The sequence below is a fragment of the Hordeum vulgare genome, chromosome 7H (assembly GCF_904849725.1).
Source record: "Hordeum vulgare subsp. vulgare chromosome 7H, MorexV3_pseudomolecules_assembly, whole genome shotgun sequence".
Classification (NCBI taxonomy): Eukaryota; Viridiplantae; Streptophyta; class Magnoliopsida; order Poales; family Poaceae; genus Hordeum; species Hordeum vulgare.
Window position 1 is genome coordinate 40,133,705 of NC_058524.1, and position 72,089 is coordinate 40,205,793.

Below are 72,089 nucleotides of genomic sequence, written 5' to 3' on the forward strand. Positions count from 1 at the left end.
AAAAATAATGAAAAAAAATAAAAAATAGATGCGAATTTATAGAGAAAATTCAACCTAAATTCAAAGTATTAGTTAGCGCTAACTAATACTTTGAATTTAGGTTGAATTTTCTCTATAAAGTCGTTCCTCTCCACGTTGCAGCCGCGGCGGAGCTTATAAACAGGCTCGGAAGCCCTTCGCTTGGCGAGGTGGGACTAAACATTCAACCGCACCGCGGCTGTGGCAGGCAACCGGTAGCAATGCAAAAAGAAATAAAATAAATAAAGCAAAAGATAAAACAAAAAACTGGGAAAAAATAAAAAAATTGCCACCAACTCGGACACCACGGCCTGAATACGCCTAGAAACCCATCCATGGGCCAGGATTCAGGCCCGCAGTAGGCCCAGAAGGCCCATCAGGCAAAGCATTAGCAAGTAGGCCCGTAAGCCTGCAGTGGAGAGGAGCTTGAGAGGGGTGCGACATTGGGGCTTATAAACCACTGCGCGCCCCTCTCAACTAGCGAGGTGGGACTAAACTTTGGCCGCGACGCGGGCAGCACACGGGCCTTTGGTACCGGTTCGTGGCACCAACCGGTACCAATGCCCCCCTTTAGTCCCGGTTGGTTCCACCAACCGGGACTAAAGGGGGGCATTGGTACCGGTTGGTGCCACGAACCGGTACCAATGGCTTTGATATATAAGCCCGCACTTCTGAAATTTTCGTCAGTTTCTTCGATCCCTCCGACGACGCCGGCAGGCTGCCCGAGATCCCGACCACGCCTCTGCCCCCTGACCACGCCACCGTTGCCCCCTCCCCGACCACGCCGCCGTCGCCGTGCCTCTGCCGACCACGCCGTCGTTGTCGTGCCTCTGCCCCCCGACCACGTCGCCGTCGCCGTGCCTCTGCCCCCCGACCACGCCGCCGTCGCCGCCGTCGTCGTGCTTCTGCCGCGCCCCCGACCCGCCCCGTCGCCGCCCTCTGCCCCGACCACGCCGTCGTCGCTGCCCTCTACACCGACGCCGACGTCGTGCCTCTGCCCCTGCCCCGACCAACCTCTCCCTCCTTGGTCAGGCCGGCGGCGCCGCCCCCCTATCCTCTCCTCTGTTTTTTTCATTATATGATGTTTTTTCCACATTATGTGTATATGTATGAGTATATGTATGTATATGTTCTTTTCATTATTAGATTTTTTGTTCATATATATGATGATTTGTTTTTTGCGTTTTTATAAAAATTGATATATGTATATGTTCCCTGTGCAAATACAAGTTAGATTTTTAGAACATTTGGGTACATTTTAGTTAGTTTTATCTATATATGTTCTCCGATTTAGTACATTTTAGGTTAGTTTTATATATATATATTTAGGAAGAAGGAAGAAGGAAGAAGAAGAAAAAGTTTTATATATGCAAAAGTTACATTTTTAGAAAAGTATTATATATCTAGCTAGGAAGATAAGGAAGAAGAAGAAAATGAATGAGAGGAAAAAGGAAAATAAGAAGAGGAGGAAAGGAGAAGAAGAGGAGAGCAAGAAGAGGAGAAATAAATAAGAAGAGGAAAAAGAAGAAAAAGAAGAGGAGAAGAAGAAAGGAATAGAGGAGAAAGAAGAATAGAGGAGAAAGAAGAAAAAAAATAGAAAATTTCTATTTTTTTCTTCTTTCTCCTCTATTCCTTTCTTCTTCTCCTTTTTTTTCTTATTTTTTTTCTTCGATTGCTTCTCTTCTATTCCTTTCTTCTTCTCCTCTTTTTATTTCTTGTTTTGTCTTCTTATTTTTTATCGGGTATGTCATTGTCGATATATACCCCCTCCCAAATTTACCAAGTTAAAAGAGCGGTGTCGTCGAGGCCACCCCAAACCCTTGAAGCGTTGTGTCTAGGCCACCCCAAACCCTTGAAGCGTTGTGTCGAGGCCACCCCAAACCCTTGAAGCGTTGTCTAGGCCACCCCAAACCCTAGAGAAGCAGCGTCGAGGCCACTAACATGATTCTTTATTGTGATTAGCTAGCTAGTTCTACGTTTGCCACTAATATATATCCATCCGTACCATGTTTGAATAATAATTGACATGTTGTAAATATTTGCAGAAACTATGGATCACTCCCGAGACGAAGAGGAAGAAGCGATGTTGAGGGAGATAATCGCACAAGGAAGTGATGTCATTGCGTCGTTTCTCAGAGACAACGATGGTCTGGAAGGACCGGGTGAAGAAGAGGGCTATGTTCATGATGATCTGGAAGGACCGGGTGAAGAAGAGGGCGTTCATGATGATCTGGAAGGACCGAGTGAAGAAGAGGGTGTTCATGACGGCTCCGTTGACCGAACCGAGTCCGGCCAGGTATATATATATTAGTTAAGCCCGTGCTGACTAGTTAATTGATGCATTCATTGTCTTCATATGTACACATATTAATTAACTCTCGTCTTTCTTCTTTTTTCTCTAGCCCTCCGGATCGACCTCAACTTCGGTAAAGAAACGAGGCCCGAAGAAAAAGTTGCGCTCGGATGAAAGGTTTGAGATCACAGCAATCGCGCGCGATGGCAAGCCGATTGAACCCATCCGGACAAGGGATGCATTTCGTGCTCAGTGCAGGGTTCTTGTTAGGGACAAGATCCCGATCAGTATCCAGCAATGGTTAAAGCCAAAGAAGGAAGACCCTGAGATGTCGACGTCTTATGTCTCCGATAAACAAAAATAAGATCTTTGGACAACGCTTAAGGAAAATTTCACCCTAACGCCAGAGGAGGATCCAGAGAAGCCAGTTAAAGAGGAATTGATCAGGTCTCATGCTCTTAAGAAGATGGCAGAACTATTCAGGAGGTGGAAGAATGAGCTGACAACGTTTGTCGACAAAGAAGAGACATCAGAATTCACCGGCTGAGAAGATCAGAAATCAATGGCCCGCATTTGTGGCCCACAAGACATCGGAAAAGAGTAAGAAGATGTCAGCGACAAACAAGAAAAATGCTGCGAAGAAGAAGCATCACCATCGCACGGGGTCAGGTGGTTACCTCAAAGCCCGACCTTTGTGGGACAAGGTTGAGAATGACCTGATTGCTAAAGGGGTCGAACCAGAGACATTGAGATGGCCAGACCGTTGTCGGACTTGGTTCTTCGGGGTTGGCGGAACCTTGGACCCTGTATCAGGGGAGTGCGTTTGGACGGAAGAGCAACTGCGAATACCTGTCAGGAAGCTTCAGCACTATATCGCCGCAGCACAGGAAGGGGCGTTCATTCCAGACAAAGAGAATGACGAGCTCACAATGGCCCTCGGGAATCCTGAGCACCCTGGACGGACACGAGGCACGCCAGGCTCCCTTCCATGGAAGGCTGGGTTTCTGGACGCAGGGGGTAACAAAACCCAGGAGAGGAGGAAGAAAGCGGAGCATAGCCAACTGGAGGCGCTGCATGAAAGGGTACAGGGGCTAGATGAATGAGAAGCAGATCGCAGGAAACGACCTGCCGAAGCTTCCCCTGAAGCTACCCCGCCATCTCAGCGGAGAAGCAGTGTGGCTTCCACCGAGCAGACTCAGCAGCTGGAGCCTTTCTTCACGTGCTACCCCGTGGATGCTATCACAGAGTCTCAACATTGCTACCTTATGACGCAATGGATGACATTGAAAGTCAAGGCGGCTGTTGGCTCTGTTATACCTAATGAACCTGGCTCAACCTACCACGGCCAGCCGATTCCAGAAAGATATGCTAGGGTGATGGTGGATCAAATAACGGAAGGATTTGAGGACCTTGAGCTTGACCACCCTACGGGTGAAGGGGAGATTCGGCTGGGTTCTTCTCTGAAGACTCCATGCCTATGGCGGAAGGAGGTCATCCACCTTCCGAACTGGACGCCTCCGCCTCCTCCGACGACGACGACGAGTGAGGGCCCGCCTCCTCCTCCGCCTCCTCCTCCGCCTCCTCGGGCGAGTGATTAGGGCACTCAGCCTCCCTTCTCCGGCGCGTGACGGCACTCCGCCTCCTTCTCCGCATGCGCCGGCGCGCCCGAGCAGCCAGCTACCTCCTCCTTCTCCGCCTCATCAACAAGGGCAGAAGAGACCCGCCGCCGCTCCGGCTCCTCCGGCGCGTAGTCCTTCTCCTTCGCCTCGTAAGAAAGGAAAGACAGTCGCAGCCGCTCCGTCTGCTCCGCGTCTAGCACTACAGCCAGAGGCAGGCAATACAGATAGGGTCCTTCTCTGAAGACTCCAGAGAAGTTACCATACGAGAGGATCCAGGAGGAAATCACGAAGATCATGGAAGCCGAAGTGAAGAACTTCTTTGAAGGGGTGAAAGCAAAAAAAAAACATCCACCTCCGAAGGAGAAGATAGATCCGGTAAAAACAAAGCATACTCTGGCTGCCCTAAAGAAACCACCAAAGTCTCCGACGAAAGGCAACTATGAGCGCATTATTACAAAGTCATTTATCGAAGTGCAGCGGTCGGGAAGTACTGTCAGTGATCAAAGGTTAGCAGAACGACGAGCTGGGAAAAAAGTTGCCCAGCTCGGCGAACAAGCGAACCAATCGTTCCCCCCGCTCGAGGTGTCTAGCGATATCGTCGCTAATCATCCGGGGATCTTGTTGCCCGGTACCAATCCTGCAGATTACCTGCCCGATGATGCACATTTTGATTTATTGGAGGTGGACGGACACAAATACGTATACGGGAAGCCTCTCCTCAAAGATGAAAGATCTCTAACAACGATGATGCGAAGATTCCATGATTGGTACTTGCAAAGAGTCTGAGGGAAGTAATATTTTGACGCTGGGAGTTAGAAAGGAGCATGACCTCGTTGGACTTGAACTGTTGATGGTTCCATTTGAGGAGTTCTTCCCGTTTTTCAATCTAAAGGCCCTCGATAAATTAATGATCACTTGTTACTACCTGTAAGTAGTACTACTTCTGTCATTAAGTCTCTATATATAGGTCAGCTCTTTCATTGCATGTATTTTTAATTATCCTCACTATATTATATGCAGATTGAAGATCGTCGAATTAAAGAAAAGACAAATCGATGATATTGGGTTCATTAACAAAAATCTCGTAGATGCATTTATGATTAAATCTCAGGCCAAAGATACCGAGGCCAACCTGCTACAATCGTTTGTATTGAATCAAAACAAAGCTATAATACTCTTCCCTTACGAATTCCATTGAGTGTTACTGTCTTGTGCATATTTGGTTTCCCTTATTACTCAAGGTTATAGTAATGTAATTGATGAGTTATGCATGCGTGCGCAGCTTTTACTATATTCTCCTAGAGATTAAGCTTGAGCAGGTACTAGTAACCGTCTTAGACTCGAGACGAAAAGATCCCAACGAGTATGCGGACATGACTGAAATTCTAGAGAAGTAAGTTAATTCGATCATTATCGCACCATATTGGCAACTTTTTTCATTTCCTGATATCAAGTAATTGTTTTCTTTGTCTGACAGGGTTTGGAAAAAATTCACCGCAAAAACTCCGGACTGCCGAAGAAGCTACAATTTAGACACCCGAAAGTAAGTACTATAGTAGCATGTTCCACGCATCTCCTAGTGATTCAAGCGCTAGTTTCATCAATACCATTTAGCATGCTTGCTAACTATCAGTTTAATTGACCTATATTTCTTGTAAAGTGGTAGTGGCAGGAACCAGGAAATGATTACTGTGGATACTACATTTGCGAGTTCATCTGCCACGTGACCTGTGAGCGGGGCTACTCTGACAAACAATATGACGTGCGTAAATAATAAAATTCACAATTTTATTTTATTACCATCATTTGTGTTCAATTTCATTTATTCATATATATGTATTGACCCCCTTCTTCAAATTAGATATATCGAATGCGGAATGAACTCCTACTAGCAGATCGTATGCGAGGAATTCAAGAGGAATTAGCGGCATTCTTTCTTGACCACGTGATCGCTAAAGACGGAGAATCCCATGTGAACCCTAATGAGTTGAATTTTAATTAGGAGATTATATTGTAAGAGATAATTATATTGTATATATGTAGCCAGTAGCGTCGGATAGATATACGAGAACTTGTTGTTCGATCAATCTCTCAGAGAAGGAGAGGTGGTCGATATCACTTCTCTTTGTACGCATATGTTCATGACGATCTTCTGTTTCCTTCATTTTCTTACTAGGGCCCTGTTCGGCAGCTCTCCGCTCCTGGAGCGGCCGGGGCGGAGCGGGCGGCCTGCAGCGTATTTCCTTGGAGTCGTAAAAGTGCCGCTCCGTCCGCTCTCGTATTTTACGGAGCTGGAGGGTTACCGAACAGGACCTAGCTAGCGTGTCTAGTCCTCTCTATAGTATGCAGCGTCGACCAAGCACGGAGATAAGAGAGGACACTTCTCTCTATTCATTAGCTAGCTAACACAATATATGAAACACCTAAATTAACCCCCCAAAACCCCCTACCCCTCCCCCCCTTTCAAAAAAAAAACATCACCTGAAATGCTGACGCGTGGATGCCTTTTGGTCCCGGTTGATGTCACCAACCGGGACTAAAAGCCTCCCTGCCCGGGCTCGCCGCACCGGCCACGTGGAGGCCCATCTGTCTCGGTTCGTGTAAGAACCGGAACTAAAGGCCAAGGGCATTAGTACCGACCTTTTAGTCCCGGTTCCGAAACCGGGACAGAAGGCCCTTACGAACCGGGACAAAAGGCCCTTTTTTCTACTAGTGTTTCGAGGTTAAAACACATTTCTTCTCATATGTCCGGACATGTTCGAATATCAAACGTGCTAGCCGGCTCACTAAAATTCAACCACATGGAGAGAAATGTACTTGTCCAGACTATTTGTCGTGTTACCTTCAACACGCGACCCGAACACAAAACCCCTCCTCGCTTCCATGGCTTGCAGAAGGGACGGGAGAAACCTCTCATGTAGATCCAGATTGGATGGACGTTGGGTTTGGAAAGAAAAATGAATTGGGGATGGATCTGAAAGTATTTTTTAGATGATGGATCGGGAAGGATTGTTGAAAAAAAATCAGTACGGAGCTGAAACAGTCTGAGAATAGAAAAAAAACAGTCAGAGGTGGGTTTGCTCAAACAGGATCGTTTGGGGGTGTTCCTTTGTTAAAAAAATTGGTGCAAGGTGGAACAAAAATTGGTGGGAGGTGTAATGAACGAACGACTGACCTATGTACTGACCCTCAGGAGTAGAGATACGATTAAAAAACTTCTTGCTACTCCCTCCATTTCATAATGTAGTACTCTCGTGCTTTTCAAGATTTAAGTTTAACCATAAATTTAACCAACATAGACGATTGCGATGGGAGCAAAATTTATACCATTAAATTCGTATTCGAAAAAAGTTTTCATTAGTATAATTTTTGTTGCCGCCGCAATCGCCCACTTTGGTTAAATTTATGCACAAACTTAAATCCCGAAAAGCGCATGCCCATTTTATTATGGAACGAAGAGAATATTAATTATTATTATGTTTAATTAAGTCACTGACTAATTAATGAATTGCATTATTGACTTGATTTCATGATTGATTTGGTGCGATAAAAATACCTACTTAGACGTACTTAATTAATTGTATTAATGCCTTTATTTTCAAATTGATTTGGTGCTTCGTTTCCAAATTATTTTTCATTGATTAAGTATCGATAAAATCTGTTTGCATTAAATGACTGAGTATAGATGAAATCTGTTAGTATTAATGATGGAGTACCGATGAACGATGTACGAAGTACACCTTTAAGAGTAGAGATATTATTAGTTATTTACATTCCTAATTAAGTCTCTGAATAATTAATGAATTGCGTTAATGGTTTGATTTTATAATTGATTTGGCGCGAAAGAAAATCTCTACATAGAAATACTTAGTTAATTGTATGTGTAGTTATGTTTTTGGCTAACTAATTATACTAATGACTTGAATTCAAATTAATTTGGTGTTTTTTTGCAAATTATGTTTGCATTAACGACTGAGTACCGACGAAAACTGTTTGCATTAATTATTGAGAAACGACGAAATTTATTTGCATTAATGACTGAGTGCCGACGAACGACATACGAACATCCCCTTAGGGGTAGAGATTAATGACATGATTTTCGAATTGATTTGGTACTTCGTTTTCAAATTATGTTTGCATTAATGGCTGAGTACTAACAAAATCTCTTTGCATTAGTGACTGAGTGCCGACAAAAGCTATTTGCATTAATGATTGAATACAGATGAACGACGTACGAATTTCCTCTTCAAGAGTATAGATTTAACACATTTACGCTGTTAGTACGAGATAGAGCAACAATGTTCACCCGTAGTGAACGCGGGTAATTTATGTTGTATGTGTGTAGAATTTTCTTTCGAGTGGATGCTGCTGTGGTAGATTTAAACAGAATAAAAAAGCAACACTCCTAAACATTTCAACACATTTAATAGCATATTGCAATATAATTTACCACATAGTACAAGGTGTTTAACACAGTTGACTACCGCATAGTACCTTCTCATTGTTGGAAGCCCTTTTTAGTCCAAAATGATGACATGGAATCCTTTTTGACTATGCATACTACTACTACTACGTACCATGCATACTACTCCCTCCGTTTCTAAATACAAGTCTTTTTAGATATTTTATTAAAGACTACATATAAAAAAATGAATGAATCTACAATCTAAAATATGTCTATATATGTTCGTATGTAGTTCGTAGTGAAATCTCTAAAAAGACTAATATTTAGGAACGGATGGAGTAATAGTTAAAATAATACTACCATTATCCCTCCGTTCCTAAATATAAGACCTTTTAAAGATTGTATTATAAACTACATACGAATGTACATAGACATATTTTAAAGTATAGATTCACTCATTTTGCTCCGTATGTAGTGTCCTAGTGAAATTCCTAAAAGGTCTTATATTTTGAAACGGAGGGAGTAGTGGTTAACAATGTCGGTCCAATCCGATGGTGTTGGTGGTATCCTTGTGGGCATTAACCTCAGGATACATCCCCATCAGGCTCTCTAAACCCGGATCGAAGACTTCATTTCCTATAGGACCCATTTGATGACCGATTCCGAATTGCTACGAATCGACATTCGAGCACGCTCTGTATCGGTGGTCTCGAAAATGATAACCTCTGTTGCATTCCTCAATGCACACTTCATACGATCTTTGCGAAGTTGGAAGTCCTCTGCTAGGTCTGGGTTCTTGTACGCGAGAACCTACGACTTTTTTCAGCTCCTCCATGCATTTCCATGAGCTGAACACCGTGTTGTGAATCATTTGTGCCCACTCCACCACCTATAGAAGAGGCCACATGACTCCATTCGCGAATGAGTGGACGATGACGGTGCCATACGGGAAGCCTGACGACGGCGAGAAGCCATGTAGTTGACGGCAGATGTCCTGAAATCCATAAGAAAGGAAATAGACTTTTAGTATTAGCTAGCATATGTGCAAGTATTACATACGGAACAAACATCAACCCTCTTCGACAATAGTCCTGATCCTTTAATAACTCTCATCTCTCAGTTGGTGAAGTATATATGGTGGGCTCTCACGAGTATTTCGACCGCGTGTGATGGTTGTTGTTGTACTTACCCTCCTACTTAACTGATGTCTTGGAGGAGGATAGGTACAAACAGCAACCCCTTACAACAACAATCGGTATCCTCAATAGCTCTCATCTCTCTGATGGTGGTGTATATAAATAGCTCTCATCTCTCTGATGGTGGTGTATATATATGATAGACTCACCATCACAGGTATTTCGATTGTCGGTGGTGGTCACTATTGCACTTCCCCTCCTTCTCACCAATGTCTCACAGGAGGAGAAGTACAACAGTGATGGACATGGAGTATTTGAGCTCGAGTCTAAATGCACCCACATGAACAATAAAATAAAATAAAAAATAAAAACGTTTCAATTTTTTTGAGGTGAACTTTGAAAAAAGTTCTAAGTACTTGCAAATTTTTATCATGAAATCACATTCGAGTAAGGCGTGACAAAAAATGATGCTCTCAAAATGCTACTTTGGAAAGAGTTTTAAAACACTGATTTTGTTTTTTTTTTTTGCCACTCTTTACACAATTGTGATCTCATGATAAAAATTTACAAGCACATACAACATTTGTTAAAGTTATCACAAAAAAATCAGAATTTTTAAAAATATTTTTTTCATTTTTACTGTTCATGCGGGTGCATTTGAGCTCAAGCTAAAAGGATACTTTCCAACAGTGGTCCTGTACGACAATAGTCTGCATCCCAAAGAACTCTCAGCTCCCATGTGGTGGAGTATATATGCATGGTGGACTCTTACTCGTGGGTATTGAGACTGTCGATGATGATCGCTAGTGTACTTCCCCTCTTGTTTTACAATGTCTCTCAGGAGGAGAAGAATAATAGCGACCCCCTACGACAACATTCGGTACCACAAATCAGATAATGATCCTGACAAAAGAGGATGAATAATATAAGTGAATAACGAATTAATCCATCTATATAACAAGATATTACACAACCTAATCGACCAACTAATATATATACACGGATTAATCCAATTGTGTATATCTCTCCATCATTAGATTATGCCTCATATTTTTCTTCTTTTAAGTTACACTGTAGGGTTATATATAGTAAGGCTTTATGCATTCACACAAAAAGAAGATATATATTTGTGAAGGTACACTCACTAGTAGAAAATAAGGCTTCAGACCCGGTTCGTTTGGGCCATTAGCCCCGGTTCAGGAACCAGGACTAGAAAAGCGGGAGTAATGCTAGCCCCGGTTCGGCCCTGAACCGGGGCTATTGGTCCTTCACGTGGCGGGGCTGGGAGCGAGGGGGGTATTAGTCCCGTTTCTTATTACGAACCGGCCGGGCTATTGCTTCGCTCCCTTTTTTTCGAGCATTTTTTAGGGTTTAGGGTTTTGCACTAAATTGAATGGGGGATATTTTGTTGCCCCTTTTTTGTTTGCTATTTTCCCATTTATTTGTTTTAGGCACTTTTTAATTCTTATTTTGCACTAAATTGGATGGTACATACACAGCAATAAAGGAACAACTATATTGCACATCATCGTCACGAATATATTACATCATCTCATCCGTCGTGCTTTGTCGAACATATTACAAAACGTAGACACGAGTTACATGCACATATGCATTTCTTTTGCACTTAAAATTTCACTGCATCTGACAGGCAATAGTATTCTCCCTTCGGATCTAGGACCTCTGCATCTAAGAATCCGACAATTTCCTCTTGAATTGCTCGTACGCGTTCCTGTGTTAGAAGACCGTCCCACAACCGTTCGATCTAATTTAAAGAAGGGGTCAATATATATCAATAAACCGAACACAATTAATGGTAATAAAATAAAGTTGTGAGTATTGTTTATCGTACTTCAATTTTTTTAAGTCTCGGTTTTTGCCCGTCTCATGGGTCATCTGGCGAATGAACTCGCAAACATAGTATCCACATAAATTGTTTCCCTGTCCCTGCCTCAAGCACTTTACGAGAACAGAGTTCAATCAAAAACATAATCAAGCATGATAATGGTATTGAAACTAGAATGAAGAGATGCACGGATCTAACTAGTAGTACTTACATCCATTTGTCTAAATGTAAGCTCTGGCTTTCAAGCACCCTGACACTTGGCGGTGAACCATTTCCAAGCCCTGCCAAGAAAAGGAAATGAATAGAGGAGTTATATATTAATTACTTGCTATCAGAAAATGAACAAAAAGTTGCTGATATAGTGTCATAATGATTGAAATTACCTCTGAATGCATTTGTGCATGTTCGCTCAATCAGCGAGGGGTTTGCGTAGCGAGTCCATGAAACAGAATCAAGTGGAAGCTGCGCACGCATAACAAGTCAATTATACACTTAACATCGAGTAAGCGAAAATAGAATGTGTGTACAAGACAGTAACACTCACTTGAAGTTGTAAGGAAATAGTATTTCCCTTTTGGTAGCGGAAAACCTTAACCCTTGTACCAAGTTATTCTCTGTCTCGCGGGGATCCAGTGCGAGACTTTTGTCATGAATGAAATATGGGTCAATGAACCCAATGTCATAGATTCGTCCTCTTTTGCATTCGAGAATCTTCATTCTGCTAAATTAATATAGTGATGGGTAAGATTATACATGCAATGAACGAGGTGAGTAAGACTTAATGACATAAATTAATAATACTTACAAACAATAGGCACTGATGATAGATTTGTCGAGGGTGTCTTGTTTGTATAGCTAAAATAATTCGTCGAATTCAATCATTAGTACGCCTTCTTCATGCTCGTTTTTATATGCACAGTAGATCCAGTTTTGATGTTCAGCAGATGCTCCATGTACCAGTTATGCAATCTACGTGTTTTTGTTGGTAGCTCGTTGACTAACTCAGATTTGACGAGAGGATACCCGTGCCGGTACACGTATGTTACGTCAGCGAAATCATGTATATGGTTTAAGTATCGATCAATCGACATGCCATGAGCCTTGGCCGCTTCTCCGCATAGTGCAACAAACTCTAGATCGATATCAGCTGTTTCATCATACCTCTGCTCGACCGCAGCTCCGCTTGAGCACACCTCTGTATCGAAATACACTTTGAGCGGGGGCCATAATTGTTTTTTCTGTTGTCCGAGCTGGGCAACTGATTTCCCGCTGGACCTACTACTCTTTAACTGCTGCTTTTTTTGCCTTAGCCGACTTGAGAATAGAGCATTCATAGTCTGCTGGCAATTTGGCGGGGGTTGTGCAAGGGTATTCAACATTTTTACGCGTGCGGCATGATCTTCTGGGGTGACCGGGAACTCTGGCTCTTTCGGCTTCTTCTTGTTAGCCATGTCAGCCTACCACTGTTGATATTGGGCGTCTGGCCTCTTCTTATTTTCCTCTTCACTATAGTCCCAAGGTCTCATCTCCATATTCTAATGAGGTACTTTTGGGAGGGGCGACGACTTACGTTTCGGTGATCGGAACCCCTTTCTGCGGCCACTATTAGTGGTGGTACATTTTCACTTTTGGCTTTGATCCTCAGTGGACGGAGAAGGCAGACGGGGCGGTTGAGACGGCTGATGCGGCGGTGGAGACGTCAGGCGGGGCGGTGGAGACGGCTGGTGCGGCGGTGGAGACGGCTCACGGGGTGGTGGAGACGGCTGATGCGGCAGTGGAGACGGCTGACGGGGCGGTGGAGACTGGTGAGGTCGAGGGGAAGAAGGATTGCTGCTCTGAGGAGTCGGTGGCCTTGGCGGCTAATTTGGAAGCAAGATGTGCTCCTTTGGCCATACAACGGTCTGTTTCTTGACTTCTTCAAGTTTAGTCAAATCCTTATCTTCACTTGCAGGGTAGTCCAGCGTCAGCTCCTCATAATCTTTCATCACTTCATCCACCGCGACGACAGCGTACCCTTTTGGAACCGGAGAGCAATGCCAAGTTGGATTATGTCCAACTGGTATGGCCATGCCGACCGCCACCGTCAACCTTAAGTTAGCAACTTTCACCTTTAGCTCACAAGGTGTGCTCTCTGTGATATCATCCACTGGGTAGAGACGAGGAGGAGCCGTCGTCAGTGCATCATTATCACCATCATCATGGAGCTGCGTGGAAGCGACACCGCTTTTCCGATTCGATGCAGCTTCTATCATGAGCCGTTGAGATTGGCCGCTACCTTGCTGGCTGCTAAGTCTGTCGATTTGATCCTGCTGCAGCCGCTTTATTGCTTCTTCTACATTATGCAGTCGGTCTGCAGCAGCCTCTTTCTCAGCTGCCTCCTTTTCCTTTCTCCTCTGATGGCTTCTATCGGGAAATTCCTTCCTTTCCTCGGAAAACGCAAGCATCCACGACGGGGAGCCTGGTAAGCCTCGTGCTCGTCCTTTGTGTTCATCATTCCCAAGGGCGTGTGAGAGCTCGTCGTTCTCTCTATCAAAATGAATCGTCCCTCTTCAACATCCTTTACTGCACTTCTAATGTTCTTGATGGGTAGTAGGGGATTATCTTTGTGTCTTTGGTTATATATTGCCTTCCCTTCTGCGTCGAACATGCCCCCATGCTAGTAAAACTAGTTTCTTGACCGTTTGATCCATGTTAAGGGCTCTGGGGTGATATTGTTAGCCAGAAATGGTGCCTCAAGTGCGTCCCACTTATCCATGTTACCGGCGTAGCCAGCAGGCCCCATAATATGGTGGTACTTCTCCATACGTGCATTCCTCTTATTTGTTGCATACTTTTTCAAGGCGTCCTCCGATTTCTTGTATGCCACAAATTCGGTCCAGTAATCTTTTATCTTCTCATAGCCGTTATCGAAATCTGGAGTCTTATCTTGCAAGATAAAATCCTGGTGTAATCTTTTCTTCCAGCCCCTGAATAGATCGCACATCTTCTTAAGAGCCCACTCCTTGACATTTTGTTTAGGGCCCCTTTTCGCCTCTTCATTTCCTCCTCATTTGGCTCCTCCTCATCTGGATCCACCTCTGGCGCCGGCAGGCTGAAATGAAGCATGAGCTTTCTCCAAAGGTATTCTTTGGCTACGGTGCCGACATATGAGACTCCTTCCGCCCTTGGCTTAAGCCATTCTCGAGTGGTGATAGGGATGTGGTCCCTAACAACAACTCTGCATGCCTTCACAAATTTCTTCTTTACATCTGTGGGAGCAATCGGTTGCCCGCATTTTGAGACTCTTTCGATCCTGTACCTCCCACCGGAATCCATCTTCTTGGTTGGGCCTCATTTCGTCCGTACTGAAGTTTTGCTCGATCCAGAGGGCTGAAAGAAGAAAGAGCGTTAATATATGTATATAGACAACACAAGATTGATTTATTATATGCACCACGCCGGAGCCGTCAGCTTCTCCCTCGTCGGCTTCTCCCTCATCGGAGCCGTTGAGTCCTCCCTCGCCTGAGGCGTGGGAGTCTACCTTACCGGAGCTCCTACCTCCTGTGTTGAGAGACTCATCTCCCTCATCGGGCTCGTTCAGAAACTGATTGATGACATCGCCAACAAAAAATCAACCCCCGCGGATGACACCATGCATCATGTCTTCCTGATATTCGTCTCTCCCGTGTATTGGATCCATAGTATCTGCAAATTAGTTAAACATAAAAAACTAAATTAACTAAACAACTAAAACATAAAACTTGTTATTAACAGAATATTTTCATTGATCATAACAGAATATTTCAATTTCAGGTTCATTAGTTTGTACCAGCAAATGAAGCATGCTATATATGTGGTCGAAATTCATGATACCATGAAAAGTAGCAAATGAAGTTAGAAAGAGTTAAACCATTCAAATTTGGAAACTAATGGCACAAACAAAAACTAGACATAAATTGGTCCTAGGAGTACATAATAATACTCGTCCAAGCAGTACATCATAATAGCTAGCACATATATATACAAGTGTTTGCCGTTGTGAACACTGCTCGTCTGAATTAGAGAGTCCCCAAACTCGTGGTCCTGGTGCTGGTGCGAGGTGACGCTAGCCATAGTTCATGATTCGAATCATGCGGTACAACTCGTATGACACGTATGCATCTTTTGGTGCATACTCAATGTTGATACCGTCAAGTGGGGTCCTCTCCCACTTTTTGTGCTGATACCTTGGGAATTTGGTCTTCATATCAGCGTACTCCTCGTCGATCAAGCCGACTGCCATATGAGCCAACGAAGTCCTCTCATGTTCAAGCTTGAATTTGTCTTGGATATCAATGTCGAAGTCAGCTCGTATCTCAATACCGAAGCTGTGCCTCATCTTGAGCTTGTCCTTCCTTATATCAACACTAGCAAAATGTATGCCGCTGCGAAGGAAGTGTTGGGGAACGTTGCATGGGAAACAAAAAAATTCCTACGCACATGAAGTTCTATCATGGTGATGTCCATCTACGGGAGGAGATTAGATCTACGTACCCTTGTAGATCGCTAAGCGGGAAACGTTAAGAAACGCGGTTGATGTAGTGGTACATCTTCGTGATTTAAATCACCATCGTCCCACGATCCGTTCCGATCTAGCGCCGAACGGACGGCACCTCCGCATTCAGCACACGTACAGCTCGATGACGATCTCGGCCTTCTTGATCCAGCAAGAGAGTCGGAGAAGTAGATGAGTTCTCCGGTAGCGTGATGGCACTCCGGTGGTGGTGGTGATCTACTCCTGCAGGGCTCGGCCCGAGCTCCGTAGAAATCCGATCTAGAGGTAAAACTACATGGTATAGGTTTGAGTTGCACGTGGAAAATTTGTGTCTCAAAAGCCCTAAAACCACCAGTATATATAGGAGGAGGGGAGGGGCTAGCCTTGGGGCTCAAGGGAGCCCCAAGGGCGCCGGCCAAATGGAGGAGGTGGACCCCACCCCAATTCGGTTTGGGGGAAGGAGTCCACTCCTTCCTTCCACCTCCCTCTTTCCTTTTTTTTCTTTCCTTTGGTGTTTTCCACTTGTGGCGCCATGGCCCTATTGGGCTGGCCTCACCAGCCCACTAAGGGCTGGTGCGCCACCCTAGGGTCACTGGGCTCACTCCCAGGTGGGTGGGCCCCTCCCGGTGAATACTCGGAACCCATTTGTCACTCCCGGTACACTGTCGGTAATGCCCGAAACTTTCCAATGACCAAATTAAACCATCCTATATATCAATCTTCATTTCCGGACCATTCCGGAAACCCTCGTGATTTCCGTGATCTCATCCAGGACTCCGAACAACATTTGGTAACCACACATATAACTCAACTATACTAAAATATCATCGAACCTTAAGTGTGCAGACCCTGCGGGTTCGAGAACAATGTAGACATGACCCGAGACACTCCTCGGTCAATATCCAATAGAGGGACCTGGATGCTCATATTGGACCCACATATTCTCCGAAGATCTTATCGTTTGAACCTTTGTGCCAAGGATTCATATAATCCCGTATGTCATTTCCTTTGTCCTTCGGTATGTTACTTGCCCGAGATTCGATCGTCGGTACACGCATACCTATTTCAATCTCGTTACCGGCAAGTCTCTTTACTCATTCCATAATACAAGATCCCGTGACTTACACTTAGTCACATTGCTCGCAAGGCTTGTGTGTGATGTTGTATTACCGAGTGCGCCCCGAGATACCTCTCTGTCACACGGAGTGAAAAATCCCAGTCTTGATCCATACTAACTCAACGGACACCTTCGGAGATACCTGTAGAGCACCTTTATAGTCACCCAGTTAAGCTGCGACGTTTGATACACACAAGGTATTCCTCCGGTGTCAGTGAGCTATATGATCTCATGGTCATAGGAATAAATACTTGACACGCAAAAAACAATAGCAGTAAAATGACACGATCACATGCTACGTTCATAGTTTGGGTCTAGTCCATCACATGATTCTCCTAATGATGTGATCCAGTTATCAAGTGACAACACTTGCATATGGTTAGAAAACCTTGACCATCCTTGATCAACTGGCTAGCCAACTAGAGGCTTGCTAGGGACATTTGTTTTGTCTATGTATCCACACATGTATCTATGTTTTTATTCAATACAATTATAGCTTGGATAATAAACGATTATCTTGAAACAGGAAATATAATAATAACTATTTTATCATTGCCTCTAGGGCATATTTCCAACAGGAAGTCCATGAGTTCTAGGCAATGCTTGTCACTACTGCAAGAGCAACAAATTAATATGAAACAAATGTTACATACTGCTGCAACAAGGAAAATTGTTTCACTACAACTAAAGAGAAATTGATCTTTAGGATTCAAATGGAACATATTGCTATCCTATGCAATTTTCATATCGTATGAATTGATCAATAAACCCTAAATTAACTATGACATATATATATATACATATATATATATATATATTCTTTCACGGTTTTGCCAATATGCAATAAGGAAAATTGTTTCGCTACAACGTAAGAGAAATTGATCTTTAGGATTCAAATGGAACATATTGCTATCCTATGCAATTTCCATATATCCTATGAATTGATCAAGAAACCCTAAATTAACTATGACATTTCTATCCAATGGAACATAGAATCTGCATAAATTAACTATGACATATATATAGTGTTATCCAATGGAACCTAGATCACTATATGCAATTGCTATCCAATGGAACATAGAAACTGCATATTGCTATCCAATGGAACCTAGATCACTATATGCAATTTTCATAACCTTGGCCTCAAAACTTACCTCGCCCATTGGAAGACCATGACATGTGTTGGGGAACGTCGCATGGGAAACAAAAAATTTCCTACGCGCACGAAGACCTATCATGGTGATGTCCATCTACGAGAGGGGATGAGTGATCTACGTACCCTTGTAGATCGTACAGCAGAAGTGTTAGTGAACGCGGTTGATGTAGTGGAACGTCCTCACGTCCCTCGATCCGCCCCGCGAACAATCCCGCGATCAGTCCCACGATCTAGTACCGAACGGACGGCACCTCCGCGTTCAGCACACGTACAGCTCGACGATGATCTCGGCCTTCTTGATCCAGCAAGAGAGACGGAGAGGTAGAAGAGTTCTCCGGCAGCGTGACGGCGCTCCGGAGGTTGGTGATGACCTTGTCTCAGCAGGGCTCCGCCCGAGCTCCGCAGAAACGCGATCTAGAGGAAAAACCGTGGAGGTATGTGGTCGGGCTGCCGTGGAAAAGTCGTCTCAAATCAGCCCTAAAACCTCCGTATATATAGGTGGGAGGGAGGGGACCTTGCCTTGGGGCTCAAGGAGCCCCAAGGGGGTCGGCCTAGTCCAAGGGGGGAGGACTCCCCCCCAAACCGAGTTGGACTTGGTTTGGTGGGAGGGAGTCCCCCTTCCTTCCCACTTCCTCCTTTTTTTTCTTTTCCTCTTGACTTTTCTTCTCTTGGCGCATAGAGCCCTTTTGGGCTGTCCCACCAGCCCACTAAGGGCTGGTGTGCCACCCTCAAGGCCTATGGGCTTCCCCGGGGTGGGTTGCCCCCCCCCCCCCCCCGGTGAACTCCCGGAACCCATTCGTCATTCCCGGCACATTCCCGGTAACTCCGAAAACCTTCCGGTAATCAAATGAGGTCATCCTATATATCAAACTTCGTTTCCGGACCATTCCGGAAACCCTCGTGACGTCTGTGATCTCATCCGGGACTCCGAACAACATTCGGTATCCAACCATATAACTCAAATACGCATAAAACAACGTCGAACCTTAAGTGTGCAGACCCTGCGGGTTCGAGAACTATGTAGACATGACCCGAGAGACTCCTCGGTCAATATCCAACAGCGGGACCTGGATGCCCATATTGGATCCTACATATTCTACGAAGATCTTATCGTTTGAACCTCAGTGCCAAGGATTCATATAATCCCGTATGTCATTCCCTTTGTCCTTCGGTATGTTACTTGCCCGAGATTCGATCGTCAGTATCCGCATACCTATTTCAATCTCGTTTACCGGCAAGTCTCTTTACTCGTTCCGTAATACAAGATACCGCAACTTACACTAAGTTACATTGCTTGCAAGGCTTGTGTGTGATGTTGTATTACCGAGTGGGCCCCGAGATACCTCTCCGTCACACGGAGTGACAAATCCCAGTCTTGATCCATACTAACTCAACTAACACCTTCGGAGATACCTGTAGAGCATCTTTATAGTCACCCGGTTACGTTGCGACGTTTGATACACACAAAGCATTCCTCCGGTGTCAGTGAGTTATATGATCTCATGGTCATAGGAATAAATACTTGACACGCAGAAAACAGTAGCAACAAAATGACACGATCAACATGCTACGTCTATTAGTTTGGGTCTAGTCCATCACATGATTCTCCTAATGATGTGATCCCATTATCAAGTGACAACACTTGCCTATGGCCAGGAAACCTTGACCATCTTTGATCAACGAGCTAGTCAACTAGAGGCTTACTAGGGACAGTGTTTTGTCTATGTATCCACACAAGTATTGTGTTTCCAATCAATACAATTATAGCATGGATAATAAACGTTTATCATGAACTAAGAAATATAATAATAACTAATTTATTATTGCCTCTAGAGCATATTTCCAACAGTCTCCCACTTGCACTAGAGTCAATAATCTAGTTCACATCACCATGTGATTCCAACGAATCCAACACCCATATAGTTATGGGGTCTGATCACGTCTTGCTCGTGAGAGTGGTTTTAGTCAACGGTTCTGAAACTTTCAGATCCGTGCGTTCTTTACAAATCTTTATGTCATCTTATAGATGCAGCTACTACGTGCTATTCGGAAATGCTCCAAATATCTACTCTACTATACGAATCCGTTTCACTACTCATAGTTATTCGGATTAGTGTCAAAGCTTGCATTGACGTAACCCTTTACGACAAACTCTTTAACCACCTCCATAATCGAGAAAAATTCCTTAGTCCATTAGTTACTAAGGATAAATTTCGACCGCTGCTAGTGATTCCAGCATGGATCACTCTCTGTACCTCTCAACATACTTTGAGTCAAGGCACACATCAGGTGCGGTACACAGCATGGCATACTTTAGATTCTACGGCTAAGGCATAGAAGACGACCTTCGTCTATTCTCTTTATTCTGTCGTGGTCGGGTTTTTGAGTCTTACTCAAATTCACACCTCACAACGCAACCAAGAACTCCTTCTTTGCTGATCTATTTTGAACTCTTTCAAAAACTTGTCAAGGCATGCATCTTGTTGAAACTTCTATTAAGCGCTTTCGATCTATCTCCATAGATCTTTGATGCTCAACGTTCAAGTAGCGTAATCCAGGTACTCCTTTGAAAACTTCTTTCAAACAACCTTGTATGCTTTACAGAAATTCTACATTACTTCTGATCCACAATATGTCAACCACATATACCTATCAGAAATTCTATAGTGCTCCCACTCACCTCTTTGGAAATACAAGTTTCTCATAAACCTTGTACAAACCCAAAGTCTTTGATCATCTCATCAAAGTGTATATTCCAACTCCGAGATGCTTGCACCAGTCCATTGAAGGATCACTGGAGCTTGCATACTTGCTAGTATCTTTAGGATCGACAAAACCTTCTGGTTGTATCACATACAATGTTTGCTCAAGGAAACCGTCGAGAAAACAATGTTTTGACATCCTACGTGCAATATTTCATAAATAATGCATCAACAACTAACATAATTCTAACAGACCTTTAGCATCGCTACGAGTGAGAAAGTCTCATCATAGTCAACTGTTTGATCTTGTCGAAAACATCTTTGCGACAAGTCGAGCTTTTCTTAATAGTGACTTATCACCATCATCGTCTGTCTTCTTTTAAAGATCCATCTTTACTCAATAGTCTTATGACCATCAAGTAGTTCTTTCAAAGTCTACACTTTGTTTTCATACATGGATCCTCTCTCGGATTTCATGGCTTCTAGCCATTTGTCGGAATCTGGGCCCACCATCGCTTTCTCCATAACTCGTAGGTTCACTGTTGCTCAACAACATGACCTCCAAGACAGGGTTACCGTACTACTCTGCAGCAGTATGCGACCTTGTCGACCTACGAGGTTTGTAGTAACTTGATTCGAAGCTTAATGATCATCATCATCAACTTCCACTTCAATTTGGTGTAGGCGCCACATGAACAACTTCCTGCGCCCTGCTACACACTGGTTGAAGTGATGGTTCAATAACCTCATCAAGTTCTACTACCCTCCCACTCAATTCTTTCGAGAGAAACCTTTCCTCAAGAAAGGATCCGTTTCTAGAAACAAACACTTTGCTTTCGGATCTGAGATAGGAGATGTACCCAACTGTTTTGGATATCCTATGAAGATGCATTTATCCGCTTTGGGTTTGAGCTTATCAGACTGAAACTTTTTCACATAAGTGTCGAAACCCCAAACTTTCAAGAAACAACAGTTTAGATTTCTCTAAACCTCAGTCTATACTGTGTCATCTTAATGGAAATACGCGGTGCCCTATTTAAAGTGAGTGTGGTTGTCTCTAATGCATAACCCATAAACGATAGTGGTAATTCGATAAGAGACATCATAGTATGCACCATACCAAATAGTGCGTGGCTATGACGTTCAGACACATCATCACACTATGATGTTCCAGGTGGCATGAACTGCGAAACAATTTCCACATTGTCTTAACTGTGTACCAAAACTCGTAACTCAGATATTCATTTCCATGATCATATCGTAGACAGTTTATCCTCTTGTTACGACGAACTTCACTCTGAAACGGAATTGAACTTTTCAACATTTCAGACTTGTGATTCATTAAGTAAATACTCCTGTATCTACTCAAATCGTCAGTGAAGTAAGAACATAATGATATCCACTGCGTGCCTCAGCACCCCTTGGACTGCATACATCAAAATGTATCACTTCCAACAAGTTACTATCTTATTTCATCTCAATGAAAACAAGGCCTTGCTCATGTGGTATGATTTGCATGTCACTAGTGATTCGAAATCAGGTGAGTACAAAGATCCATCAGCATGGAGCCTCTTCATGCAATTTATACTAACATGACTCAAGCGGCAGTGCGACAAGTAAGTGGTACTATCATCATCAACTCGTATCTTTTGGCACCAATATCATGAACATGTGTAACACTATGATCGAGATTAAATAAACCATTGAAGGTGATTATTCAAGAAAATAGAGTAACCATTATTCTCTTTAAATGAATAATCGTATTGCAATAAACACGATCCAATCATGTTCATGCTTAACGCAAGCACCAAATAACAATTATTTAGGTTTAACACCAATCCCGAAGGTAGAGGGAGCGTGCGACGTTTGATCATATCAACCTTGGAAACACTTCCAACACGCATCGTCAGCTCGCCTTTAGCTAGTCTCCGTTTATGCTGTAGCTTACATTTCGTGTTACTAATCACTTAGCAACCGAACCGGTATCCAATACCCTCATGCTACTAGGAGTACTAGTAAAGTACACATCAACATCATGTATATCAAATACACTTCTTTCGACTTTTGCCAGCCTTCTTATCTACCAAGTATCTAGAGTTGCTCCGCCTCAGTGACTGTTCCCCTCATTACAGAAGCACTTAGTCTCGGGTTTGGGTTTAATCTTGGGTCTCTTCATTAGTGCAGCAACTGTTTTGCCGTTTCACGAAGTATCCCTTCTAGCCCTTGCCTTTCTTGAAACTTAGTGGTTTTACAAACCATCAACTATTGATGCTCCTTCTTTATTTCTACTTTCGCAGTGTCAAACATCGCGAATCGCTCAAGGATCATTGTATGTATCCTTGATATGTTATAGTTCATCACGAAGCTCTCACAGCTTGGTGGCAGTGACTTTGGAGAACTATCACTATCTCATCTGGAAGATTAACTCCCACTTGATTCAAGCGATTGTCGTACTCAGACAATCTGAGCACATGCTCAACGATTGAGCCTTTCTCCTTTACTTTGTGGACAAAGAATCTTGTCGGAGGTCTCGTACCTCTTAACAAGGGCACAAGCATGAAATCACAATTTCATCTCTTTAGAACATCACTTATGTTCCGTGACGTTTTACAACGTTTTCGGCACCTTGCTTCTAAGCCATTAAGTATTTTGCACTGAACTATCGTGTAGTCATCAGCAACGTGTATGTCGGATGTTCATAGCATCCACAGACGACGCTCGAGGTGTGGCACACCGAGTGGTGCATTAAGGACATAAGCCTTCTGCGTAGCAATGAGGACAATCCTCGGTTTTACAGACTCAGTCTGCAAAGTTTGCTACTATCAATTTACAACTAAATTTTCTCTAGGAACATATAAAAACAGTAGAGCTATAGCGCAACCTACATCGTAATTCGCAAAGACCATTAGACTATGTTCATGACAATTAGTTCAATTAATCATATTACTTAAGAACTCCCACTCAAAAGGTACATCTCTCTAGTCATTTGAGTGGTACATGATCCAAATCTACTATCTCAAGTCCGATCATCACGTGAGTCGAGAATAGTTTCAGTGGTAAGCATCTCTATGCTAATCATATCAACTATACGATTCATGCTCGACCTATCGGTCTCATGTGTTCCGAGGCCATGTCTGCACATGCTAGGCTCGTCAAGCTTAACCCGAGTGTTCCGCGTGCGCAACTGTTTTGTACCCGTTGTATGTGAACGTTGAGTCTATCACACCCGATCATCACGTGGTGTCTCGAAACGACGAACTGTAGCAACGTGCACAGTCGGGGAGAACACAATTTCGTCTTGAAATTTTAGTGAGAGATCACCTCATAATGCTACCGTCGTTCTAAGCAAAATAAGGTGCATAAAAGGATTAACATCACATGCAATTCATAAGTGACATGATATGGCCATCATCACGTGCTCCTTGATCTCCATCACCAAAGCACCGGCACGATCTTCTTGTCACCGGCGTCACACCATGATCTCCATCATCATGATCTCCATCAACGTGTCGCCACCGGGGTTGTCGTGCTACTCATGCTATTACTACTAAAGCTACGTCCTAGCAAAATAGTAAACGCATCTGCAAGCACAAACGTTAGTTATAAAGACAACCCTATGGCTCCTGCCGGTTGCCGTACCATCGACGTGCAAGTCGATATTATCTATTACAACATGATCATCTCATACATCCAATATATCACATCACATCGTTGGCCATATCACATCACAAGCATACCCTGCAAAAACAAGTTAGATGTCCTCTAATTTTGTTGTTGCATGTTTTACGTGGTGACCATGGGTATCTAGTAGGATCGCATCTTACTTACGCAAACACCACAACGGAGATATATGAATTGCTATTTAACCTCATCCAAGAACCTCCTCGGTCAAATCCGATTCAACTAAAGTTGGAGAAACTGACACCCGCCAGTCATCTTTGAGCAACGGAGTTACTCGTAGCGATGAAACCAGTCTCTCGTAAGCGTACGAGTAATGTCGGTCCGAGCCGCTTCGATCCAACAATACCGCGGAATCAAGAAAAGACTAAGGAGGGCAGCAAAATGCACATCACCGCCCACGAAAACTTTTGTGTTCTACTCGAGAAGACATCTACGCATGAACCTAGCTCATGATGCCACTGTTGGGGAACGTCGCATGGGAAACAAAAAATTTCCTACGAGCACGAAGACCTATCATGGTGATGTCCATCTACGAGAGGGGATGAGTGATCTACGTACCCTTTTAGATCATACAGCAGAAGCGTTAGTGAACGCGGTTGATGTAGTGGAACGTCCTCACGTCCCTCGATCCGCCCCGCGAACAATCCCGCGATCAGTCCCACGATCTAGTACCGAACGGACGGCACCTCCGCGTTCAGCACACGTACAGCTCGACGATGATCTCGGCCTTCTTGATCCAGCAAGAGAGACGGAGAGGTAGAAGACTTCTCTGGCAGCGTGACGGCGCTCCGGAGGTTGGTGATGACCTTGTCTCAGCAGGGCTCCGCCCGAGCTCCGCAGAAACGCGATCTAGAGGAAAAACCGTGGAGGTATGTGGTCGGGCTGCCGTGGAAAAGTCGTCTCAAATCAGTCCTAAAACCTATATATAGGTGGGAGGGAGAGGACCTTGCCTTGGGGCTCAAGGAGCCCCAAGGGGGTCGGCCGAGTCCAAGGGGGGAGGACTCCCCCCCCAAACCGAGTTGGACTTGGTTTGGTGGGAGGGAGTCCCCCTTCCTTCCCACTTCCTCCCTTTTTTTCTTTTCCTCTTGATTTTTCTTCTCTTGGCGCATAGAGCCCTTTTGGGCTGTCCCACCAGCCCACTAAGGGCTGGTGTGCCACCCTCAAGGCCTATGGGCTTCCCCGGGGTGGGTTGCCCCCCCCCCCAGTGAACTCCCGGAACCCATTCGTCCTTCCCGGTAACTCCGAAAACCTTCCGGTAATCAAATGAGGTCATCCTATATATCAATCTTCGTTTCCGGACCATTTCGGAAACCCTCGTGATGTCCGTGATCTCATCCGGGACTCCGAACAACATTCGGTAACCAACCATATAACTCAAATACGCATAAAACAACGTCGAACCTTAAGTGTGCAGACCCTGCGGGTTCGAGAACTATGTAGACATGACCCGAGAGACTCCTCGGTCAATATCCAACAGCGGGACCTGGATGCCCATATTGGATCCTACATATTCTACGAAGATCTTATCGTTTGAACCTCAGTGCCAAGGATTCATATAATCCCGTATGTCATTCCCTTTGTCCTTCGGTATGTTACTTGCCCGAGATTCGATCGTCAGTATCCGCATACCTATTTCAATCTCGTTTACCGGCAAGTCTCTTTACTCGTTCCGTAATACAAGATCCCGCAACTTACATTAAGTTACATTGCTTGCAAGGCTTGTGTGTGATGTTGTATTACCGAGTGGGCCCCGAGATACCTCTCCGTCATACGGAGTGACAAATCCCAGTCTTGATCCATACTAACTCAACTAACACCTTCGGAGATACCTGTAGAGCATCTTTATAGTCATCCAGTTACGTTGCGACGTTTGATACACACAAAGCATTCCTCCAGTGTCAGTGAGTTATATGATCTCATGGTCATAGGAATAAATACTTGACACGCAGAAAACAGTAGCAACAAAATGACACGATCAACATGCTACGTCTATTAGTTTGGGTCTAGTCCATCACATGATTCTCCTAATGATGTGATCCCATTATCAAGTGACAACACTTGCCTATGGCCAGGAAACCTTGACCATCTTTGATCAACGAGCTAGTCAACTAGAGGCTTACTAGGGACAGTGTTTTGTCTATGTATCCACACAAGTATTGTGTTTCCAATCAATACAATTATAGCATGGATAATAAACGTTTATCATGAACTAAGAAATATAATAATAACTAATTTATTATTGCCTCTAGGGCATATTTCCAACAACATGTCCCTTGAAACATAGTTGGATGACGGCAACACCTTGTTGATTGGCCGTGTACTCCAGATCAAGCCCCATGAAACTCTCATTCTCCTCCGCCTCTTGAAGCCGTTCCTGGAAATAGGAAAGAAAACCCGTCACCATGGTGTTGTCGTTCGTGTACACGACATTGAGTTCAGTCGTGCCATGTGCGAGCACATGTCCGTAGCGAGTGGTTGGCGTGGTGGAAGAAGAGAGGAGAGCGAGCGAGAAGAAGAAACAAAGAAATGGCGACTCTGCTTCGGTTCGTGCTTTTCATCGCTCGAAACAACGCGGGAGGCGAACCGTTCGGACCTTTAGTCCCGGGTTAAGCCACCAACCGGGACTAAAGGGGATACGAACGGTTGCCACCAGCGCGGCACGTCACATGTAAGACCTTTATTCCTGGGTTGAGCCACCAACCGGGACTAAAGAGGAATACGAACGGTTGCCACCACCGTGGCACGCCACGTGTGAGTCGCTAGATTTTTAGTTCCGGTTTTTAGCACGAACCGGGACTAATGCATCGAACCAAACTGGGGTTATTGCCGCGCAAGGCCCTGGCAGCTCGAACAATGTCTGGCATTGGTCTCGGTTTTAATTGAACCCGAGGCTAATGGGATTTGGAGCTCCGGCCGAAAGCCTCATTTTCTACTTTCTACTAATGACTACTTAACCGACCGACTAATCAAGTTAACTACTTAACCTATACAAACAGTAAAAAACAAATTGATTATATAACTAGAAATATTACCAAGTAATAAATCTACATAGAAGCTACAAAAAAATTATTCTATATAAACTGACATATCGAGAAGCTCACAAAGAGGCGGAAAATGGGGGTTGGCCAGGTTACACTAGCACGATGTTGGCAGGTTCGTGCATAGGCACGACGTCTGCGGTGGCGCGCAGATGCGCGGGGGCTGCGGTGGAGCCGTGTCCTCTCTTGTTGGGCGTTGGCCTTGTTTGGATCCATAGGTTAGAGTTAGTTTGGGTTAGTTCAATGACGAAGGCAGAAGTAAATTTTAGGTGTGGCAAGATTTATCGAAGAGAAAATCATCTATAATGCAACTATGCAAAAGCTTTAAAAGTACGTATATTAAAAAAAATGGGTAAAGAGGTAGTATATTTGAAAAAAAAAATGTCCATGCTTTAAAAGTACGTTAAAAAATTCAAACAATTATTTGCGTTTCCAAAAAAATAATTTAGAAAAAAACTTGTTTGCATTTTCAGTAATTTTCGTTGTATTAAAAAATAGTCCCATTTTTTTATAAAAAATCAGTGTTTTCAAAAATAAATATTTTTCTTATGAAACGAAACGAGAAAAGGCCAGTACCTTAACCTGAGCCGGTATAGTTGGACCACTACAAGAACCTGCTCAATATATACTAGATGGACCGACCTAGTTGGAGGGCTCCTGTGTGAAACATAACCAATTTGACGCAGAGAGGCTCACATAGCGGCTCGCAAAACTATTTTGGGCACCACTATATGGAATTTCACCGCTTCGCACATGGGAGCGGACCGCATTTAAATGGGCTGGTTCATTTAGCAGGTTGTGGCGCGCCCGATTTTGGAAACCTTTTAGAAGTTTTTCGGTACGGAAAACTTCTAGAAGGTTTCCTGAATCGGTTTTTTCTGTTTTATTTTTTTTATTTTTTCATTTTTTCCTTTTTCGGTTTCAAAAAAGGTTCTATATTTTCAAAATATAATTCTAGATTTTCCAAAAATGTTCCGTATTTTCAGAAACTGTTCTTCAAATTCAAGAACTATTCACAATTCATAATTTTGAAATTTGTTCATGTTTAAAATTTATTCACAATTTATAATTCTATAATTCAAAATTTGTTCATAATTTTATAATTTTTCTTACAATTTGAAAAACGTTCTCAGTTTCAAAATATGTTAGGAGATTTGGAAAATATTCACAATTTTATAGTTTTTTACGAATTTGAAATTTGTTCGTGTTTCAGAATTTGTTCACAGTTCAAAAATTGTTTGCGGTTTTCAAAATTTGTTCAAACTTCAAAAAATATTCATACTGTTATAATTTTGTTCAGAAATTTGATATTTGACCATGTTTTAAAATTTGTTCACAATTTGAAAAACATTCACGGTTTCAAAATTTGTTCGCAGATTCGCAAAACTTTCACATTTTGAAAAATATTCCCATTTTCAAATAGTTTTTTCGATATTTCAAAAAATGTCCTTATTTTCAAAAACCAATCACAATTTTAAAAAATTTCTTATGAATTCAAAATATGTTCCTGTACTTTTAAATCTTTTTTTTACAATTCAGAAAATGTTCACAAATTTATAATTCTATTCACTAATTTGTTTAAAAAATCATGTTTTAAAATTTGTTCCCAATTTTAAAAATATTCGCTGTTTCAAAATTTGCTCGCGGATTCGTAAAATGTTCACATTTTGAAACATGTTCCCATTTTCACAAATTTGTTCTGAAATTACAAAAAACAATCGTGTTTAAAAAAAAATCTCTCATTTTTAAAAGTAATCACAATTTTAAGAGTTTGTTCACGAATTAGAAATATGTTCCTGTTCTTTTTAAATTGTTCGCACTTCCAAATTGTTCAGCTTTTGCAAAATTGTTCTCGGTTTCAAAATTTGTTCTCATGATTCCAAAAATATACGTGTTTTAAAAAATTATTCGTGCTTCCAAATTTGTTTGGGCTTTTTAAAATTGCTCTCCATTTCAAAATTTTGTTCTCAAGATTCAAAAAAAGTTCATGCTCTAAAAAATTATTCGCACTTCCAAATATGTTCAGGATTTTTCAAAATTGCTCTTACTTTCAAAAAATGTCGTGCTTTAAAATTTTTGTTCGCACTTTCAAATTTGTTTGGGGTTTTTCAAAAAAAATCTCCTTCTTAAATTTTTTTTGAACATTCAAAAAATGTTCGTGTTTTAAAAAATTATTCACGCTTCCTAATTCGTTCAAGATTTCTAGAAAAAAATCAAATTCGAAATATGTTTTTGCTTCAAATACAAAAATAGGAAAATAAAAGAAAAAAATGAACCCAAAAAAAGGAAATAAGCAAAAAAGGAAAAAAATAGAAGAAATAATAGGAAACGCAGCTGGTCCAGCCCAGTTGGGGTGCCCTCCTGTGCGGTGCAGGACTCCCTGCCGCAAAGAGCGACAGGTAGGAGCTCCCCTTCCAGAGTCCATTGAAGCACTGAACATATGGGCCTGGCCAAGAACAGGACAACTTGCGCCCGTCCGAAATTGAGGCACATATGAAATGAGGCATGGATGAAATGGTAGCTGTCATTTTCTATTTGACGCTTAGGCTGGCCATAATTGGAGTAACTTAGGTAGTAGCCTATCGCACGCCAGAACAAGTTTTCGTATGTGAAAAAATAAAGTAATAGGTGTTTGTGGTAACATGATAATTGCAGAAAAATGAGTCTATAATCTAATAAATGCATATGTCTATGATATCACTTCTATAATACTTCTATATAGACTAATGTCATATACTTAATAATATTATAAGTTACTCTTCACTATGACCAGCCTTAGCATCGAGCCACTGATTACTTTAATTTTTGTATGCATCGCTCACTATGGCAAACGATTCCAATAACCCTTCTACTAGGTTCGGTTTTGAGAAAGTTCTAGATGTTTTCGGTTTGTTTTTTCCTTTATTTCTTGCCGCGACTTTTTGATGTTTTTTCACTCGTTTTGTTCGGATTTAATTTCTTTTTTATTTTCTCTGTTTGTTTTCTTTTATTATTTTAAAATTGATGTATATTTTTTCACAAACAAGTTTCAAATTGTTGAATTTTGTCAAACTCATGAACCATTTCAAATATATGAAAAAACTAAATTTCGCATAAAATTTTCAAATTTATGAACATCTTTTTAGTTCTTGATTCTTTGCATATTCATGAGCAGTACTGAAATTCATGAAGAAAATGTAATTCTTGAAATTTTAGAAAATGTACAAACACTTTTTAAAATACACATTTTGTTGTCTATAAAAAAATAGAAGTTGTATTTTTTGGACCAACAACCGCTGTTTTTTATAGATGGTCTTTTTAGCTCACTACTGCAACCCATGTCCGAGAGCAATTTGTTAGGAAGCGCTTCTTCGCGAGCCTTTCAGCAAAGGCTCCCACGCGCCGTCACTTGGCACGTTCTCAATCACCGCCACGTGTCGCATTCTGAGCACTTCATCCAGATTTCATTTCTTAACTTTTCTGCACGCGTTTTTGGCTTTTTCGATTGGTTTTTTTAGGTTTTTTTGGTGTTTCGGTTTTTCACCCGTGTTTCTTAGCTTTTTGACAAAAAAAGATAAAGAAAATTGCACAAAACAATGTGTTACCTGTTTTTTGTTTCACGAGAGGCACGGTTCTGCCTTCGCGAGCGTGCCTCTCGGAAACGAAATAAAAACGCGTTTTTTGCGACAGGCATAGTTTGCTTCCGCGAGTGGCATGGTTTTGCTTTCGCGAGAAGCGTGGTTTTGCCTTCGTGAGAGATACGGCCGTGCCTCTTGAAAAGGGAAAAAATGTGTTTTCTACTTTTTTTTGCGAGAGGCACGGTTTTACCTCCGTGAGAGGCACGCCCATGCCTCTCGGAAAGGGACAAATGTATTTATTCCGTGAGAGGCATAGTTTTGCTACCGTGAGAAACACTATTTTGCCTTCATGAGAGGCATGGCCGTGCCTTTTGAAAAGGAACAAAAATTTCGTTTTCTGGTTTATTTTATCATGAGAGGCACGGTTTTTTGTCTGGTTTTTTCATGAATAAAAAAGTTCATCAAAACCTAACATCATGGGATCTTGTTTTGAAGATCTCGGCGTGAGAAATCCAATGGTGAAAACGCTTCGAGATTTGGACGCATGGTTTAGAAGATAAAATGTTTTGAAAATATGGATGTACGAAAAAAGAGAAAACTCTCACGGTGCGATAAATGACAGGCTTGCAGTGCGCCACTTGCGCAACCTAGAAAGATGAAAGTAATCTTTGAAAGATGTATTCCACGATTAGTGATTTCGCGAGTGTCCCAACCGTTTGCTCGCTTTCTAGGTTACGGGCCACGCACGCCACGTAAAAAGCATTGTTTAGCTCACTATCGCTGAAGGCGCTCGGGAGGAGGTCCCGAGTTTGCACAATGGCATAAAGATGGAATCACCTATTTGTCGTATTTTGCGGTAAGTAGTTGAGGCTTCTCATACCCTCGGTCGATATTTGGACCGGACCAGTTCACCAGTCTTGGGAACCTTCTAGGTGGTTCCCTGCACCGATTTTTTTGTTTTTTATCTTCTATCTTTTTTCGTTTTTGTGTTTCTTCTTTTTTGTTTTTTCCTTTTAATTTTTTTGTTTTTTGTTTTCTGTTTCATTTTCAGTTTTATTTTCATTTTTTATCTTGTCAAGTGTATTCTTTAACAAATGGTCACAGTTTGAAAATTTGTTCTATTTTTCAAAAAAAGTTAAAATTTGTTCGCAATTCATAAAGTGTTCATACTTTTAAAATTTGTTCACATTTCAAAAAATCTCTACGGTTTCAAAATGTGTACATAATTAGAAAAAATCACAATTTTATAATTTTATGCATAATTTGAAAAACGTTCACGGTTTCCAAATCTGTGCACAATTTGAAAAATGTTCACGGTTTCAAAACAATTTCACAATTCGATAAATGTTTACGGATTCAAAATTTATACACAATTGGAAAAATGTTCAAAAATTTATTCATGTTTCAAAATTTGTTCACAATTTCAAAAATGTTGCGGTTTAACAAAAAATGTTCACAATATTATAATTTTCTTCATGAATATGAAATTTTTACATGTTTAAAATTTTGTTTACAATTCAAAAAATGTTCACAAATTTATATTTTTTCCATGAATTTGAAATTTGTACATGGTTCAAAATTTGTTTATAGTTCAAAAAATGATTGCGATTTCAAAATTTGTTTATAGATTCGAAAAATGTTCAAAATTTTATAGTTTTGTGCACAAAATTGTAATTTATTCATTTTTCAGAAAAATCACAATTATAGAAAAATATTGTTTCAAAATTTGTTCACAATATGAAGCGAAGCCACTGCAAATGGGCCGGCCCAGGGTGCACGGCGCCCTGTGCGAAACCTCTACGCCTGGCCGCAATAATCGGTGAATAAGACCTCTACACAAAGTTAACGCGCGCATGAAGCGAGGGAGACAACTACTGGACTCAGACTTTCGAGATGGGCCCTATAAATAGCTCGTACAAGGGAATTTATTGTGGCTCGAATACAAAGAGACACAAAGGGAAGAGCACAAAAAACACCATTTTTTAATGAAGTTAGTATGATAAGATTTTCTTAAGCATGCCAACAAATGACTATAATTTATCGAACTAATTTAGACATGTTATGGGAGATGGTCCGACTAACTGTGACATTGTAAACCCTAGATTTGGCTAGATCTCTCGAGCCCTTCGTTACATCCTTGGGTGACTCGCAACGCGTGGTTGCGATGGTTGGCATGGCGGCCCCACCATGATGACCAAGAGTGCAATGGGTGTCGCAGCACCTAGCCATGGCGACGGTGGAACCCCAACAAAAAAGACAAGGTTGTGGGTAGATGATGAAGCACTACATTGGAAGATGTATGAGATAATATTAAGATATAATACATGGAATAGCGATGTTTTTTAACAAGGGGATATAGCCCGATTTCTATTGAAGAAACCACACAGAGGTTTGTGCAAGACATTCAAAAGCAACGCAGAAGAAAATGCAATCGATCTATCCTTGCGTGGCATACAATACCAGGGCGGGCTAAAAGTAGCCACCAATACGTCAAGCCACATTCTAGAATTTTTTGCAATCGAGTAATTAAAGAAAATGGAGGAATTTGTTTTTTCATGGCCCGCAAAAGAGACAAAGATCATCACCTCACATCCTCTTTTCCTAGCCACATGCCCACACCCTTTCGTTAAAATACTATCTTTCGGAACCATCCAAATAAAAACTTCGACTTTTAGAAGGTATCTTGATTAATTTTCCAAAAAACAAAATATGAAAAACCACTAGTCTATTCCACTTAAGAGCATGATAAAAAAGCGTTCACTAAAAATCTTTAAGCATTAAGAAGCCGTCTAATTCCATTTGAGGCATCGATCTATTGCATATTGGCACAATTACTCCTCAAATTGGATCATACGCATTGTTATGGGTACGTATTGGTTGCAATATACTCCCTCCGTTTCTTTTTACTCCGCGTATAAGATTTGGTCAAAGTCAAACAACATAAAGTTTGACCAAATTTATATCAAAAAATATGAATATCTACTATATTAAAATTATACAGTATGAAAATACATCTCGTGGTGCATCTGATAATATTAATTTCATGTTGTGAATGTTGATATTTTTTAATATAAAGTTAGTCAAATTTTACAAAGCTTGACTTTGATCAAACCTTATATGCAGACTAAAAAAACGGTGGGAGTATTTTTGAAATTTGGAAATGTATGAGTCATTTTCTCTGCATGATCGAATTCTCTATTTATTACGTTTGCCTTTTAATTATAATACGAAAATGTGTTCATTTTTTTTTTGCATCAATTGTGATCCACAATATTATCGGAGCAAAAGAAGGGTTTATGAGAACGTGATAGGGTAGGATTGGCTATACTGCTGGTGGCTAATAATATGAAGCGTGTGGAAAAGGGGATAATCCCATCCACTCCTAAACACATAATACACCATGACCTCCAAAGTTGTGCAAGTTTCTGTAAAGCGGCCGATAATCAGACTCAGAACACAAACTTAGTAGCTGCCATATCCAACTCATTAATTAGGAACCACGGCAAAAAAGGCTCATCAATTAGGTTCTGAATTGTGATCAACATATACAAATAACCAAAAACATAATTAAGTTTACATGTTTGTTCATAATATACTTGATCTTCTGTTGCATCCTTGTTAATCTCGACTAATTAGACTCACATACAAACTACATCTGCTGCTGCTATATAACAATGTATGTGACAGCACCACAAAAAATATAGTTCTAAGCAGGTGTCTGCTTCAAATTGCACACGAAAGAGCTTCGGTCGTCACGCACAGACTGAAAATATTGTTGACATGGTCTGGTGCAAAACAATAAACATGAATTGAGAAATGTAATTAACTGTGACTTGTTTGGCATGCGATTGAGCACATGGATCTTCTTAGTAATTTAACTGACACATGAATTACAATACTTACAGCTTGCAGTGGACGAGGTAGTAGATGTTATTCATCCTCATGCTCCTGCTGGCGCAACTCAAGGTTGATATTTGGTTCACGTACTCTAGTACACACCAATAGCCCGGCAGCAGCTTTGGAGCTGCTTCCAGTGGCTCCCTGCTCACGCGATGCCATGGCCCCGGAAAGCTAATAACACACATTAATAGTTTGTCGCGTATCAGCTTCCTTCGATGCTTGCAATAAAAAAACTGAAGCTAATATGATCAATGTTATATTATCCAGGTCTGTTATATAATGTGTGGCTAGTTCCAACAGTTCAAAAAAAAAAATTATAGCGGTTGCAACGCGTTTCTAGTCTGTCCAACACATTATGACCTTCTTCTGAAAGATTTCTATTTCTATTACAAATACGCTATATAGGATGTGAAGTATCAAATAAAATCTACCCAAGAAAATGTGTGTGGGTTCTATATTTTGATTCTTCGAATTTTCCTTTTCTTTTTCAAAGAATATATATGCGATCATGTCTTTCAGTGACTTGCTAATGCATATGTTATAGCATGTGGTTCATCAATGATTATTTTCAAAGTATCTGGACTTTCAGATGACAAGCTAGGATATATTAGCTACTATCATTTCTTACCTTCTTCTGCAGCTCAATGTTGTGCTCATGAGCAATGCTCAGCTTCTTACCAAGGTCTATATTTTCCTTCTGAATAAGAAATCCCTGCAAAAGCAAATTCCATCTTATCACACCTCAGTTATTAATAACAAACACACACATTAACTGAGCTATTTCAACACCAACAACAGCAGAAGCAAGAACATGAAGAGGATGTAGTGAACCTTTTGGTTGAGTTCTTGGATCTCGGCAGCCATAACTTGATTCTAAAGAAATCAATTGTAAGTAAAGTATCTATGAAACAACACCAAAATGAAAAATGAAAATAGGAAAGGAAGGGCAAAGAAAGGGTACCTTCTTCTCTCTTACGGAGTGCAAACTCATCTCAACTTGGTTCACCAAAAACTGCAGATCTCGAACAGTGGTACCAGATAGCTCCTCTCCCAACAGTTGCCTAATGTCATATGAGGGCACATGGTTTAACAATATAATTAGCTGGTAGCTACCTAGCTAGCTTCTCCATTCATAACAACTAAATGCATGGCTTTTCACCGGCATAGTCTTCAAGTGAGAGATCTTGGTATGTATGACAGGACCGAATCCATTCTTTTCCGAAATCGATGTCAAAAAAGAACTACTAATCCTTACCTTTTTTGAGGAATCCTTCATGAGTGGTTGTGAATGAATGAATTTTTTAATCCTTTCGACCTTGGTTCCATAGGAGCGGGTCAGAAAGGTTGAGAAATATAACCATCTGATTTGATTCATTTCCAATAGCCATGAGATGATCATCTTAGGGTGATCCTTTTCTCAGCGGATGATCATTTTGATCTTTTTGGTTCAGGTCATCGGATGGAATATAACGGGTCCTTTCCGTTCCTAGGGGTCATTCTCGTGTTTCGTCTGGTCGAGGAACCAGAACCCACTCCTTCCCTAGAATGGCATATTCCTTTTAGATCCAGAATGCGCTCGTGTCCCGGGATCGGTGGAACGACGCCGAAGGCCTCGCGTGTCTCACTTCTCCCCGAGTCTGGCCTATCTCCCTCTAAGAAGATAAGCTCCAGCCACCACCCTCCTCTCATCTCTCATTCATCATGCCCTCAGACTAACGATGCGGCCGTCACCAAAGGAACTCGTTGTCCCCAGGATCTCACTCGATGTGGCCACCCTGGCCGTCATCTGCGACCTCCAGCCCGAGCCACTCATGCTAGCTCCAGCTCTGCCATGCAGGGCACCGCCACTGCGATGACCCGGTCACCTCCCACATTCCCCTGCGCTACTCCACATCAATTCGGCCACTCGGGCCCCTGATCTAGCCAGCAGGCCAGCCCTCAAGCACTACTCCATGCCTCCACCTCTGGACCATGATCTAGTAATCTAGACATCGCCGACTCATCCCACGTCTTCATCTATGTAGCTCACCCGTCTCCCTCACAAACGGCAACAAGAACAGGGGACTAATGATGTGCTGCATGGGCTCTGCGTGACTGGTCGTCGTATTACTTGACCGTGTATGGCCTTAGTCTGCAACAGGGAACAACAACAACAACGACGGATTACTTGTTGTTGTGGTATGCATGACTCGGTGAAATTTGTTGCAGATACACATCATATAATAGTTGGTGTTGTATTACTTGATGTTGTTGCATGAGAGCTTAGTGAAAGGTTGCTTGCCATCGCATTACTTCCTACTGCTATATGATAGATTGATGAAATTTGGTGCCTATCAGTGGACAAGAAATTTGGCCGTGTGTGGTGTTTGTGTCGGGAGAAGAACATGATGACAGAAGAGAGGTTAGATGAACAATTCCATTCTATCCCATTTCTCAAACCAAACATCAGCATGTAACCATTCCATTCCTTTAAATTGCCCCTACAAAAAAAGAACAAAACCGATCCATTCTGGTGGAATAAAACCATGACATTCCATTCCACTTTGTTCCTGAACCAAACACACCCTTACACTCGTACTCTCTGAAGGATGAGAACCCATTATGTAGCATCTACATCGATATTTCAAGCATTGTATACGTCATTAGCCCGATTCTTTGTAGGAACTACCCGTAATAGCGAACTTGCAAAATGGATTTGTTTCTCATAAAGAGATTTGTTGTTCCTCACTCTGTTTCACTTTAATTTTTATTTTAACAAAAGGACCATAATAAACTTTTGGTAGAAGTTCTATGCACACTATTTTCGTTCAATTAATTTGCATACGATAGAACTTGAAACAACTTCTGGATAGCTATACTAATTGGCATTTTATTTCAATGCATGTATTATACAAACTAAAGAACATTAATATTACCTATTATTATGTTGTAAGTTCTGCACTTGCTGCCTCAGGGTTGTAACCTCCCTCTGCCATAACTGTCCAACAAGTAGAAATGAATTAAGACACTAGCTACAAGCAAACCAAATTAATTAGGAGAACCATAATTGTGCTTACTTGTGTGGTCTACTCGTGCATATCATATATACCTAAGATATCATTTGATTTCAATGAGTTTATTTCAAGGACTGTGACTGATTTTCTTATACATGCCCCATGGATATAAGTGGAATATCATTTATGACTCCTACATACAATTTTTGTAGTTGTTGTATACCTCGATATTTTAGCATGTATTTATTGTTTTTTTGTTAATCCAAGATTCACATTGAGTGTAGGGCAACCATAGTATGCAGAGAGGCACAAGGTAAGTATTTCTATTTGAACTCTAGGAAATAGATCCTAAGACAAATCATGATAATCCACCCCTAACCATTCACTTGTATGAATCTTTCTAAGTCTGAGTACATCCGTAGATACATAGTTTGATAGTTATACATATGCCCAGTTTCCATAGTTAAGAATAATTCATATTTTGGAATTGTTGAACCAAACCACTTTGAAATATTGTGTGTTCGATCTGTCACTTCCAAGCATAACATTTTCATTGGCACTTCAGTCGTTTCGATTTATAGATGTGAGTCGAAGTATAAGTTTGGCACCTCTACTGCCTGTACTTCTCAGTTGTTACTTGTAATTTTTCTACCAATTTTTGTTTGAACTTTTTTATGTATACTACGGTACAATCAAGCATCAATTGGTTTTACCCGGTACTCTGGAACCATTCCATGTTTGCAAAAAGGAGTTGCCTTTTTGGCTCAGAACCACAACTGATTGTTTTCCTAAGATACTTATAAGTGCTTATTTCATCTAGCTTCGAAACATAGCCCTAGTCATTTGAATTCATTTGAATTGTCGCTATGATTTCATTATTTTTCTTTCAACACATCTGAGCGTAGTTATTTTTGTAGTAATGGTCAGATTTTGTATCCTCTCTATAAATATTGTTGTGTACCCATTCATGTTCACAACTACTCTATTCCATCCTTAGTCTTCCACTAACTCGTTCCAACCTTGGCAATCCATTCGAACCCACCCTACTCCACTCCATCCATCTCCACCATAGAGGAAGAGAGGTCCAAGGCAAGAAGAGAAGAGAAGAAGTGTTGGGTTATTGCATGTTCACTTATTAATTCTTTGAAGGCCAAGAAATCCATTCTTCAATCCCTACTTAAGTTCATCTCTTTGACCGCAATCATATCCTTGTGGGAGAGTGATAATTTGTATTCTTGAGAGAAGCTTTGATTGTGGGTCATTCAAGGAGTTCTAATCAAGTGACTTTGCTTTACTTGTTACTCTTGGATAGTAGGTGCGTCCTAGAAAGTTAGGAGCCACTTAAGAGCCTATCAAGTTCTACAAATGAAAGAATAAAGAGTTTGTACATGCTGTAAGACTGCCCGCCGGGTTAAGATCTTCCCTTGGGATTCTAAGTGCAAGCCATGACGAAATAGGTTTATTGCATGTGGTGGTGTGCTTGTGTTGAAATATGCCCTAAAGGCAATGATAAAATAGTTGTTATTACATTTCCTGTTTCAAGATAATCATTTATTATCCATGCTATAATTGTATTTAATGGGAGCATAGATACATGTGTGGATATATAAACAAAACAATGTCCCTAGTAAGCCTCTAGTTGACTAGCCAGTTGATCAAGGATGGTTAAGGTTTTCTGACCATATGCAAGTGTTGTCACTTGATGACTAGATCACATCATTAGGAGAATGATGTGATGGACAAGACCCAAATTATGAACGTAGCATGTGATCGTGTCATTTTGTTGCTATTGTTTTCTGCGTGTCAAGTATTCATTCCTATGACCATGAGATCATGTAAATCACTGACACCGGAAGAATACCTTTTGTGTATCAAACGTCACAACGTTACTGGGTGACTATAAAGGTGCTCTACAGGTATCTCCGAAGGTGTCCGTTGAGTTAGCATGGATCAAGACTGGGATTTGTCACTCTGTGCGACGGAGAGGTATCTCGGGGCCCACTCGGTAATACAACATCACATATAAGCCTTGCAAGCAATGTGACTCAAGTATTAGTCACGGGATCCTGTATTACGGAACGAGTAAAGAGACTTGTCGGTAACGAGATTGAAATAGGTATATGGATACCGACGAACAAATCTCGGGCAAGTAACATACCGAAGGACAAAAGGAATGCTATACAGGATTATATGAATCCTTGGCACAGAGGTTCAACCGATAAGATCTTCGTATAATATGTAGGATCCAATATGGACATACAGGTCCCGCTATTGGATATTGACCGGGGAGTGTCTCAGGTCATGTCTGCATAGTTCAGTGACGTTTCAGGTCATGTCTGCACACTTAAGGTTCGGTGACGTTTCAGTATAGTTGAGTTATAGGTGTTGGTGACCGAAGGTTGTTCGGAGTCCCGGATGAGATCACGGATGTCACGAGGGTTTCTGGAATGGTTTGAAAGCGAAGATTGATATATAGGATGGTTTCATTTGGTCACCGGAAAGATTTTGGGAATTACCGGCAGTGTCCCTTTGTTGGCTGGTGAGGCCAGCCCAAGTGGGCTATGGCGCTAGGAAAGAAAACCAGAAAAAAAAGAGGGAGGTGGGCAGGAAGAGGAGGACTCCTCCTTCCCCAAACCAAATTGGAGTTGGAGTCGTCCTCTCCACTTCGGCCGGCGCCCTAGGGGCTCCCTTGAGCCCCAAGGCTAGCCCCTCCCCTCCTCTTATATACTAGAGGTTTTAGGGTTTTTGAGACACAGCTTTGCCACATGCAACTCAAACCTATACCTCGTAGTTCTTCCTCTAGATCGGCTTTCTGCGGAGCTCGAGCGAAGCCCTGTAGGAATAGATCATCACCATCACCAGCGCGCCGTCATGCTGCCGGAGAACTCATCTACTTCCGTGTCTCTCTTGCTGGATCAAGAAGGCGGAGATCGTCATCGAGCTGTACGTATGCTGAACGCGGAGGTGTCGTCCGTTCGGTGCTAGACCGGGACGAATCGTGGGACGGATCGTGGGACGACGGTGATTTGAATCACGAAGTTGTACCGCTACATCAACCGCGTTTCTTAACGCTTCCCGCTTAGCGATCTACAAGGGTATGTGGATCCGATCTCCCTCTCGTAGATGAACATCACCATGATAGGTCTTCCTGTGCGTAGGAATTTTTTTGTTTCCCATGCAACGTTCCCCAACAGTGGCATCATGAGCTACGTTCATGCGTAGATGTAATCTCGAGTCGAACACAAAAGTTTTTGTTGGCGTTGATGTTCGATTTGCTGCCCTCCTTAGTCTTTTCTCGATTCAGCGGTATTGTTGCACTGAAGCGGCCCGGACCAACATTACTCGTACGCTTACGAGAGACTGGTTTCATCAACCAACATACAACTCGTTGCATAAAGATGACTGGCGGGTGTCGGTTTCTTCAACTTTAGTTGAATTGGATTTGACCGAGGCGGTCCTTGGAGAGAGGTTAAATAGCAATTTGCACATCTCCCTTGTGGTTTTTGCGTACGTAAGATGCGATCATACTAGATACCCATAGCAGCCATGTAAAACATGCAACAACAAATTAGAGGACGTCTAACTTGTTTTTGTAGGGTATGCTTGTGATGTGATATGGCCAAAGACATGATGTGATATATTGGATGTATGAGATGATCATGTTGTAATAGTTAATATCGACTTGCACGTCGATGCTACGGCAACCGGCAGGAGCCATAGGGTTGTCTTTAAACTAACGTTTGTGTTTGCAGATGCGTTTACTATATTGCTAGGTTGTAGCTTTAGTAGTAATAGCATAGATAGCACGACAACCTCGATGGCGGCACGATGATGGAGATCATGGTGTGGCACCGGTGACGATGAAGATCATGCTAGTGCTTTGGTGATGGAGATCAAGAAGCACAAGATCATGGCCATATCATGTCACTTATGAATTGCATGTGATGTTAATCCTTTTATGCACCTTATCTTGCTTAGAACGACGGTAGCATTATAAGGTGATCCCTCACTAAAATTTCAAGATAAAATTGTGTCCTCCCCGACTGTGCACCGTTGCAACGGTTCGTCGCTTTGAGACACCACGTGATGATCGGGTGTGGTAGACTCAACGTTCACATACAACGGGTGCAAAACAGTTGCACACGCGGAACACTCGGGTTAAACTTGACGAGCCTAGCATGTGCAGACATGGCCTCGGAACACGAGAGACAGAAAGGTCGAGCATGAATCGTATAGTTGATATGATTATCATAGAGATGTTTACCACTGAAACTACACTCAACTCACGTGATGATCGGATTTGAGTTGGTGAATTTGGATCATGCCACACTCAAGTAACTAGAGGGATGTCTATTTGAGTGGGAGTTTATTAGTAATTTGATTAGTTAAACTCTAATTATCTTGAACAAAGTCTAAGTCCACTTTGCAATATTTTATGTTGTAGATCAATGGCTCACGCAGTAGCAACCCTGAATTTCAATACGTTCCTAGAGAAAGCTAAGCTGAAAGATGATGGTAGCAACTTTGTAGAATGGGCTTGTAATCTTAGGCTCATCCTACACGCTGGGAAAAAGAATTATGTCCTTAATGCTGCGCTAGGAGATGAACCACCCGCTACGTATGACCAAGATGTTTTGAACGCTTGGCAATCACGTAAGGAGGACTACTCGGTAGTTCAATGTGCAGTCTTGTATGGCTTGGAACCGGGACTTCAACGATGCTTTGAACGTCATGGAGCATATGAGATGTTTTAGGAGTTGAAGTTTATCTTTCAGAAGAACGCCCGGATCGAGAGGTATGAGACCTCCGATAAATTCTATACTTGCAAGATGGAGGAGAATTCGTCCGTCACTGAACATGTTCTCAAAATGTCTGGGTACTCAAACCGTCTAGCTGAGCTGGGGATTGAACTCCCGCAAGAGGCTATCACTGACAGAATTCTTCAATCACTGCCACCTAGCTACAAGAGCTTTGTGTTGAACTATGACATGCAAGGGATGAACAAGTCACCCCGCGAGTTATTCGCGATGCTGAAACTCGGAGAGTCAGAACTCCGGAAAGAGCATCAAGTGTTGATGGTCAATAAGACCACTGGTTTCAAGAGAAACGGCAAAGGCAAGAAGGGTAACTCCAAGAAGAGCAGCAAGACTGTTGCCAATCCGACGAAGAAACCCAAGGCTGGACCTAAGCCGGAAACAGAGTGCTATTATTGCAAGGGGATGGGTTACTCGAAGCGCAACTGCCCCAAGTATTTGGCTGATAAGAAGGCGGCCAACGCCAAACCAGGTATATGTGATATACATGTTATTGATGTGTACCTAACCAACTCTCGTAGCAGTGCCTCGGTATTTGATACCGGTTCTGTTGCTCATATTTGCAACTCGAAGCAGGGACTGCGGAAAAAACGAAGGCTGGCGAAGGATGAAGTGACGATGCGCATGGGAAATAGTTCCAAGGTTGATGCAATCACCATCGGCACAGTCTCACTTCAATTACCATCAGGATTAGTTATGAACTTAAATAATTGTTATTTAGTGCGTGCGTTAAGCATGAACATTATATGTGGATCTTGTTTATTACGGGACGGTTACTCATTTAAGTCAGAGAATAATGGTTGTTCTATATATATGAGTAATATCTTTTATGGTCATGCATCCAATGTGAGGGGTTTGTTCATATTGAATCTTGATTGTGATGACACACATATACATAACATTGAGACCAAAAGATGTAGAGTTAACAATGATAGCGCCACCTTTTTGTGGCACTGCCTCTTAGGTCATATTGGTGTAAAGCGCATGAAGAAACTCCATGCTGATGGACTTTTGCAGTCACTTGATTTCGAATCACTTGACACGTGCGAACCATGCCTCATGGGCAAGATGACTAAGACTCCGTTCTCCGAAACAATGGAGCGTGCAAGTGACTTGTTGGAGATCATACATACTGATGTGTGCGGTCAAATGAGTGTGGAGGCACGCGGCGGATATCGTTATTTTCTCACCTTCACTGATGATTTGAGTAGGTATGGATATATCTACTTGATGAAGCACAAGTCTGAAACATTTGAAAAGTTCAAGCAATTTCAGAGTGAAGTTGAAAATCATCATATAAAGAAGGTCAAGTTCCTACGATCTGATCGAGGGGGCGAATATCTGAGTTTCGAGTTTGGTGCTCACTTAAGACAATGTGGAATTGTTTCACAGTTGACACCGCCTGGAACACCCACAGCGTAATGGTGTGTCCGAACGTCGTAATCGTACTTTGTTAGATATGGTGCGATCTATGTTGTCTCTTTCCGATTTGTCGTTACCGTTTTGGGGTTATGCATTAGAGACAACTGCATTCACTTTAAATAGGGCACCATCAAAATCCGTTGAGACGACACCATATGAGCTATGGTATGGCAAGGGGCCAAAGTTATCGTTTCTTAAAGTTTGGGGATGCGATGCTTATGTCAAAAAGCTTTAGCCTGAAAAGCTGGAACCCAAAGCGGAAAAGTGCGTCTTCATAGGTTACCCAAAAGAGACAGTTGGGTACACCTTCTATCTCAGACCCGAGGGCAAAGTATTTGTTGCTAAGAACGGAGCTCTTCTTGAGAAGGAGTTTCTCTGGAAAGAATTGAGTGGGAGGAATATAGAACTTGATGAGATTTTAGAACCTTCACTCCCTCTAGATGGTGGCGCAGGGCAGGGGGAAACCTCTGTCGAGGCAAAACCGGTTGAGGAGGAAGCAAATGATGATGATCATGAAGCTTCAAATCAAGTTACTATCGGACCTTGCAGGTCGACAAGATCACGTACTGCTCCTGAGTGGTACGGTAATCCTGTCTTATCTATCATGTTGTTAGACAACAATGAACTTGTGAATTATGAAGAAGCAATGGTGGGCCCGGATTCCAACAAATGGCTGGAGGCCATGAAGTCCGAGATAGGATCTATGTATGAAAACAAAGTGTGGACTTTGGAAGTATTACCTGAAGGTCACAAGCCTATTCAGAACAAATGGATCTTTAAGAAGAAGACGGACGCGGACGGTAATGTGACCGTTTATAAAGCTTGACTTGTGGCAAAGGGGGTTTTCACAAGTTCAAGGAGTTGACTACGATGAGACATTCTTACCAATAGCGATGCTTAAGTCCGTCCGAATCATCTTAGCAATAGCTGCATTTTTCGATTATGAAATCTGGCAGATGGATGTCAAAACGGCGTTCCTTAACGGTTTTCTTAAGGAAGAGTTGTATATGATGCAACCCGAAGGTTTTGCCGATCCAAAGAATGCTAACAAAGTATGCAAGCTCCAGCGATCCATTTATGGACTGGTGCAAGCATCTCGGAGTTGGAATAAGCGCTTTGATGAGGTGATCAAAGCATTTGGGTTTATACAAGTTGTTGGAGAATCTTGTATTTACAAGAAAGTGAGTGGGAGCTCTGCAGCATTTCTAAAATTATATGTGGATGACATATTGTTGATTGGAAACAATGTGGAGTTTTTAGAGAGCATAAAGGATTACTTGAACAAATGTTTTTCAATGAAAGACCTAGGAGAAGCTGCTTACATATTAGGCATTAAGATCTATAGGGATAGATCGAGACGCCTAATAGGACTTTCACAAAGCACATACCTTGATAAAGTTTCGAAGAAGTTCAAAATGGAGCAGTCCAAGAAGGAGTTCTTGCCAGTATTACAAGGTATAAAGTTGAGTAAAACTCAGTGTCCAGTAACTGCGGAAGATAGAGAAAAGATGAGTACCGTCCCCTATGCTTCAGCCATAGGGTCTATCATGTATGCAATGTTGTGCACAAGACCGGACGTCAGCCTGACCATAAGTATGACAGGCAGGTTTCAAAGTAATCCAGGAGTGGATCACTGGACGGCAGTCAAGAATATCCTGAAGTACCTAAAAAGGTCTAAGGAAATGTTTCTCGTTTATGGAGGTGATGAAGAGCTTGTCGTAAATGGTTACGTCGATGCAAGCTTTGTCACTGATCCGGATGACTCTAAGTCTCAGACCGGATACGTATTTATTCTTAATGGGGGTGCGGTAAGCTGGTGCAGTTCCAAGCAAAGCGTCGTAGTAGATTCTACATGTGAAGCGGAGTACATGGCTGCCTCGAAGGCAGCTAAGGAGGGTGTCTGGATGAAGCAGTTCATGACAGATCTTGGAGTTGTGCCGAGTGCACTAAATCCAATAACTCTGTTCTGTGACAACACTGGTGCCATTGCTTTAGCAAAGGAACCAAGGTTTCACAAGAAGACCAGACACATCAAACGACGCTTCAACCTCATCCGCGACTATGTCAAAGGAGATGACGTAAATATTTGCAAAGTGCACACGGATCTGAATGTTGCAGATCCGCTGACTAAACCTCTTCCACGAGCGAAACATGATGAACACCAGAACTGTGTGGGTGTTAGATTCATTCCAATGTAAATCGCATAGCAATGTGAGACTAGATTATTGACTCTAGTGCAAGTGGGAGACTGTTGGAAATATGCCCTAGAGGCAATAATAAATTACTTGTTATTATATTTCCTGTTTCAAGATAATCATTTATTATCCATTCTATAATTGTATTGAATGAAAGCATAGATACATGTGTGGATATATAGACAAAACAATGTCCCTAGTAATTAAGCCTCTAGTTTACTAGCTAGTTGATCAAGGATGGTTAAGGTTTTTTGACCATATGCAAGTGTTGTCACTTGATGAGTGGATCACATCATTAGGAGAATGATGTGATGGACAAGACCCAAATTATGAACGTAGCATGTGATCATGTCATTTTGTTGCTATTTTTTTCTGCGTGTCAAGTATTCATTCCTATGACTATGAGATCATGTAAATCACTGACACCGGAAGAATACCTTTTGTCTATCAAACGTCACAACGTTACTGGGTGACTATAAAGGTGCTCTACAGGTATCTCCGAAGGTGTCCATTGAGTTAGCATGGATCAAGACTGGGATTTGTCACTCCGTGTGACGGAGAGGTATCTCGGGGCCCACTCGGTAATACAACATCACATATAAGCCTTGCAAGCAATGTGACTCAAGTATTAGTCACGGGATCTTGTATTACGGAACGAGTAAAGAGACTTGCGGGTAACGAGATTGAAATAGGTATAGGGATACCGACGATCAAATCTCGGGCAAGTAACATACCGAAGGACAAAGGGAATGCTATACGGGACTATATGAATCCTTGGCACAAAGGTTTGACCGATAAGATCTTCATAGAATATGTAGGATCCAACATGGACATCTAGGTCCTGCTATTGGATATTGACCAGGGACTGTCTCAGGTCATGTCTGCATAGTTCTCGAACCCGCAGGGTCTGCACACTTAAGGTTCGGTGACGTTTCAGTATAGTTGAGTTATAGGTGTTGGTGACCGAAGGTTGTTTGGAGTCCCGGATGAGATCACGGACATCACGAGGGTTTCCGGAATAGTCCGAAAACAAAGATTGATATATAGGATGGTTTCATTTGGTCACCGAAAAGATTTCGGGCATTACCGGGAGTGACGAATGGGTTCCGGGTTTTCACCGGAAGGGTCCCACACACCCCGGAGTGATCCCAATAGTCCTAGGATGGCGCACCAGCCCTTAGTGGGCTGGTGAGGCCAGCCCAAGTTGGCTATGGCGCTAGGAAAGAAAACCAAAAGAAAAAATAAGAAGAGGGAGGTGGGAAGGAAGAGGAGGTCTCCTCCTTCCCCAAACCGAATTGGAGTTGGAGTCCTCCTCTCCACTTCGGCCGGCACCCTAGGGGCTCCCTTGAGCCCCAAGTCTAGCCCCTCCCCTCCTCCTATATATACTAGAGGTTTTAGGGTTTTTGAGACACAACTTTGCCACGTGCAACTCAAACCTATACCTCGTAGTTCTTCCTCTAGATCGGCTTTCTGCGGAGCTTGGGCAGAGCCCTGCAGGAATAGATCATCACCATCACCGGCGTGCCGTCACGCTGCCGGAGAACTCATCTACTTCCCCGTCTCTCTTGTTGGATCAAGAAGGCGGATATCATCATCGAGGTGTACGTGTGATGAACGCGGAGGTGCCGTCCGTTCGGTGCTAGATCGAGACGAATCATGGAACGACGGTGATTTGAATCACGAAGCTGTACCACTACATCAACCGCGTTTCTTAACGCTTCCCGCTTAGCGATCTACAAGGGTATGTGGATCCCATCTCCCTCTCGTAGATGAACATCACCATGATAGGTCTTCGTTTGCGTAGGAATTTTTTTGTTTCCCATGCAACTTTCCCCAACAACTTGGTGGGTAATGCAATTGAGATCCTTGTGATCCTAGGATGTTCGAATCCTCCATCAACACATAAATAGGATATTGGCAACCATCTAAACCAGGGAGAAACATCCTACCATCATAACCTATCTACTACTTACTTGCAAGCTATTGTTTTCTCCTTCTAAATGCTATTATTTACTTTCTTGCGAAGGGAATCTATAACGTTGACCCTCAAACCACCTACATCCATCTAGGCGAAGTCCTCCCCACACATTTTCTATCCAATACAGTATTTCCGGAGTCTGGACGGCCTCCACATAGGACTCTGGCACCCCCAGCCCATTCAAATCCCCTCTTGGTCCACTTTTGTTCTGCACCGCCCTGCTCGCCCTTGGTTTGCACCCGCACCCTAGTCGTCTACCGTTTTACCTCCGCCCGCCCGCCTACCAGCCATTATATGATGTTTGCTCCCCCCACCAACGTGGCTGCCCTCCTTGGACTATGTCGTCGTCCACCCAAGATCACTCTGTGGCCAGCTATCCCCCCCCCCCCCCCCCCGCCGCCACGCCGATGACTTCCATGGCAGACACCACATCAATCAAGTGTTCGGTCAAATGCCATTGAGCATTTTTAGGTTGAACTTATTTTTTTTTTCAAGATTAAGCACAATGACACTGTACTCGGTGACTGAGAACGAGTTGTTGTGTGATGCATGATTGGTCATATCTGCATACTTTGTAGGCAGTAACTCAAGGGGCTCGATCTTTTGGCAACACGTGGATGCTTCATTTCATGCGCAAAAGAACTTCCCGTCCTATGAGATACAAGTCATCCATGAAAGCAATGTGAAGTTGTCATTACATTGATGGCACAACATATGCAACTCCGTCAGGAAGTTTTACGGTGCAATTGCATGAGTGAAGAAAATGTGGTCATCTGGCTCATTACCCATGGAGATTATAAGTTTTGCATCATTTTACTCTATATGTTGGTTAACTCATTCATTCACTCACTGTTTATCTACACATTGAATCACCTGAACAAGTTGTCTTGATGTATTAGGCCATTAACGCACATACATTACCGGATGGAACTCAAGGGGTAGTATACATTTGAAAAACTTCGTAAACATTTGGTTGTCTCAGATGTGGTATTTACATTTGAACTATTGTTGTACTATAGTGTCGTGGTCTTAGAAAAAAAAGAGGGCGGATAGTTAGAGAACATTCTTGGATGGACGGCCTGCATGAGTGTTCGCGGACTAGTCCAGCAGGTCCTTGGACGAATATCGGTTCCATTTCGAGGGTCGCAATTGGTGATGCCCTAAGTAATTTTAGTTCGCTTGTCAGCATTGCCTTGTCCTAAAACTTTCAATCCTACAAATTAGAGTAGCATTGTTTAATTGGACTACTCAACCCCCTCCCTCTAGACCTTAGACCTCGATCCCGATGAATATTATGCATCTTAAGTTCTCCCATTTTGATCAGGCGACACAACGATGTTTTGGTGTATCTATTTATGCAGAATGATGTCCTGTTTGACAATACAAGGAAGTTCATTCTTGTATGCAGGTGATACTCTCGTGTACCAATTGTTCGTAGTCATATGTGTTACTAAAGAAGGTGCAACATAGAGAGTCGATGGATCTTACCCAAAGAAGCCTGAGTGGACCACTGGGGAGTTTATGTCATGTATTTGACAGTGTGCCAATGGTGGGCTTATGGATGTTTGGAGTGATCTTGTTTGTCATTTTTGTCTTTGTTGGCCTATGTTTTTTCTATCTTCCTCTCTTTTTCGAAACAAGATAAATTTTGATATCTTTGTAATGAGGCAATGTAATAAGGTTGTCCATGTGCATCTTAGGATGCAGAGAGTTTAGTAAAAGCTAAGGTCCTCTTTCATTCGCATGATTTTCAAAATGCATGAAAAGGAAAAGTATAGGATTGAAGTGGCTTGATCACTTGTATCCTATAGGATTAACAAGGGGTGGTTGATGCCACCCGAAAAAACAAATGAATTGTAAAAAGAGGTTTGAGTGGATGTTAGATTTCCTATGAGATATAGTATAAGGGATCCTTTGATTCAAAGGAATTCTACAGGATTTTTGGAGGATTGAAATCCTTAGAATCTTTTTCCTATATTGATCCTTTTATTCATAGGATTGGATCCCATAGGTATTTTTTTGGGATTTTGTTTTACTACATTTCATAGGAAATCTAACATCCACTCCAACCTCTCATTACAATTCATTTGTTTTTCCTGTGGCATCAAACACTCCTTGCTAATCCTATTGGGTTCAAATGGACATGCCACTCCAACCCTATACTTTTCCCAATCCCGTGTTTTCAAAATCCCGCAAATCAAAGAGGCCCTAAAAGATTCCATAGGATAAATTTCTAAGGGGTCCAATCTTATGAATCAAAGAACCAACGTAGGAAAATAATTCCTAAGGACTTCGGCCCTCCAAAAATCCTATAGAATCCTTTGAATCAAAGGATCCCTAAAAGTATCCCTATCCAAAATATCAACATGGGGATGAGTAATAGGTATATTTCCTGAAATGAGAAATGGAACAAAATGTGGCCGAATCTAGTGACAAAATTGGACAATCTAGCTACAAATAGTATGTTTTGGAGGTTTTCTAGTGGTCCATATTTTTCTACAACATTTCTAGATAGATATTAGTGGGAATGATTTGTAGTTTCATGGATCAGATATCCTAATCTTTGGTAGCTTGGCTCACACTTAAGATAAGAAAACATGCATGGAGTTACAAGCCATCGGGCCATGGATGAGTCATGCGATAGCCATGAGGGGCTATTTAGAAGAGAAATTTAGTGGATATCTAGATAGTGGTGTGATAGCCATAGTTTTCTAAATACACCACCACCCCTATATGATAGCATTTTTAGGGGCCTCATCGGTTTAAACAAATTCCATTGGAATTTTTTAGTTTGTAGGATTAGAAACCCGTAGGAACGTTTATATTGTCTCCCTTATATGTACTTCAAAAAGAAAGTTGTCGTTGAGCAACCTCATGGAGTTTGCCTTTATTTCTTCGACGACTGTGCATGTTTGCAATCCTTTCAAACAAAATTAACATTTTTACCATTGTGCAACCAAACTGCTTCTATCATACAATGATCTATAATTAAATTTATGTAGGAATTAATATGACATGATATTCATTTTGATGTTTTTTCTGTTCTTGTATTTTTATAATACCGAATCAAAGAGGCCATTAGGTCCTCTTTGATTCACATGATTCTCAAAATCCAGGAAAAATGGAAAACACATGATTGGAATTACATATTTTCCTTGATTCCTATAGGACTAGAAAAACATAGGAATTTGGATAAAAGTGTATATCATCCTGCAGATAAAATAGATGAATTATATGAAGAGGTTTGAGTGCATGAAAATTCCCTCCAAAGTAATCCGTACGTACCACGGATAATAATGGTAAGAAACCCCAACTTATTTATGAACCAGATACAATTTTAGAAAAAATTCTTAAGGATCCAAATCCTGAAAAATGTATGGAATTCATGAGCATTTAATGATTCTTTGTTTTCATTAATTACTCTACCATATGCCCATATCATTAATTGTATATATCATATTCAGCCCATCCGCTAGCTGGGCTCGAGCATTTCCGGTGATGGCCATGAAGGCCAAGATAGATTGAAGCTCGAAAGCTGTGACACACTATCCATTTGGCATTATTCAATCATTCATGCGTCTAAGAAATATCAGGAGAAATGTACATTATTCACCCGATCAAGACCCTAACCTACTAAATTAATCAATAGAGATGGTGATCCCCGAATTTGTTTGCAAACTTTGATTAGAAATTTATATTCTTAGGAGTCACTAACGTACGACAACTACTAACAGGTAGGTGTTAACTGTTCAACTGAATGATTAGCCATTTTAGTTAAGTAGTGCACGGAAATGACTATATATACATCTTTTGATAGCTTGTTTGCTATTTTCTTTAATAATAAATTTCTGCAAAGATTGATGCATGTTGTCATTTTGATTGCATAGTTTGAAACATTATTTCACTCGAACGCGGATCATCAAAGATCATATATTGCTAGAGCAGCATCCAAGCTTTATTGCTATTTGTTTTACCCCTTTCATTTCCTTGGTAAATATATGTGTGGCATGGAAAAGCTACTATGCATACATGGTTACATACCTTTGCCTCAGATGTTGGATTCAACACTCCGCAATGCTCCTCTTTCGCCTCCTGGTACCGCCCTAGTATTGCCTCCATTCCGCTGATGACGACAAAAGATTAGAAACACATCCAAATTATGAGAGGATGAAATTAAGTAACTGATAGAGTATTAGAAGGGTGCAGGAACTAATTATTTAACTAACAGACCTGGAGCTCGCGAAGTCGTAGAGGCGACCGGTGCTAGAGAAGACGATGAGCGCAAGATCAGCGTCACAGAGGATGGCGAGCTCCCGGGCCTTCTTCATCAGCCCTCCGCGCCGCTTGGAGAAGGTCACCTGACGGTTCGTTGTGTTGTCAATCCTCTCAATCGCAATCTTCCCCCTCCCCATCTTCTTCTTCTTCTTCTTCTTCTTCTTCTTCTTCTTCTTTTAGATCTCTCTCCGGCCGGCTGGCCGGCCGATTGACGAAAGTAATTAAGAACCAATCGAAGTGGAGCTAAGCAAGAGGCTGCTAATTGTTTCTTCGTCTATGCTATCTGGGTGACAATCGACAAGTCTAATCTAGCTAGTTGAAGCTTTCCCCCCAGCTGCTACCTGATCCAGCTAGCTATTTTTGTATTGTTGGGCTTGCTTGTAATGGTCTGCAAACCAAAAGGGATCGAGAGGCCATGTGATGACAACACTAAGCTAGGCTTAAACGACTGGCTAAATATTATTTTAATTGTAAACTAGGTTAATGAATGGCCCATTACATACTGTTTTCCTCGGTGGCTACGACAAAGGACATCCGTAACATTTATTGTTGCGACTGTTCATAGTTTAAACTTTGGGTACGAGGATAGCCTATTGGCTTCGGACGTGTAGCCATAACCTGTGCCGTACAATATGGCGTCAGCTACCAAGCCAGCCTCTTTTTGTTCGAACCATTGAAATAGTCGTGTTAGGTACGTATTCAAAGATTCGTTTCTAATTGAGGTTGGACCGTTGGAGTGGTAAACGCTGCTCCATTTCGTTGACAAGCGGTTTCTGGTTTCTTCAAAACCATGTGCTCATACCTCTTCGTATGTGGGTCTAAACTTTTGAGAAAACGGTGTGTCCATATCTTGCAATGTATACGTGAGCGGTACACTTTTTTCCAAATTGTGTGCTTATATTTGGGTAGAGTTATCTAATTAAATCTTGACACTTTACCATGTAACTTGTGAGTGGTACTCTCCCGAAATACAAACATAAACAAAATGTGAGTGGCACGCTTAATTTATTAAAAGTTGTGTGCTCATACCCACAAAGAAAAGTGTGCTCATATCTTGATGGAGCCCTCCAATTGTATCTCGGCATGTTACCATGTAACATGTGGGTAGTACACTTTCTTCATAACCGTGTACTTATATCTTGGTACAACTGTCCAATTATATATGATATGGAAGGGGACAAATAGCATGACATTATCTCGATAACCGAGGTACGACTTTTGATGCCAATATCGCATGCCAGATGCTCTAATGTGCAAGATTCCAAATCTTATAGATTAAGAAGTCATAGATCCACCACAACCAATAGACCCGGTTGCGTCATTGATACGAATCGGCCATGTCAGGGAAACCTCTATTTGCGCATAAATAGCTGAATTTCAGTTACTTTTTAATCAATTTCTTGCTTATGGTGGTTAAAATATTGTCTGAAGTTTGTATTTCAGATACCAAGGAAAAGTTTGCTGGTTATGATTTTTAACAGATAATAATTGTGGCCGTACTTATTGAGGTGGTGTGGCAGGAACATTGGCATCTGGGTTCTAAAGGTACCATGTTGTTTACTGTTTGCTAGATTGATGAGCAGACATATGTACACTAGCTAGGTTTCCACTTGGCTCAATCAAAAAGGACAGTTTTAAGGTTAGTAAGTAAAGTGGCCACAAAGCACGATGCAAAAAATGTGCAGTCCACGCGAGTGACGGCGTTCCGATCTCGATTAGTGTCAGTAATGGATTTGGTTAGAGTAAAGTGATTTCTTCCAGATTTGATGCTCTGAATCATGGCACCACTTGATATTTAGTGTATAGTCTCTAATGATGCAACCACTCTGATCTGATCTGGTTTGATTCTTTCTTTTGCTCTTGCATCACCTCAGCTGTATGTACCTTCAGGTGTTTTGGGATGAGTAGAGAAAGCTGGAGGCACTGATTCTTGTTGGTGCCGCCCTCGTTGCAGCGCCGCTCTTGTTCCTTTTACAACTCTCTTGTGGTTTCTCTCTTATCTCACAAGACTTGGAAACACACACACACATGCTCATGCACCAAGGATGAGGAACGCATTGGCTTTGCCAAAGAGACTCCCTGGTGAGCACACGCTGGCTACATCTTTTCCCCTGCTGCCTTTTTGCTTCTCCGGCTAAATTAATTAATTAAAGCATCTTTCTTTCCCCATGACAGTTATTAGCACTTGAAAAAATACTTCAGGTTCTTCATGTGTACAAATCCAAAATTAAAGAATATGCATAAATGGTGAAAATATTTTGAACAAGCTAGTTGTAGATCAATTATCAAGACAACTATATGCAGATGCAGAAGTCATATTCTAGCGGATGACCAGACACACTTGGAATGAGACACAGCCTAGGCTCCTACTGGAAACAGTAGTGGAGAATTTTTCACAATAGGTGTAAGCCTGGCGTAAAAAAAATAAGTGCACATATATACGATGAATCATGACCCAACACAATATCTCACATGCTTGCAAATGGAAAGCCTGTATTAGCTTCATTTTATTGATTGTTTGCGCCATATCAAAGATGATACAACTATGAAAAAAGTTTAACTCCCGGCTGCATCTTTATGGAACTGTTAACTCAACTACAAGAAGAGGCTGCCATGATATATATATATATATATATATATATATATATATATATATAAGAACCCTAGCCGCCTCCTTCCTCCCTCCCAACCCTAGCCGTCCCCGGCCTCACCCCCTCCCTCTCCCTTCACCGCCGCCGCCTGAGGCAGCTACCGGGCAAGCCGGGGGCGCCAAGGATGATGGCGGCGGGGCCTAGGCTGCCCTGCCTCTGCGTGGGGAGCCCCGGATCTGGAGCGGCGGCTCCATTGACGAGGCACGGCAGGCTAGCAGCCGTGCAGGCGGTGGATCTGGCGTCCCGGCCGTCAGGGCGGCTGGTTCCGGTGGTCGTTGGCGTCCGGCGGCAGCTTCTGCGGTGGCCGGTGCGCGCGATCTAGCGCCTTCCCTCCTCCCCTGTTCAGCGTGCAGGACAGCCTGATTGGGCCGCGCTTCCTTTTTTTTAGAAAAGGAGGATTACCCCCGGCCTGTGCATCAGTATGATGCATACGACCCCTTTATTAAACAAATAAACAAAGTACGGATCCACATAGTCTCGAAAAAAGGAAAGAACGAAAATAAGATCAAAAGTGCCACAACCGGCAAAATAGGCCTAGATGTCTACTCATCTATCATATTAGTGGATTGCCATCCAAACCGGTTGAAGATATCCCGCGCTACCGTCTCCCATCGGGTAGACCCAGTAACCAAAGGCTCACTGGTTTCCGCAGAAGTGAGTAAGGAGCAAGTACGGATCGATGTCGATGCTCTGTGTAGTACCTGCAAAAAATGTATGTTCGTATGTCTGTCAAATACCATGTCGTTCCTACAGTTCCAAATCGCCTAGAAAAGTGCACAAACTCCAATACGAATGTGTCTAGCAATAGTCGAATCAACTCCATCCAGCCACGTTCCAAATAATGTATCGATGTTGTCCGGAGGTGTAATATTAAAGGCTATGCGAACAGTCTGCCAAAGAACTTTCGCGAGAGGACATTGAAGAAAGAGGTGTGACACATTTTCCTCATTATCACAGAAGCTAAAGGTAGTATTACCTTTCCAATTTCGTTTAGCCAGGTTGTCCTTGGTTAGAATCACCTTCTTGTGTACAAACCACATGAAGACCTTGATTCTTAATGGGACCTTTACTTTCCAAATGTTTCTGGTAATTGGGATTAAAATGGTATCAATAAGATCGAGATACATTGACTTAACTGTGAAAATCCCACTATTTGTAAGCTTCCAACGCATCCTATCAGGTTCATTAGAGAGATGTACGCCCATGAGTCTTCTAACTAGGTGAAGCCAATCTGCCCATCGGTGTCCTACCAATGCCCTTCGGAAATGTATATTTAGAGGGTTAGATTGGAGTATTGTGGACAAATACGCATCCTTGCGCTGTACAATATTATAGAGAGCTGGATATTGAGTGGCTAGAGGCGTCTCCCCCAGCCACGAATCCTCCCAGAATCTAGTACCCTCCCCATTTCCGATAATGAATTTTGTTCTGTAAAAGAAGGCTGATCTTACTTTCATTAATCCCTTCCAGAACGGTGAGTCATTGGGTCTTACATTTACATGTGCTAGGGTCTTGGAATGTAGGTACTTATTACGCAGAATTTGTGCCCAAATTCCTTCTGTCTCTACTGACAGCCTGAACAACCACTTGCTCAGCAGACATCTATTCTTCACCTCTAGATTCTCAATTCCCGGACCACCTTGGTCTTTGGGTCTATAGATAATGTCCCATTTGGCTAACCTGTATTTCTTCTTGTCCCCATCTACCTGCCAGAAAAATCTAGACCGATAAAAATCCAATCTTCTTCATACCCCCACCGGTACCTCGAAGAAGGACAGAAGAAACATGGGCATACTCATGAGAACTGAGTTAATCAAAATTAGTCTACCTCCATAAGAAAGCAGTTTGCCTTTCCAGCAACTTAGCTTTTTCTCAAATCTATCTTCAATACATTTCCACTCACCATTGGACAACTTCCGATGATGAATAAGAATGCCTAGATAAGTAAAAGGTAAACTGCCCATCTCACAGCCAAACAATTGCTTATATGTGTTTTGTTCCTCTTGGGCTTTCCCAAAACAAAACAATTCGCTCTTATGGAAATTAATTTTTAAGCCAGAAAGTTGTTCAAATAAACAAAGTATAAGTTTCATATTTCTCGCTTTTGCTATGTCATGCTCTAAAAATAGAATCGTATCATCGGCGTATTGTAGGATGGACACACCACCGTCAACCAAGTGTGGCACAAGTCCCCCTACCTGCCCTTCCTTCTTAGCCCTTCCTATTAGAATTGCCAACATATCAGCAACCACGTTAAATAGGATGGGAGACATTGGGTCTCCCTGCCTGAGGCCCTTGAAAGTTTGGAAATAATGGCCAATATCATCATTAACTTTAATTCCAACACTCCCTTTTTGTACAAAAGATTCAACATGTTTCCTCCATATCTCGTCGAATCCTTTCATACGTAATGCCTGCTGCAGGAATGTCCATTTGACTTTGTCATAAGCCTTTTCGAAATCCACCTTAAAGATAACCCCATCTAGTTTCTTCGAGTGGATTTCATGTAGCGTTTCATGCAACACGACCACACCCTCTAGGATGTTCCTATCTGGCATGAAGGCTGTCTGACTAGGTTGCACTACTTCATGTGCAATCTGTGTCAGCCGGTTTGTGCCTACCTTTGTAAAAAAATTGAAGCTAACATTCAGAAGACAGATAGGTCTAAACTGCTCAATGCGCACCGCTCCTTCCTTCTTTGGTAACAACGTAATTGTCCCATAATTTAGATGAAATAACTGCAAGTTTCCGTCAAAAAGGTCTTGAAACATTGGTAACAAATCACCTTTTATTATGAAGGCCGCGCTTCCTTGGGTCACCGGTTCTGTTTAGGAGGCGCTGTTGGTGGCGGGGATCTAGTTCGGGCGAAATCCCTGGCCGGCCATGGCCGGCCGCGTCGACGGCGACGCCTGAGGGCGTCGTTCCCCTCCTGGGAGGCATCGGCGTCGCTTTGGGAACCTTGGGGCTGGGTGGCGCTTGTGGGTGGTGGGCGACGACGGTGGTGCGGCCCTATCCTAGCATGGATTTACGTCCGTTGCTTGGAGATGGACCCGCGTAGGTGGAGGTCGTCGTTTGGCGTCATGGTGGCGTCAATGGCGGAGGCACCTGCCAAGGCTAGCACCTTAATCTGCTCTGAATATGGACCAGTGGAAGATGACGGCGACGACACATGTGCGTGCGTCAGACCGGTTTGTGCCCCTGACCCGGTATGTGGCTCGGTCGGGGCCTCCGACTTTAGGTGTTAGGCTTAAGTGAGAGGTCTGGGTATTTGGTCCAGCTTGCACCCCTTCATCATATGGATAGATGTAGTGGCAGATGTTGCCAAGATGGCGGATTCAGACATTTTGTTGTACTACTTTATAAGGTCCTCGAGAATAATCAATAAAATGGCCGCATGCATCTTCCAGATGCAGAGGCCGGGGGTCATCCTCCTTCTCTAAAAAAATAAAAATAAAATGATATATATATATAAGGAAAACGTTGGTTGGGATGGTTGGGCGCGGCCATGGTGACCAGGCTGCGGTGAGGGATGACGACGGAGCTACAACCGAAGCACACCCGTCGGCCCTGAGAGCTGCAACTGCAGATGCAGTTGTTGCATGAGTAGAGGCGCGACGAGGACGGCTGGAGAGGGTGGGGGCCGGCGACGAGGACAGACAGCAGGAGTTGGCATCGACGACGAGGACAGACGAACGGCAGGGGTGGGGACCGGCGACGAGGATGGCCAGTGGAAGGGAGAGGAGGCGCGGCGTCGCGCACCCGAGGAAAGATGCAGTCCTAGCCAGAGGAAGAAGAAGCTGCGGGGTGACCCTTCCACCAAATCCAATGGAACAGGCACCTCACATCCAACGGCTCGGACGCGACCAGCCCAACTATTGGGCTAGCGCGCTGGCCCCTAGCATCGTCCTATATATAATTTGCAGAATTAGTGCTCCTCAATACTTTTCATATATATACTCTGATTGGAAGGATAATATATTGTTCCGTTAGTAGAGCGACTCAATACGGAAATCTGAACCAATATAAGGCAGCACCATTAATCTCAACCCCCCAAAAGTTTTCAAATACATAGTCACTCAGTTACCTTGTTATTTAATTCTAAGTTTTGTTCTTTATTTCACCGGAGAGTCGAATATTCTCTTGATGAAAGATGTATCCCTACAAGGTCACTTTATTGAATTATCACGTATGGAATGTAACTTTTCTTAATATGTATTGATGTAAACTTCACAAGATAATTGCAACCACGTAAAATTGTGCACGATCAAGTGTGATAGAAATATTGGCGAACCTTCTCGTTGCATTGTAGAATATGGTTGGCCAAACTTTGTTCCTAAAACAGGTATCAGGAGACACACAGTTATTATCATTCCTGAAAAAATGTTAGTGTCATGATTATGGAAGAGGTTACAATGATTAGCATAAATAAGAACAAATTGAGGGTGCCCGTCTACCTTCTTTTCTCTAATATGGTGTAAGCTCTTCTCCAGCTGATTTTCCATTTAACGTAAGTCTTTGACTCCTAAGTTCGATAATCTCTCCCCCATTAGGTTCCTGAAAGTCAAACAATAATGGGATGACTTAAATGCATTTTCCAGTCCTTATACTCAAACTTTTTAAATTAGATAGGTAGCATTGAAATTTTAGAAGTTGTACCTATGATGTTCTCGAAGCATATGCATTTCCTGCTGTAATTTCCGGACTTCCCCTTGCCAAAACTAGAAAAAGAACATATTTTCTATTATCAGAAACTTTAAGTTACTGTAAACTGTTTCAAATGGGTGTCACGGTTTTTGTCCAAAATAAAATAATATAAGAAGTGGTACTATTAAGGGTATTTGTCAAATAAGCATACATTTTTAGACTTAGGATGTAGTGCTAAAAATACATGCATACAATAAGAACCAAACCTCTCTAATTTGACTATCATATGTACTCCCTCCGTCCGGAAATACTTGTCCTAGAGATGAATGTATCTAGACTTATTTTAGTTATAGATACATTCATTATATTCAATTTTGGGACAAGTATTTCCGGACGGAGGGAGTACATTTTTATTGAACTTGGTCAGATGAGCATAACATCATTACATTTTTTTTCTGAAAACTTCTTTTATAATTCTGTAATTTAATTTACCAACTTATTTGTATAAAAAAAATGCAGTCAAAGTTGCATCATGCAAACCACATGTCTACATTTCAAAAAATATCATGTATTGTGGAACGTTAAGAGTAAATAAAAGGTTACAACGAATGCATGCATACCATGACTTGTGAGACTGGATTCAACAGCTGATGGTGCTCTTGTGCAGATTGGTAGTTTTGAATGATGGAAGGCATGGCCGTGCTCATGGTGATGACGGTGGTGGAGCTTGCATACTCATAGAGGCTGCTGGTGGAAGAGAAGACGAAGACACCAACCTGAACATCGCAGAGGATGGCCAGCTCACGTGCTTTCTTCACCAGGCCACGACGCTGCTTGGAGAAGGTGACTTGCCTGTGCTCTGCTCATGTTCTCAATCCACATAATCACAATCTTGCCCCTCACCATGATAGTTCTTAGATCTCCTCAATTAAGAACTATTCACTCAACTCCTTAATTACCTGCTATCTAACTAGCTAGATCTTCACTCCAGTCGCCCAATTAATAGATGGTTGTGTGTGAGCATGTACTGCCCCTGCAGGCCCTATTATATATGAATGAACTGAAGTAAGGCATCGAAGTAGAGTTAGCTTTTTCTTTTTTTGAAAAGGAGGAAAGACTCCCGGCCTCTGCATCAGCTTGATGCCTGCGGCCATGTTATTAAGCGAAAAATCAATCAGTTTCCGAGTGCGAGTACAAGCTTAGTCCGAACTGAAATGAAAATAAATGAAAACAGAAAAGTGTGAAGCATCACAACAGGCAACAATAGTTTAAGATAGCTAAACACGTAATCTATTGTTGAACCGCCATCAAACCGGTTGTAGAAATCCTGAGCTATTATCTTCTATCGGGTAGACCCAGTAGCCAAAAGCTCCCTAGCCTCCGCAGGAGTGTGTAGCGACCACGTACGGATCCAAGCAATGGCCCTGTAAAATACGTACAAAAAATTAATCCAAGTTTATTTGTTAAAGACCAAATCATTCCAGCAGTTTTATATAACCCAAAGTAGCGCACATACCCCTATCTAAATATGTGTCACAATAGTTGAGTCAACCCCATTTAACCACATCCCAAATAACGCCTGGATACTATTTGAAGGAGTGATGTTAAAAACTATTTGGAGGAGTGATGTTAAAAACTATATGAACTGAGCGCTATAATAATGTAGTCTTCGGCACTTGAAAAAGAGGTGTTTGACCGTTTCACCATGATCATAAATACAACATCGTTGACTGCCCACCCAACCACGCTTTACCAAATTGTCCTTAGTCAGAATCACCTCTTTATGAACAAAACAATACAAAGACTTTGATTTTCCAAATATGCGTCGATCTTGGAATTGGAACAGAGTTGATTAAATCAATATACATATGAATGTAATTAGTAGCAAATTAAGAAGGCAAAGTGCATGCTGATCGATGAGCTCAGTCATTTCCTTCACAAAATATATCAGCAACTGTTGCCATCTCTGGAACCTGTGAAAGGGCAACAATTTTTTTCCTACAAATGGGTATTTCTTGCATGCACCATACGAGGTTTCGGAATCCGGTAAACATCACGCCTTGGTTTTCATAGGTTAGCTCCCGATCCACACAAATATTGGAGCGGATTCGATTCAATTTTATTGCTGCCGATGTGCAAGTAGCACCGCTTTGACATCGGCAGTTTAGATTCTGCAAAGAAATCATAAGTTATATATGTGGGACAACTCCATCTGTTCAAAAACGTAAGGCCCATTTTGAGTCGTTAATCCGACAACTTCCTTTGAAGCCTCGTGACTGTATATGGTGCCGCTCAAGTGAAGTTTAAGTCCGTTTTTCTTAAGGAACCTGTTAATACCTATCAAGACAATCCTCACCCCATGTTAATGAAAGAAGATTTTAATATCCTTCGATATCAGTAGGAAAAAAACAATAATTGGTTTGACACTAGATGGCCTTTCCTCTTGAATGCTGTTATTGACAGCTTGGACCAGCCGGGGCTCACTATGTCTTGTCGTCACTACACCTAGGTCAAAAATGGATCTATTCCAACTTATGAAAACTTAAACAGATGCTCGTAACCATCGACTAGGAATATAAATATCCCCTTGCCTCGGTACACCGCTAGAAACTATTGAGGCGTTATCAGATCATGCTCCATTGCTAACCGATTTTGGAAAAACAACTTCAAGCTCTAACAGTCCACAACTTAAATTTGTACTAGGATGGCTCACTAGAGAGGGATTCCACGACCTGGTTAGAAAGTGTGGGCGCGTCAACCTCAGGGTAACACGTCCATTCAATGATGGAGCAATCAAAATTCCTCCTTGCATTTATTCCTTTGTGGATGGGCTAAACATACCGCTAACGTATACAAAAAATAAAAGGTGTGACTATATACCTTAAAAGCCACCCTTCATTAAAATGTGGGGGTGAGGTCCCTTTCTGCTATTAAGATTGAGCAAAAAATCCATCTAACTGAGCAGATTCCCGCCTTTTACGCAAGGAGAAGATTAAACGGTACCAATGTTGCAAGTCCGACTCGCTTGTTCAAGGTGATCACAATACGAACTAATTTCAGATGTTGTCTAATGGTAGACATAGAAAGGAATGTATGTTTGCTCTTCACCAGGACAAAAGCAGGATACCGCTCAGAAACTTCATTACGAAGTATTACAAATAGATTTTTGGACCTTGAGCTGAAAAAAAATTCTTTGCGCTAGATCAGTCTAATTCTCATGACATCCATCAAGTTTCGAGGCGAAAATAAATTTTTTTAACCTCTCCATTCACTGAGGAGGAAATTTGAACCGTGGTGTTTCGAATGGAACACAACAAGGCCTCTTGGTCATATGGTTTTTCGGCGGAGATTTATCAATGTTCTTGGGATACGATTAAGGTGGGCTTGCTTTAGTTGTTTAACCAACTACATAACGAAAACCTTGACATTGCCCGTTTGAACTTTTGGAAAATTATTCTACTGCCCAAAACTAAGGAGGCTTGTCGTATTCAACAATATCGATTGATTTGCCTTCGAAATGCCAGCTTTAAAATCTTTACGAAGGTTGCCACAAATCGATCAAATGGGTTGGCTGATCATGTGGTCAAACACACTCAAATAGTGTTTATGCAAGGACGCAACATACTAGATGGAGTTGTTGTTCTGCATAAAACCGTACATGAGTTTCACCGTAAAAGGTTGAGGCGGAGTCATCCTCAAAATTGACTTAAAAAGCCATATAATAAAGTCAAATGGCTCTTTCTTTTACAAACTTTACACATGAGAGGTGTTTTGGCAACTATTTCCATACTAAGAAGGGTCTTCGCCAAGGGGACCCCCTATACCCTATTCTGTTCAACATCATGGCCAATATGTTAGCTATCCTTGTTGAGAGGGCTAGGGAGGCCGGTGAAATTAGAGTAGTATTCCCCATTTAGTTGAAGAAGGTATGCATTTTTTACAATACGTGGATATCACTATACTTTTCATGGATAATGACCTAGATAAAGGAAGAAACCTCAAGGTACTTCTATGCGCATTTGAGGAGATCTCTATCGGCGCTTAACTATCGCTGAGTAAAAGCATGTGGAAGAGAGACTTGAAAAGTGGCTACTCGGATGGAAGGCCAAACTCATCATATGTGGGGCTATTGATTTTGTTCAATTCCGTCCTCAGCGATATGATTATATGCATGTTGTCTTTCTTCCACCTACCGAAAGGGGTTCTTCAGCCTTTGGATTACTTTAGGTCTAGATTTTTTTGGGGCAATGCAATACTGAATCCAAGAAATACCGGCTGGCTAGGTGGACTGTATTATGTCCTAAAAGTCAAGGGGGCCTTGATATTCAAGATTTTGAGATTAAAAACATAACTTTGAGTAAATGGGTTTACAAACTACTCACTGAGAATGGAGTGTGGCAGAAAATCATTCGTAAAAATACGTGGGTTCAAAGCCATTTTTCAAGTTTATTGGAAACCGATGATTTAAAATTTTGGTATGGTGTCATGAAGGCCAAGGAATTCTTTTTCGAATTTGGTACTTTCTCGGTTAGTAGTGGTTTTCGGGTTTTGGGAAAATACCTGGCTAGGCATCACCCCACTTATGATGCAGTACCTAACTTGTACAAGATTGTCAAACATAAATTTATCGGGATGAAACAAGTTTGTGGACAAGGAAATCCAAATATTTCCTTTCATAGGGACCTCTTTGGCCCCTGCCTCACAACATGGAACGAATTACTCTCTCTCGTTTGCAGGACACTGAACTGTCAAGCGTATAACAAGTTCCAATGGAAGTTGCATCAGAACGACAATTTTTCTGTCAAGTCCTTGTTGGGGAACGTTGCATGGGAAACAAAAAAATTCCTACGCACACGAAGACCTATCATGATGATGTCCGTCTACGAGAGGAGATTTGGATCTACGTACCCTTGTAGATCGCACAACAGGAAGCGTTAAGAAACGCGGTTGATGTAGTGGAATGTCCTCATGTCCCTCGATCCGCCCCGCGAACCGTCCCACAAATTGTCCCACGATCCATTCCGATCTAGTGCCGAACGGACGGCACCTCCGCGTTCAGCACACGTACAGCTCGACGATGATCTCGGCCTTCTTGATCCAGCAAGCAAGACGGAGAAAGTAGATGAGTTCTTCGGCAGTGTGACGGCGCTCCGGTGATGGTGAGCATCTACTCCTGCAGGGCTCCGCCCGAGCTCCGCAGAAATACGATCTAGAGGTAAAACTGTTGGGGAACGTCGCATGGGAAACAAAAAATTTCCTATGCACACGAAGACCTATCATGGTGATGTCCATCTACGAGAGGGGATGAGTGATCTACGTACCCTTGTAGATCGTACAGCAAAAGCGTTAGTGAACGCGGTTGATGTAGTGGAACGTCCTCACGTCCCTCGATCCGCCCCGCGAACAATCCCGCGATCGGTCCCACGATCTAGTACCGAACGGACGGCACCTCCGCGTTCAGCACACGTACAGCTCGACGATGATCTCGGCCTTCTTGATCCAGCAAGAGAGACGGAGAGGTAGAAGAGTTCTCCGGCAGCGTGACGGCGCTCCGGAGGTTGGTGATGACCTTGTCTCAGCAGGGCTCCGCCCGAGCTCCGAAGAAACGCGATCTAGAGGAAAAACCGTGGAGGTATGTGGTCGGGCTGCCGTGGAAAATCGTCTCAAATCAGCCCCAATACCTCCGTATATATAGGTGGGAGGGAGGGGACCTTGCCTTGGGGCTCAAGGGGCCCCAAGGGGGTCGGCCGAGTCCAAGGGGGGAAGGCTCCCCCCCAAACCGAGTTGGACTTGGTTTGGTGGGTGGGAGTCCTTCCCTTCCTTCCCACCTCCCTTTTTTTTCTCTTTGATTTTCCTTTGTATGGCGCATAGAGCCCTTTTGGGCTGTCCCACCAGCCCACTAAGGGCTGGTGTGCCACCCTCATGGCCTATGGGCTTCCCCGGGGTGGGTTGCCCCCCCCCCCCCCGGTGAACGTCCGGAACCCATTCGTCATTCCCGGTACATTCCCGGTAACTCCGAAAACCTTCCGGTAATCAAATGAGGTCATCCTATATATCAATCTTCATTTCCGGACCATTCCGGAAACCCTCGTGACGTCCGTGATCTCATCCGGGACTCCGAACAACATTCGGTGACCAACCATATAACTCAAATACGCATAAAACAACGTCGAACCTTAAGTGTGCAGACCCTGCGGGTTCGAGAACTATGTAGACATGACCCGAGAGACTCCTCGGTCAATATCCAACAGCGGGACCTGGATGCCCATATTGGATCCTACATATTCTACGAAGATCTTATCATTTGAACCTCAGTGCCAAGGATTCATATAATCCCGTATGTCATTCCCTTTGTCCTTCGGTATGTTACTTGCCCGAGATTCGATCGTCAGTATCCGCATACCTATTTCAATCTCGTTTACCGGCAAGTCTCTTTACTCGTTCCGTAATACAAGATCCCGCAACTTACACTAAGTCACATTGCTTGCAAGGCTTGTGTGTGATGTTGTATTACCGAGTGGGCCCCGAGATACCTCTCCGTCACACGGAGTGACAAATCCCAGTCTTGATCCATACTAACTCAACTAACACCTTCGGAGATACCTGTAGAGCATCTTTATAGTCACCCAGTTACGTTGCGACGTTTGATACACACAAAGTATTCCTCCGGTGTCAGTGAGTTATATGATCTCATGGTCATAGGAATAAATACTTGACACGCAGAAAACAGTAGCAACAAAATGACACGATCAACATGCTACGTCTATTAGTTTGGGTCTAGTCCATCACGTGATTCTCCTAATGACGTGATCCAGTTATCAAGCAACAACATCTTGTTCATAATCAGAAGACACCGACTATCTTTGATCAACTGGCTAGCCAACTAGAGGCTTGCTAGGGACGGTGTTTTGTCTATGTATCCACACATGTAAATGAGTCTTCATTCAATACAATTATAAAATGGATAATAAACGATTATCTTGATACAGGAATTATAATAATAACTATATTTATTATTGCCTCTAGGGCATAATTCCAACAAAAACTATGGTGTCTAGATATGAGTTGCACGTGGCAAAAGTTGTCTCAAATCAGCCCTAAATCACCACTATATATAGGAGGGAGGGGGAGGAGGCTTGCCTTGAGGGCCAAGCCCTCAAGGGTGCGTCGGCCAAGGGAGAGGAGGAGTCCTACTCCAATCCTATTCCAATTAGGATTGGAAAGTGGAGTCCTTCTCTTCCTTCCCACCTCTCCTTTTTTTGGTTTTCTTTCCTTGGCGCCAAGGCCCTCTTGGGCTGTCCCACCAACCCACTAAGGTCTGGTGCGCCACCCCCAGGGCCATTGGGCTCCCCCCGGGTGGGTAGCCCCCCTCCCGATGAACTTCCAAAACCCATTTTTCACTCCCGGTACATTCCCGGTAATGCCCGAAAACCTTCCGGTAACCAAATGAAGCCATCCTATATATCAATCTTCATTTCCGAACCATTCCAGAAACCCTAGTGACATCCGCGATCTCATCCGGGACTCCGAACAACATTCGGTAACCACACATATAACTCAACTATACTAAAACATCACCGAACCTTAAGTGTGCAGACCTGCGGGTTCGAGAACTATGTAGACATGTACCGAGGCACTCCTCGTTCAATATCCAATAGCGGGACCTGGATGCCCATATTGGATCCTACATATTCGCCGAAGATCTTATCGGTTGAATCTCGGTGTCAAGGATTCATATAATATTGTATGTCATTTCCTTTGTCCTTTGCTATGTTACTTGCCCGAGATTCGATCGCCGGTATCCGCATGCCTATTTGAATCTCGTTACCGACAAGTCTCTTTACTCGTTATGTAATACAAGATCCCGTGACTTACACTTAGTCACATTGCTGGCAAGGCTTGTGTGTGATGTTGTATTACCGAGTAGGCCCCGAGATACCTCTCCATCACACGGAGTGACAAATCCCAGTCTTGATCCATACTAACTCAACGGACACCTTCGGAGATACTTGTAGAGCACCTTTATAGTCACCCAGTTACGTTGTGACGTTTGATACACACAAGGTATTCCTCCGGTGCCAGTGAGTTATATGATCTCATGGTCATAGGAACAAATACTTGACACGCAGAAAACTATAGCAATAAAACGACACGGTCAATATGCTATGTTCATAGTTTGGGTCTAGTGCAACATGATTCTCCTAATGATGTGATCCAGTTATCAAGAAACAATACCTTGCACATAGTCATAAAACCTTGACTATCCTTGATCAACTGGCTAGCCAACTAGAGGCTTGCTAGGGACATTTTTTGTCTATGTATCCACACATGTATCTATGTTTTCATTCAATACAATTATAGCATAGATTATCTTTAAACAGTAAATATAATAATAACTATTTATCATTGCCTCTAGGGCATATTTCCAACAGTCTCCCACTTGCACTAGAGTCAATAATCTAGTCCTCACATCGCCATGCGATTTACATTGTAATAAATCGAACACCCATACAGTTCTGGTGTTGATCATGTTTTGCTCGTGGAAGAGGTTTAGTCAGCGGCTCTGCTACATTCAGATCCGTGTGCACTTTCCAAATATTCACGTCCTCTCCTTTGATGTAGTCGCGGATGAGGTTGAAGCGTCGTTTGATGTGTCTGGTCTTCTTGTGAAACCTTGGTTTCTTTGCTAAGGCAATGGCACCAGTGTTGTCACATAACAAAGTTAATGGATCTAGTGCGCTCGGCACAACTCCAAGATCTGTCATGAACTGCTTCATCCAGACACCCTCCTTTGTTGCCTCTGAGGTAGCCATGTACTCCACATCACATGTAGAATCTTCTACGATGCTCTGCTTGGAACTGCACCAGCTTACTGCACCCGCATTAAGAATAAATACGTATCTGGTTTGTGACTTACAGTCATCTGGATCGGTGTCAAAACTTGCACCGACGCAACCTTTTACGATGAGCTCTTTGTCACCTCCATAAATGAGAAACATTTCCTTAGTCCTTTTCAGGTACTTCAGAATATTCTTGACCGTCGTCCAGTGATCCACTCCTGGATTACTCTGAAACCTGCCTGCCATACTTATGGCCAAGATGATGTCTGGTCTAGTGCACAACATTGCATACATGATAGAACCTACGGCTGAAGCGTAGGGGAAGGAACTCATTTGTTTTGTATCTTCCGCAGTTGCTGGGCACTGAGTCTTACTCAATTTTATACCTTGTAATACTGGCAAGAACCCTTTCTTGGACTGATCCATTTTGAACTTCTTCAAAACTTTATCAAGGTATGTGCTTTGTGAAAGTCCTATCAGGCGTCTCGATCTATCCCTATAGATCTTAATGCCTAGAATGTAAGCAGCTTCTCCTAGGTCCTTCATAGAGAAACTTTTATTCAAGTAATCCATTATGCTCTCCAAAAGCTCCACGTTGTTTCCAATCAGCAATATGTCATCCACATATAATATTAGAAATGCCATAGAGCTCCCACTCACTTTCTTGTAAATACAATATTCTCCAACCACTTGTATAAACCCAAATGCTTTGATCACTTCATCAAAGCGCTTATTCCAACTCCAAGATGCTTGCACCAGTCCATAAATGGATCGCTGGAGCTTGCATACTTTGTTAGCATTCTTTGGATCGACAAAACCTTCGGGTTGCATCATATACAACTCTTCCTTAAGAAAACCGTTAAGGAACGCCGTTTTGACATCCATCTGCCAGATTTCATAATTGTAAAAGGCAGCTATTGCTAACATTTTTTGGACGGACTTAAGCATCGCTATCGGTGAGAAAGTCTCATCGTAGTCAACTCCTTGAACTTGTGAAAAACCCTTTTCCACAAGTCGAGCTTTATAAACGGTCACATTACTGTTTGCGTTCGTCTTCTTCTTATAGATCCATTTGTTCTGAATAGCCTTCAGGTAGTACTTCCAAAGTCCACACTTTGTTCTCGTACATGGATCCTATCTCGGACTTCATGGCCTCCAGCCATTTGTTAGAATCCGGGCCCACCATTGCTTCTTCATAATTCGCAGGTTCATTGTTGTCCAACAACATAATTGTTAAGACAGGATTACCGTACCACTCAGGAGCAGTATGTGATCTTGTCGACCTGCGAGGTTCGATAGCAACTTGATCCGAAGTTTCATGATCATCATCATCAACTTGCTCCTCAACCGGCTCCGCAGCAACACGGGTTTCCCCTAGCCCTGCGCCACCATCTAGAGGGATTAGAGGTTCGACAACCTCATCAAGTTCTATCTTCCTCCCACTCAATTCTTTCGAGAGAAACCCCTTCTCAAGAAAAGCTCCGTTTTGAGCAACAAACACTTTGCCCTCGTATCTGAGATAGAAGGTATACCCAACTGTCTCTTTTGGGTAACCTATGAAGACGCACTTTTCCGCTTTGGGTTCCAGCTTTTCAGGCTGAAGCTTTTTGACATAAGCATCACATCCCCAAACTTTAAGAAACGACTGTTTTGGTCTTTTGACATACCACAATTCGTATGGTGTCGTCTCAACGGATTTTGATGGTGCCCTATTTAAAGTGAATGCAGCTGTCTCTAATGCATAACCCCAAAACGATAACGGCAAATCAGTAAGAGACATCATAGATCGCACCATCTCTAATAAAGTATGATTACGACGTTCGGACACACCATTACGCTGTGGTGTTCCAGGCGGTGTCAACTGTGAAACAATTCCACATTGTCTTAAGTGAGCACCAAACTCGAAACTCGGATATTCACCCCCACGATCAGACCGTAGGAACTTGATCTTCTTGTTACGATGATTTTCAACTTCACTCTGAAATTGCTTGAACTTCTCAAACGTTTCAGACTTGTTCTTCATAAAGTAGACATAACCATATCTACTCAACTTGTCAGTGAAGGTGAGAAAATAACAATATCCACCGCGCGCCTCCACACTCATCGGACCACACACATCGGTATGTATGATTTCCAACAAGTCACTTACACGCTCCATTGTTCAGGAAAACGGAGTCTTAGTCATCTTGCCCATGAGGCATGGTTTGCACGTGTCAAGTGAATCAAAGTCAAGTGACTCAAGAAGTCCATCAGAATGGAGTTTCTTCATGCGCTTTACACCAATATGACCTCAGCGACAGTGCCATAAAAACATGGCGCTATCATTGTTAACTCTAACTCTTTTGGTCTCAATGTTATGTATATGTGTATCATCCCTATCAAAATTCAGTATGAACAATCCTCTCACATTGGGTGCATGACCATAAAAGATATTACTCATAGAAATAGAACAACCATTATTCTTTGACTTAAACGAGTAACCGTCTCGCAATAAACAAGATCCAGATATAATGTTCATGCTTAACGCATGCACTAAATAACAATTATTTAAGTTCATAACTAATACTGATGGTAACTGAAGTGAAACTGTGCCGACGGCGATTGCATCAATCTTGGAACCATTTCCCACGCGCATTGTCACTTCATCCTTCGCCAACCTTCGCTTATTCCGCAGTTCCTGTTTCGAGTTGCAAATATGAGCAACAGAACCAGTATCGAATACCCAGGCACTACTACGAGAGCTGTTAGTACACATCAATAACATGTATATCGAATATACCTGATTTTTCCTTGGCCGCTTTCTTATCAGCCAGATACTTGGGACAGTTGCGCTTCCAGTGACCCAGACCCTTCCAATAATAACACTCCGTTTCAGGCTTAGGTCCAGCTTTGGGTTTCTTCGTCGGATTGGCAACAGGCTTGCCGCTCTTCTTGGAATTACCCTTCTTTCCTTTGCCGTTTCTCTTGAAACTAGTGGTCTTATTCACCATCAACACTTGATGCTCTTTACGGAGTTCTGACTCTGTGACTTTCAGCATCGCGAGTAACTCGCCGGGTGACTTGTTCATCCCTTGCATGTTATAGTTCAAAACAAAGCTCTTGTAGCTTGGTGGTAGTGATTGAAGAATTATGTCTGTGATAGCCTCTTGCGGGAGTTCAATCCCCAGCTCAGCTAGACGGTTTGAGTACCCAGACATTTTGAGCACATGTTCACTGAGAGACGAATTATCCTCCATCTTGCAAGCATAGAATTTATCGGAGGTCTCATACCTCTCAATCCGGGCGTTCTTCTGAAA

General features: G+C 42.4%; 1 protein-coding gene across 1 annotated transcript; it reads right to left on the reverse strand.

Annotated features, from left to right (window-relative positions):
* Positions 1 to 34,574: 34,574 nt before the first annotated feature.
* On the reverse strand, positions 34,575 to 53,017 carry LOC123411701 (MADS-box transcription factor 25-like). Its single transcript, XM_045104661.1, has 8 exons — positions 52,614 to 53,017; positions 52,425 to 52,506; positions 37,897 to 37,958; positions 35,943 to 36,042; positions 35,813 to 35,854; positions 35,610 to 35,693; positions 34,985 to 35,152; positions 34,575 to 34,866 (listed from the first exon to the last, which is right to left on the reverse strand). Exons 1-7 carry the CDS (start codon positions 52,793 to 52,795, stop codon positions 35,012 to 35,014), a joined length of 693 nt encoding a protein of 230 aa, XP_044960596.1. The 5' UTR covers positions 52,796 to 53,017; the 3' UTR covers positions 34,575 to 34,866; positions 34,985 to 35,011.
* Between the last annotated feature and the right edge of the window lie 19,072 nt (positions 53,018 to 72,089).

What these genes read in the sequence shown, in the direction of transcription:
- LOC123411701 (XM_045104661.1), bottom strand. Translation starts at nt 52,795, where the DNA reads ATGGGGAGGGGGAAGATTGCGATTGAGAGGATTGACAACACAACGAAC. An exon ending in AACTTACAACATAATAATAG is followed by an intron (nt 36,043 to 37,896) that starts GTAATATTAATG and finishes ATATGACATTAG; the next exon opens with GCAACTGTTGGGAGAGGAGC. An exon ending in TCCAAGAACTCAACCAAAAG is followed by an intron (nt 35,694 to 35,812) that starts GTTCACTACATC and finishes TTGCTTTTGCAG; the next exon opens with GGATTTCTTATTCAGAAGGA.